Genomic DNA, 70526 nt, shown 5'->3' with positions numbered 1-70526 from the left:
TGTTGGGGCTTCCCATACTTCAAGTTCAGTGGGGTTCTAATCATCTTATGTTTCTATTGCCTTGAGTTTCCAATAGTTCCTTCTTTAAATATTCCTGTTGTTATCCTTCCTTCTTTCGTGGCTTCTGAGTTGTCTCCACAGGCGAGTTGAAATAAACAGTAATGTGCTTCTGTGTGAAATTTGTATGACTCTCCTTTTTTTTTTTTTGCAGCTGGTAAGTCTGTGGTTTGCAGAATGTCCTCACACGCTGGTGTTTATGCTGAATCAGTCCCAAAGTCCTCTGTTGGCAGACGCCATCTTCACTCAGTTCCGATGAAATAAAATCTGGGCGTTTGCTCGTTAATTTTCTCAGACAGGTTGCATCAAACATCAGTCTTTCTAGGGGAGATTTGCCAAATCGGACTTGAAGTACAGATATAATAACAAATTAAGAGATCACCTCCCCCAAGACTATCCACCTCTGCAACTTGTTCTTCCCATAATGTACTGGGTTAGCCCTTGCTTTGACCAAGCATCATCTAACCTCTCCACAAACAAATCAGAATGAAAGCACATTCATTGGCCAACTTCAGTGTGTGAAGGAAACAGGACGAGTGCTCAATAAATAGGTCATCTGGAAATATCCCCAGGCTAGGGAGGCTAGACTTCCTAGAGCATGTGGGGATGGACTTGTGTCAGGAAGGCACAAGGTAAATCAGACCAGTCCAGATGTTGCAGGGGAGGAAAGGAGGCAGGAGACTGAGAGGGCAGTGCTGCATTGCTAAGCTGCTTGTAGTTCTTTGGTTCTCCTCCAGCAAAGCAGATCATGAGCACTTCCTGGAACATGACAGCAAGAATGTCCTAATAGCACCAAAATCCCAGAGGTACCCAAAATATTCTGGAAGTAACCTGCTCCCACTGAGAATACTTCAAAGCAAACAGAGCTGGGCTCCTCGTAGGGCTGGCTGCTTTGGATGCTGAGCTGTAATGGCAGGTACTGAGCATTTCAGTTAAAACGCACATCTGTTTGTGGTCTGCTGTGCATTCCCCGAAGGCTCACAGGCCAGTTAGAGAATGGCTTGCTAACGTACTGAATGCAAATTGCAGCCACAGAGGAGGACAAAATGAGCAGCGGTCAGAAGCAGAGCGGAGAGCGGTGGAAGATGAAACAGGATCATTTGCTAAGAGTCCAAGAGTGTTTCCAGACCATTCCTTTTTTGAGTGGGTCCACATACTGGCAAAGACAGGGGTGGAATCTACACACATATAAAAACCGTTCTCAAAATGCTCTTTTTAAAAAAGCATTTTTAAAAATACATTGAATTTTCCATAAGCCATTTATTGTCACATTGTATATTGCACTTAAAACACCCTTAAAACGGTTTATTTGCAGCTATATAGCCAAGTCCAGGGTGCACAATTCAAGCTGATTTGGCACTCTTGCACAACAAATCCATTTCTGTCCCAAAGTTGGGCTGTTTGAGGAAAGTGATGGGGGAGCATACTGGATCGTGTGGGATAACTCTTGCTTGATAAAACATCGTATAACCTTCCTAAAAAGAAATCAGAAAACATCTTCAACCAACAGGTAATATGGAAGCGACCCAATTGAAATTGAGTCCCGGTAACATCATAGACTTCTTCTCTTCCTCCTTAATTTCCAGAATCCAAAAGTGTAGTCCATACTTGCTGGTCCTGCAATTTGTATAAAGGATAAATCTAAAATTATTTGCCTTTTAAAGGAGGGGGTGTTTATTCTGTAAAATAAATAAGGTGTCGCACCTTGATTTCAGGTGGGCCCTGTGCAAAAGGAGGCAACGCTCCTTCATATTTAACAGGAGGAGAAGCTGCAGGTGTGGCATAAAATCCTCTCTTCTACACAAATAATATGGGTGCACCCTATTTGCAGAGGAACCTACCAGGGAGCGTAGATATAAACAAAACGTTATAATGCTTGAGGCTTTTTAGCATAGGAAAACAGGTGAGTAAGGTAGCTGTGGAGCAGCATGACTGACAGTTATAAAATTACGGATGGCGTAGATGAGAAAGCAAAAAAAGAGAAATGTTTTTCTCCCTCACTTATATTGCTGGAACCCTGGAATCATTCTGAGAAGGAGGCACACACACGTGATTCATTGGCCTCAGAAGTCGGTATAAGGCACAGAGCTAAGGATCAGTTGTGGATGATCAAATTGTGGCTAAGGAGACAGCTACGCAGCCTGAGTCAAAAATTGGCACATCCCCCTCTTCAGCAGGAGACAAGCCTTCTGTATCTCTTAGAGATATATTCTAGCTCAGTAAGTGTAGCTTGTGGCAATATCCTAGACTTGCAGATGTGCAAAACACTGTACAGTGGTACCTCGGGTTAGAGACGCTTCAGGTCACAAACGCTTCAGGTTACAGACTCCACTAACCCAGAAATAGTACCTCAGGTTAAGAACTTTGCTTCAGGATGAGAACAGAAATAGCGCCGCCACGGCGTGGCGACAGTGGGAGGCCCATTAGCTAAAGTGGTACCTCAGGTTAAGAACAGTTTTAGGTTAAGAACGGACCTCCAGAACGAATTAAGTTCTTAACCTGAGGTACCACTGTACCTGTTAATATTCCCATTTGTATACACCCATTAAGGACTGGCGGGGGGTGGCAGATATGATCATCCTTATATTGTTGGACTACAACTCCCGTCAGTCCTGAGCGTTGGCCATGTGGCTGATGGAAGTATAGACTCCAACAGCAATCTGCCCTACCTGAAAGGTATAGAAGCCCTGTCTTCTCAATGCGGGAAGCAACACCTAGAGAAATATATTGGGATACTTTCCTCTTTGCACTGTGAAAACAAATGCCCCCGCTTAATAAATCCATCATGATGGGTTTGGGCCTGTCTTTTTCCTGGCTCCTTCATTCTCCATCCTTTGCTCTGCACATATTTGCTAAGTCCTTTGTTGCGATGGAAAGTATTGTCCCTAGCGGATCTGGCTGTACTCAGTTATTGCCTGATTAAAGATTAATTTGGGGATTATCGTTCATTTCCCTAGCTCAGAGGCAGCCAAATGACAGCTACACCTGCAATTTGTTTGTGGACTTGTCTTCTTATGGCCAACTGTTAATGGATGGAGCCTTGCCTGAGCTGCCCCTCCCCAGCCACAAATGTATGCTCATTGCATGGAAAGTTGAAGCCTGCTCTTGCACCTGCTCCCCAACTCAAAAGAGCTGGGAATAAATGCAAAAAAACTTTTTTTTCAAATCCCCCTGTCACCAGCTCCATAAGAAGAGGAAATTTTCTCTGTGACTCATGGTTTCAGTTCCTTGGGGAAACAAAAGAAAGACGGTTTCCCATTTTTTTAAAAAAAGAAAAGTATTGCTCCAGTATTTTACTTTATTGTAGGTTCTTTCTCTAGCTCTTGCCATTTTTTCTGTTTGTTCTGGATGTGTGTTTTGATGACCTGTGTGTGTTTCAGGATAGAGAGGCACAACCAATAGGAGGAGCAGGAAAGTGCACTTTGTAATTTTTAGATTAAATCAATAAGAGGCAGGCCGCGTGGGCTCTTCTTTAGAAGGCAGAACCATGAAGGCCAGAGGTGGGTGACCTGGATCAGAGGAAGGCGCTCCTGTGCCTTTTAACAGGTTTGCAGAAGAGGAAAATTTGGTATATGCAGCGTGTTCTGGCGGAGGAAGAGAAGCTGCCTCTTCAGAAATTCTCCCTTTAGCACAACTGTGAAGGGCACAAGAACCATGGCATCTTCTGCAGGGCACCCACAGGGGCGCTGACTCTTGGGCTTCAGTGCCTGAGGCAGCTGCCTCAGCCTGCCTCATATTCAGGCCGGCCCTGACCACTGCCACTTACAGTAGGCCAGTGGTTCTCAAAGGGTGTGGCAGGAGAGGATGGCAAGTGTGGCAAGAAGATTCAAGGACAATCAAAGAAACATTTAAATATCTCAGTATAGTATAGTATAGTATAGTATAGTATAGTATAGTATAGTATAGTATTTACAGTGGTAACTTGGGTTAAGTACTTAATTCGTTCCAGAGGTCCGTTCTTAACCTGAAACTGTTCTTAACCTGAAGCACCACTTTAGCTAATGGGGCCTCCTGCTGCCGCCGCATCACCGGAGCACGATTTCTGTTCTCATCCTGAAGAGACGTTCTTAACCTGAGGTACTATTTCTGGGTTAGCGGAGTCTGTAACCTGAAGCGTATGTAACCTGAAGCGTATGTAACCCGAGGTACCACTGTACTGCCTCCTTGGCTCCATAAACTAATTTTCAGAATAGCAGTTCGCACAATGCACTGAGGAAGGTAACAACACAGTGAAATTCAAAATAGTAACAATTAACTGCACATTTATTCAAAATCGAATTAAAACTATTACATTTAATTAATTCAGCCAAGCTGATGAATTTGATTTGGTGATACCAGCTTTACAAAGTCTGATAGTCATTTACACCTTCAGCGCCTCTCTGCTGCCCCCTTGCCTGTTAGCGCCCACTTAGGGGACCGCCACTTATCTAGCTAGTTCAGCTTTGTTCTGCTCCCCGGGGTTTTAGTCTTTCCCAGCCTAACCTGGCAATGTCCTGGATTGAACCTGGGACCTTTTGCATGCAAACATGTGCTCTGCCCATAATACAGTCAGCCCTTCCCTTCCGTAATAATTTGTTTCCGTAGTAATGGGATGCTCCTGTTGTGCAGATGAGAGGAAAGTTGCCCGTGCCAAAATTCCCTCACCAACTCTTTGGAAGGGCTTTGCCCTCCTGCACAGGTTGTCACCATAATGGAACATCAAATTCTTCCATGGTATTACAGAGGTTGTGGGTTTGCAATCTTCTGAAGCAAGGAACACGGTCCCTGGTTTAGCCATGTCCATGAGCTAAGAACTGCAAAGCACCTGCAAAGACCTTATGCACTTACTAAGATATCACAATGTTTAGCTCTTCACAACTCCTTTAGGGTCAAGCTTTGCCGCTATTTTCTGGCAGGGACCTCATGTTCCCCATCCACACTGCCACTGCATGCTAAATTTCTCTGTTTTTCTGCTGGCGAAAGCACAGTGATTGCTGCAAGTGATTTTTTTTATGGTAAGTGATTCTCCCCTTCTCCAGAAACATTGCAAAGAAGCCTAAATCATAGTACTGGGGGCAAAAATCCACAATATCAATTCCCCACCTCCCCCCAAAAAACCCCCTCGTTTTGCTAGTGTGGTTTGGGGAAACAGGTCCCTTTCAGGCATTCTGTTGCTTTCCACCACCACCAAGTTCCTGACCCAACATCTGAAAGTCTTAACACCCAGACCAGGCCTCTGCTATTCCCTCTCCCCATTAGTGTCTAGGCACTTGGAGTGGAAATGTGCTGGGTTTCGAAACTGCGGCAGAAACGACATTCATAAACTTTTTCTAATGGGCTGTAAATTCTAATGACCTGTAATCTAAATGCAACCCTGGCTCTGGACACGGATGATGAACTCCACGAGGAACCCTGAAGCTTAGCAATGCATGACAGGCTTTCCTTGCCATGCTTCCTGTCTCATTTGGGTTCAGATAAATTCCAGTGATTTTTAATTTCTCTTTCCTCCCCGGCTGCAACACAGAGACATACACCCACCCACTTCTGACCCTCCCACTATTGGTGTGATGGGTGTGTGGGTGAGTGTGGTTTTGATTTGGTGTTCTCAACGCATCACATCACCTTAACAGCTTTTTGCAGTCGCCGGCACCAAGACACCAAAAGGCCCCTGCCATACGGCTCCACAATCTGCTCCTTGAGCCTCGTTTTTTCACACCAAGCTGTGAGAAGCAGGAATCAAAAGCAAGAGGCTCGAATATTTCCTCCCCTAGGGAGCCCATTTCACATGGATTCCTCTCCTGAGCAACTGCAGCAGAAAGAACACCTGTATAAAGGACAGGCAGGAGGGGGAGTGTTATAGGGTGCCCGTTCAGGTAGGGGAGCCCCTCCCTAGCGAGGAGGAAATGCATGACTAAAAGGGTGGGGGGGCAAAGGAAGACACAGAAGTCCAGAAAATTGTTGTTGTTTAGTCGTGTCCGACTCTTCTTGACCCCATGGACCAGCGCACGCCAGGCACTTCTGTCTTCCACTGCCTCCCACAGTTTGGTCAGACTCATGTTTGTAGCTTCGAGGATGCTGTCCAACCATCTTGTCCTCTGCTGTCCCCTTCTCCTTGTGCCAGAAAATAGGCAGGTGCTAATTTGTACATATAGATGAAAATTTAGGAATAGTTACAGGCAACCCTCAGTTGGGGGTTGTATTCCAGGTCATTGTGTACAGCAGTGGAGAGTACATAAGCACATAAATGGCTCAGGACTGCGATACCTCAAGACTGCCTCTTCCCATATGAACCTACCTGGACCCTGAGATCATCTTCTGAGGCCCTCCTTCATGTGCCTCCTCCTCGAGAGGTTCAGCGGGTGCCAACATGAGAACAGGGCCTTCTTTGCAGTGGCTCCCCATCTGTGGAATGCTGTCCCCAGGGAAGTTTGCCTGGCGCCTTTTTAACCAGGCCTTTGGTTGACCTGATGGACATCCTATGCCCTTTTAGAATGTGGCTCTTTTGGGGAGGGGTGTTATTGAGTTATTGTTCTTATTTTGATTTTATATGTTGTGATCTTTTCTGTGAAGCGCCCTGAGACCTCCAGGTATAGGGTGGTATATAAATTCAATAAATAATAATAATGAAGAAGAAGAAGAAGAAGAAGAAGAAGAAGAAGAAGAAGAAGAAGAAGAAGCCCCATTATGCCCTGTTAAACCCCAATTTTGCCCCCTTTTCTGGCCACTTCTGGAATGTACTGCATGCAATGTACACATGCATGGCCGTGCACATATTGAATGCAAGTAAATTGGTCATTGCTGTACTAGATGTGAAATAGAGAACAAATATTATCTTACTGTCTGTCTGTCTGCTCAACCCTTTGTACAGGAGTGACATCATGTTGATGGGCAAAGACCCCTCCTCTTCTTTCTGGGTCTTTATCTTTCTGCTGGACTTGGACCCGACAACCCTCCAAATAGAAACCTGCCTGCCCTTTTCAACAGTCTCCAGTTCAAGTGGGTTTAAACAACCTTCAGCAAGGTCATAAACTTAAGACGTCCAAGCCTACTTAACTGTTTGGCTTCTATTTTGTTTGGCTGTCAATCTTAATTCTTATATGAGTTCGCCCTTTCCGTTAAACAAGATACTACAAGCAGAAGGGAAAGCTTAAATAGATGCATTTCAAGGGGGCTTAAAACATCTGGAAGGCACCACACTGGTCCAAGTCTTGTTTGAATATAAAGGACTCTAAGAAAGGAGAGCAGCAGGGGCCTTGAAGTTGCCCATCAACAGTTGACCCCTGGCAGCAGAGTGAGCAAGGCAGCCAGGTCACCTGCTCAGCCCATGGCGAGATGCATTGCGTTTCTATTTAAATTATAGACGTTCTTTCTCAAGTTGCATCTAGACGTGCATATAATCAGCACGCAGTGGCGTAGCGTGGGTTGTCAGCACCCGGGGCAAGGCAAGTAATTTGTGCCCCCTAACCCGTGGATTTGCGCCCCCTAACCCGTGGATTTGCGCCCCCTAACCCTAACTCCCAGATGTTGAGCCTGGTGCGGCCGGGCCCCCCTGCACCCCCCACGCTACGCTACTGTCAGCACGCACCAATTTTGTGCAAAATGTTGCCCTTTTTCTTGGTGATGCCTAAGTGGTCACCCTGCTTGTGTGCATGGCTATTTAAAAACTACATTACCATGTGCTGCAGGAAACATTTGTGCAATGCTGGCATGTAGCCTCTCTTGTTCGTTGCCTGCAAGTGGGGTGCAATTGCCTGGAGAGAAAAACATAAGCTAGACCTGCTTTTGAATGGGCCTTTGAATCCCATGGCTGAATTAAGCGCGGGGGGGGGGGGGGACGTCGGAAAGACCCTAATAGAGAAGAGTGCACCTTTTGGTGCCTGTTTTACTTGTAACTCTGAAAGCCGGAGAGCTCGTTTGCAATGTCCTGCTGGGCTCAGAAATGAAGGCTTGGGGCATATTAGGAGGTATCTAGTGGGGAGCTGGGGAAGAAGCACACAAGCCCCCTATCAGCATTAACCAGCTAAAAAGAATGTCAACAGAGAACTGAGAAGCCTCGTTGCCCCAAGGTTCACAACCTTCAAAAATCGCAACCCCCTGTGGCCTTCCTGGAGGGAGGGGGAGGGGGGCTTCTGGTACCTGGAGTTAAGTTGATTGAATCCCAGCTTTATTAGCACTGAAGGTATAATCTTTTGCAGATGATCTTGCAAGGGGGTCGCCAAATGGCTCCCTCCTGTTCATCACAGGTCCTTCTCTCCCCCCCCCCAGCTGCTCCTGCTGTGGTCCAGCCCATTCCATCGCAGTGGCCCCAAGCCCCCACAGATCCAAATTACCTGCGGAAAACACAAAGCTACTCTAAGGACCAACTTTACAGTGTGTTGAGATTTCCTGACATTATTTTTTAGAAAGAGCAAACAAAGGAAAAGGGGAAAGAAGCAGCATCTATTTCTCCTCCTTTTCACGCATGACCCTCTCTCTCTGCCTTAGTCATCAAATCGGTTTTACAAGCTCTGTTTGGGAAGACGGACAGCCATATTGCATCAGTTGCTTATGAAAGAATATTCGCCAACTCAGTGACAGCCAACTGAGAAGTGTTGTAGCCTTAGAGAGTTTTGTCAACAAGAGGACAAGGCCACTCCACACATTGCTTTTTTCTTTTTTCTTTTTAAGGTGCACCCCTCAGTGTTTCCAGTGTATGCCTAGAAAAATGTCAAGTGGACTAGATAACCCTCGTGGTCCCATCCAAGTCTGTGATTCTTACCATTCCTCATAAGGCTTGGTTTCCAGAACCTTGATCATCTTGGTCACCCTCCTATGCACACATTCCAGCTTGTCAATATCCTTCCTAAATTATATCGCCCAGAACCAGACACAGTATTCCAGCTTTTTTTGCTGCTGCATCCCACTGTCGACTCATGTTAAGCTTGTGGTCCACTAAGACCCCTGTTTCCTTTTCACATGTACTACTGGCAAGCCAGGTGTCCCCCATCTTATATTTGTGCAGCTGGTTATTCCTGCCTAAGTATAGAAGTTTACAACCCAGATCTCCAATCTTTTATCTGGAGTCCCAATTCTGACTTCTGGGGCATTAGCTACCTCTCCCAGTTTGGTGCCCTCTGCAAATTTGATAAGCTTCCCCCCAGTTCCTTCATTTATAAAGATGTTGCCCAGGACAGAACCCTACGGCACCCTAGTATTGTTTCCTCTGACTGGCAGCATCTCTTAGGGTCTCAGGCAGAGGCGTTTCCTGATACCTGCTATCTAATCAACCATCAAAGTCTGAACTTTAAGAAGGCACAGGAACACAGCAAGTTGCCTCATACAAGGTCAGACCCTTCCTCCATCTTGCTCAGTACTGTCTACACTGACTGGCAGCAGCTACACTGACAGAGGTCTCTTCCAGACCTACCTGGAGATGCCAGGAATTGAACCTGTGTCCTCTGGCATGCAAGGAATATGCTTTACCTCTGTGCCACAGACCTTTCAAAACCAGGTGCTTTGCTTCTGACTTCTAGTCCCGCCTAAGAACCAGGAAAGTACTTTAGCTGTGTCCAAAAACTGGACATTTTGGGGTGACTGTATGTCCTACTTTACCGAAGACAACCTTCTGTTTTATGAGTTGCCAGGTCCAATTCGGTTTCAGGATGGCAAACGGGGTTGGACTAGATGACCCTCAGGTCCCTTCCAGTTCTACGGTTCTTTGAAACCCTAAAGAATGAGAGTGGCAGGGGCTTTGAAGTTGCCCATCAAGAGTTAGATAGCAGAATGAGCAAGCATTTCTCTTAAAATGATATTAATTCTTTCTAATTTGCCTGTGCTGGTTTGTAGGCTTATAAATGAGCATATGCAGACTGTTGTTCTCTTTGGGAGGAAATGCTGCATAAGTGACTGTCCTAATGGCCCATTGGGTTTCTTCTTCTCCTTTGAACAGCAGACTTCAAGGCATCTCACAAGCTGTCCTTGAAAGTCCTCTCGCTTTCAGATCAATTTCTCACATGTTAAGGGAAAGGGAGAAGTGCAGTTTGAGAAAGACATGCCCCCGGCTGCACTGCTGTGGGCTCCAGGTCTGATTTAATATAGAATCATAGAATCTTAAAGATGGAAGGGACTCAATGCAGGAGTCTCAGCTAAAGGTGGCCGCCCAACCTCTGCTTAACAACCTCCAAGGAAGGAGAGTCCACCACCTCTCGTGGAAGTCTGCTCCACTGCCGAACAGCTCTTACTGTCAGAATGTTTTTCTGAATGCTTGCTCAGAATCTCCTCTCTTGCAACTTGAAGCCATGGGTTCGAGTCCTAACCCTCCAGAGCAGGAGATAACAAGTAAGGCAGAATAGACTGGTACTATTACTTTCCTTGATCTGAACACTATACGTTTGCTGATGCATTCACCCTTTTTTTCTCAAAACCAAATTTTTTTACAAAATCCATATTCATTTTCTAACATAAGCCTATTACACAGATTACCTAAATTAAAATATATCTAATTGCTCTAGGCTTCCCTTTGCTATATGTAAATACAGTGCAATTAACAAATTATATTATAAATGATATTATAGGTTCCCATATACCCCCCCATGGGTGATCTCAATATTTTACTTCTTCCATCTTGTTGTATTGTTATAATTTAATAATTATTCAACTGATTCTATTTTTATTTTCTTGCTTACCCCTGCACGTTTTACACATTCTCTATTAATATTTCAATTCCGGAACCATATTTTTTTGGTGCTGCATCACACTGTGGATTCATGTCAAGCTTGTGGTCCACCAAGACCCCTGTTTCCTTTTTGTCTTCCAACCCATTTCTTATCAGTGAAAAATTTCACTGTGGTGTGAGCATACTGCGAAGTGAGGGTGCTCCTCAAGTTGGTGGTCTATCCTCTGCGGGGGGCTGTACCACGCACTGCAGCTGAGTCGTGTTGCCACCATGGCCTACCTGAATGTTCCAATCATAGCTGTCAATCTTTCCCTTTTTTAAAGGGAAATTCCCTTATTCCAAATAGGATTCCTCACAAGAAAAGGGAAAAGTTGACAGCTATGGACACGGGTGGCACTGTGGGTTAAACCACAGAGCCTAGGACTTGCTGATCAGAAGGTCGGCGGTTTGAATCCCTGCAACGGGGTGAGCTCCCTTTGCTCAGTCCCTGCTCCTGCCAACCTAGCAGTTCAAAAGCACGTCAAAGTGCAAGTAGATAAATAGGTACTGCTTCGGCGGGAAAGAAAACGGCGTTTCCGTGCGCTGCTCTGGTTCGCCAGAAGTGGCTTAGTCATGCTGGCCACATGACCCGGAAGCTGTACACCGGCTCCCTTGGCCATTAAAGTGAGATGAGCACCGCAACCCCAGAGTCGGTCACGACTGGACCTAATGGTCAGGGGTCCCTTTATGGTTCCAATATCCCCCCTGAATGCGAGGAAGAATTCTGGGTGCTTAAAGAATGCAAACTCTGTTACTCCTCTGAAGCACCCACAGCTTCACCTCTCACACTTGCCCCCCCCCCAATCTTTCCCACTCCAACCTTCCTACAAGCAAAATATGTGTTTCTCTCTTTGTTTTTGTTTCTCTCTGGAGGATAGTTATGATTTTTTGGAAACCTGGAAGGAAGATGTTTACCTCCCAGCAGTCAGTCTTGGTTTCTGCTCCACCTCATCAAGCAGGGGGAATAGACTGTGCAAATACCATCAGCGAAGGCTCAGATTCTTACAGATCTGGAGTTTCCTTTCAGTTCCAGGAGCTGGTTTTATAAAACAGGAAGTTATGCGGTCCTAAAAGGGAAGAGAAATGCTGCTCAGCAAATCTCTAATTAAACTCATTCGCAGGGAAAAAACAGCAAGCTTTCCTCTCTCGTTATTTCTTTTATTCCTGAGCACAACAAGAAGGGTTTTTTCTCACCCTCAAGAACAAAAAAATCCCCACCTTATTCTAATATACAAAGAAGAAGAAGAAAAGAAACCTTTTGCTAATTATTCTGTTTTTTCAGAACTATGGATTTCCAAACGTATGTCCTATTATCATAGGAGCATAAAATGCTGTGTTATGGCAAGCCAGATTGCTTGTCTATCTAACTTGAGATCTGATGATGGCCATATTCACACCATGCATTTAAAGCACTATGAAACCACACTATAAATACTCATGGCTTCTCCCTGGAGAATCCTGGGAGCTGTAGTTTGTTATGGGTGCTGGGAGTTGTTAGGAGGCTTCTGTTCCCTTCGCAGAGCTACAGTTCCCAAAGTTCCCTGTGAAGAGTGATTGATTGTTTAAACCACTCTGAAAACTGTATATCTGTGTGGGGAATATTGTCCTGGTGAATATTGTCACCGAAATGTGACTGCCAGCATTCATTGGTGTATGTCCCCAAAACAGATAACATATCCATCTTAAAATTTTGTTATATTGTGCTTATTCAACCTGGGATGTGTCAAGCATAAAAACTGAACATCTTGGGAAGTAATAGGACCACTCTATTCTGCTTTGGTCAGACCACACCTGGAATACTGTGTCCAGTTCTGGCCATCACAATTTGCGAAGGATATTGACAAGCTGGAATATGTGCAAAGGAAGGTGGCCAAGATAATCAAGGGTCTGGAAACCAAGCCTTATGAGGAACAGTTGAGGGAATTGAGTATGTTTAACCTGGAAAGAGGAGACTGAAAGGAGATATCATAGAATCATAGAATCATAGAGTTGGAAGAGACCACAAGGGCCATCGAGTCCAACCCCCTGCCAAGCAGAAAACACCATCAGAGCACTCCTGACATATGGTTGTCAAGCCTCTGCTTAAAGACCTCCAAAGTAGGAGACTCCACCACACTCCTTGGCAGCAAATTCCACTGTCGAACAGCTCTTACTGTCAGGAAGTTCTTCCTAATGTTTAGGTGGAATCTTCTTTCTTGTAGTTTGGATCCATTGCTCCGTGTCCGCTTCTCTGGAGCAGCAGAAAACAACCTTTCTCCCTCCTCTATGTGACATCCTTTTATATATTTGAACATGGCTATCATATCACCCCTTAACCTCCTTTTCTCCAGGCTAAACATGCCCAGCTCCCTTAGCCGTTCCTCATAAGGCATCGTTTCCAGGCCTTTGATCATTTTGGTTGCCCTCCTCTGGACACGTTCCAGTTTGTCAGTGTCCTTCTTGAACTGTGGTGCCCAGAACTGGACACAGTACTCCAGGTGAGGTCTGACCAGAGCAGAATACAGTGGCACTATTACTTCCCTTGATCTAGATGCTATACTCCTATTGATGCAGCCCAGAATTGCATTGGCTTTTTTAGCTGCCGCGTCACACTGTTGGCTCATGTCAAGTTTGTGGTCAACCAAGACTCCTAGATCCTTTTCACATGTACTGCTCTCAAGCCAGGTGTCACCCATCTTGTATTTGTGCCTCTCATTTTTTGGTTGCCCTCCTCTGGACACGTTCCAGTTTGTCAGTGTCCTTCTTGAATTGTGGTGCCCAGAACTGGACACAGTACTCCAGGTGTGGTCTGGATATGGTAGCTATCTTCAAATATCTTAAGGGTTGACAAATGGATGGAGCAGCAAACCTGTTTTCTCCTGCTCTGGAGGGTAGGACTCAAACCAATGGATTCAAATTACAGGAAAGGAGATTCTGACTAAACATCAGGAAGAACTTTCTGATGCTAAGAGCTGTTTGACAGTGGAACAGTCTCCCTCGGGAGCTGGTGGACTCTCCTCCCTTGGAGGTTTGTAAGCAAAGGTTGGATGGTCATCTTTAGCTGAGACTCCTGCATCTCAGGGGGTTGGACTAGATGACCTTGAGGATCCCTTCCCACTCCACAGTTCTTTAATTTGATGATTTGATGACACCCTATATCTGTGCAGGACCCTCCCCAGACCACACCCCTCACTGGCCCAATTTGAAACCCAATTGCTTATGGCTGGCTGGAATCTGATAGTGCCTCTTGCTTGTTTGGAGCAAGAATAGAGAGGAGCACAAGAGTGTTTGCAGGACCCAGCACACTGTGCAAAGGAAAACATTTGCATTCAGTGCCCTGCCCACCCTTGGCATGTGGCTCCAGGAAGGTTGCCCAGAAGCAAAAGTGGCCCTCAGACTGGGAAAGCTTCAGTAGATGTTTCCATCTGCAACTAATCCATTTCATAAACCTTTTCTTCACTTTCGCATACATTGCTTGGCCAGTTCCAATTTCTGTACAGCTTCACGTTTTTAAATATTTAAGGAAGTTCTAGAAAATATTCTTATTAATTGTTGTTGTTGTTATGATGGTGATGAATTGTGGCTCAACAACATCTGGAGGACCATAGATTCTCTGTCCCCGACTTGTGACATTCTGAGTAGTAGTAGTAGCTTGATGTAATGGCGCTGTCTCTGAACATGCCGGCTGCATTAAACTGTCATATTCATCATTTGTGCTTGACAGTTTAATGTAACCTGCATGTTCAGAGACAGTACCTGGTGCTGGGAGCAAGCGGCAGCGGGTGGCTAACACACCAACACATCCTGCTTAAATTCTTCCTGCAGGGATTTGGTTGGCTACCATTGGTCAAGCTGGTTGGGCCTGATCCAGCAACTGAAACTCCCATTGATCTATGCGCATTTTGCGACAGGGGATTTCATTAGTGCCAGCAGTTTCTGTGCTGTGGGCGCAGTACTGCACCTAATATTTCAGATTAAAACTGCAGAGTGGAAGGAAAGGAGGACCTTTTTCTGCCTCCCCACTTCCAGCTACTCTGAAGACTGAAGAAGAGACCCTCTTAAGAATATTCAGTGGGAGGGCAAGGGAAGGACTAGACCATGTGAAAAAATGGACCTAATATTTTAGCTGCAGTTCATTCATTTTCAGCTTTGTATTCTTGTTATAAAAAAGTGCACCTAGGCATTCCGTTGTTGCACCCAAAACCTAGGTTTAAGGTGCCATTTAGCTCCTAGCTTTCCTATCTCAGTTTCTAACACTGGACTGATGGAATGGGATGAAGCCCATCAACACCTAGATGGACACAGCATTCCCATCTCTGCCCTCAGTGCCATGGCTCTGAGAGACCAGCTGCCTTTCCTATCATCCTTTAGCTTCCTCCATACAAAACATCCTCCTCAATCAGCATATTAGCACCAGAGCTTTGTGGGCTGGGATGGAAGAGCAATGGGTACAGCAGGGACATCTCAGACCAATATTGTTTCCTGCTTGGCAGGGGGTTGGACTCGATGGCCCTTGTGGTCTCTTCCAACTCTATGATTCTATGATTGTGCCTTGAATTGTGTGGCCAGTTCAGTCTGTGCTGGACTTGCTCTGCTATGGAAACTCTTTGAGGAGAAGTCTATCAACAGCTATAAGTCACAAGAGTCAAAAATAGAACATCTGCCTTTAATAACTAGGGTGCAGAAATTGTGGCTCTCCTGATGTTATGAGACAACAACTCCCATCATCCTTGACCATTGGCCCAGCCAAGGGGCTGATGGGAACTGGAATCAGACAACATCTGGAGGACCACAGGTTCTTCATCCCAGCTTTAGAGACAGTGCATCTCTTTTGATTGCCAGATGGTGTAGACCATGCATGTTCAACCGGTCAATCGCGATCTACCGGTCGATTGCTGGCTGTCCCTGGTCGATCCTTGTCTAAAAAAGCTCAGCAACTCTGATCAATCCAATGGGTAGATCACTGCCAGGTTATTTATAGTGGGAGTTGATCTTGGAAGTTGGACACCCCTGGTGTAGACAAACAGGGCATGTATTTCTCCATCATTGCTTCGCTTGCAGGCTTCCCAGGGAAAGACTATGGTGGAAAGACTATGCTGGACAAGACGGACCTTGGGAATGATCCAGCCAAGCAGAGCTTCTTTTTCTAAGTCAGTGGGCAAGTGGCCAGTGGAAGTCCAGCTCACTGCATTAAATTACAAGGCTCCGCAGAGGTGTGTTTTGAGTAGCTGCTCCGCAATTACAGGGGCCCTCATGGAAGTTCACCAAAGTAACTCCAGGATGCAATCCAAGTTATGTATTTTTTTTCCCAACTGAGCTGGCGTTTGATGAAGTGGCTAAGCAATCCTCAAAAGTACTAATTTCATTTTTTTTCTTCTTGCAGGGAGGGACACCCAGCCAAAAATTAACACTTCCTTTTACTGCACTAAGCAGAAGTGATGCTGGTGTAACTCAGAATGCTTATGGGGCCTGCTTGCTATAAAAATTGAGGCCTGACGCTCCAGAAAGCTTCTGCTCTGGAGGGCAGGACACAAACCAATGGATCCAAGCTTCAGGCCTCAAGTGTTATGGTTAAGATTCATGCATTGCAGGGGGTTGGACTAGATCACCCTCAGGGATCCCTTCCAACTCAACAATTCTATGTCAAGAGTTGTTAGCAAGCAACACACCTGCATACTTCCAAAAGAATCCTTCCCACTAGCGCAATTCCAAGATGCATAAATTTCACCAGGATATCATGGAAATCCTTCCACTTGTGAAACCTGCTAAAAGCTGTGAATTATTTTCCAAGGGAAATGGCAGAGGTCCCATTGTCAGAGTGTCTAGACAAAGCACTAATATCTGGCAAAAAACGCTCATCGGGGAAAGGGATTGCATAATGCAAGTTATAGGAGGGAAAAAATATAAGACATGGCAGCTTTTGTCTTCAGCCCAGGGGCAAGCTGGCTCCAAAAGGAAAAAAGCAAGGTAGCAAGGCTAAATCCTTGATTGGGTGACCTTGGGCCATTCAGTGTTTTTCAGCTTCACCTACCCCTCAGGGTTGTTATGAGGGAAAAATGGAGAGAGGATAACTTTGTACAGCACCTTACACTCTTTGAAAGAAAGGTGGGATACAATTGCTACAATCAATAAAGGGCAGGGGTATCGATATCTTTGGAAGAAGACCCTATGGCTATGACTTCATATAGGGAAGGCAAGGTCACCCACTGTCTGCCCTCCCTATGTTTCAGTGAAGAGGTGTTTCATAAGATGGACATTTAACCAAAGACCGGAAATTGTCACTTTCCTGAGCGGAACATGCAATGCCAGCTTTGATGGCTCTTGTCTATTCAAATGTTAGCTTACATCAGTGCAATAGCTCAAAATGACTATCAAGGAACAGTGCACAGTGGGTAGGCTTTCCTGAATACGTTGTTTACTAATGTGGCGCTCAATATATTTGGCACGTTTTCTTCCAGCCTTACTGAAATGAATAAGAAACGCATAGGAGTTTTTTCATTCATTACTTCCTAGCTGTGGATTTTTCACCCTGTTTTTATAACAGAACAAGTTAGCAGAGACTTGGGTTAGTCAAGACTAACTTGTAGGGATGTAATCACAGCTAACTTCTGCAGCGTTAAAGCATGCGATTTTACACTGGAATACAAGTCCCCAGAAAGCAGAGTAATAGCACAAGACCAGATTATAAATTAACCATTTTATTGAATATCAATAAATTGTATATAATTATATATAAAAAAGTTTTGAATCAGTATAAAATCGTGGCACAAAAATATATAAATACCAGTGTACCTTTGAAATGTAAACATACCCTTTTCTCTTTTTTTTCTTCCTGTTGTTTATGATGTGGAAACAATGTACAAAAGAAAGATGCATTCAGGAGGCACCTGTCAATAACCATAAATAGTTCTTTTGGCACACACCTGTCAATGGGCAGCCTCTCTACACAGGCTGCTATTGTATCGCCTGACAAGTGCCTGCTATTAGTCACAGTTCTTTTGAAAAGCAGTTGTTAAAAGAAGTCATATTAACAGGTGCTTGAGTGCATAGCTGCTCTGTAAACAGGAGTCTTGTTTGAAATGGCTACCCAGTGCCTTCTATAGACATTGTTAATCTTTGAGGCATTGCAAATTATCATTGTGCTGGTGGTGGAAGCAGCTGCCTCGGAGCTAATGCAATACTGTATTACTGCATAGTTACACCTTCTTGGGAGGGTGTGTTGGGGGGGGTATATACAACGCTTAGAGCAAAAGAGAATTGAGTGGGGGTTGTTGGGAACACTTTGCTTTTGTCCTCCTTGAGGGGCATATCAATTCAGGGTCAACAGTTAACAGCAGATTATTTTTTCTTCCCCCAACACCCCCAGAAATAATAAAAAAAAATACTGTGGTCCTTCAGGCCAGCTAGGTGTAAGGCTCAATACTGGGAGATGCTGAACACTTTCTGAACAGTCCTTACACTAATAAAACATCAGAATGCTTGTTGCTTTTGCAAACCAGCCTCACTCTGCTTAACCAAGAAGCATTCTGCCATGGCCAGGGAGTGCGGAACCAGACTTTTAAAACCAAAGGGAGAGGGAGAAGTATTCTGAATGTCACTGCGAGGCCTGAAGCAGGTAGAAGACAAGTTTTGCCCTGGCAGCTGAACTCAAATGGGAGAAACTATATTCCTAGAGGCGCTAGTTACAATATATGCAATTGGCATGGAGGAGAGTCTGTAGCATTTTTCTGCTTCTTCTTTTCCTAAGATGCAAGAGGGAAGATCTCTCAGCGCGCCCCAGTGCAGCCCGTTTCTTCATGCTTGTGGAGAAGTGACATTCTGGAGAAAGTCCGGGAGCAGGTTTTGCACTGGTACTTCTTGACATCCGAGTGAGTCTGCAGGTGGGCGCGGAGGTTGGAGCGGTCAGCAAAGGCCCTGTTGCAGTGTGTGCAGGAAAACGGTTTCTCACCTATGGAGACAAAAGTAGAAGGGAACCCGTTAAACCCGAAGTTCCAAGACTGGCCCATGCATCTGCAAGTTTAATGGTTTGAAGAAACAGGTAACAAGAAGCCAAGCTAATGTATATTTAAATGAGGTACCCAGGATCAAACAGGTAAGAAATAGTCAACCCATTTGTAAGCAGGTTGAAGCAGAGGGAAATTAGTTCCTACCAATTCCGGTGGAATTTATTTCCATTTAAATGGCTTAAGGATCAGGTGTTAGGAGGAGAGCATCATTGGAAGCTAAGCACTTCTCAGCTCCTGACTTCAAGGGGACAAATGCTTCTCTCTCTCCCATCGGCTAGATTTTGACCATGGATGGGACTTCAGTTTCAGTAAATTTACAAATTGATCCAGGAAGTAAGCTCTATAAACCATAGCAAGACTTAACTTTTGAGTAAACATGCAGAGCAGTGGGCATTTGCGCCAACAGGTAAGTCATTCAGAAGTCTCGTTTGACAGAATAAAAAATAATAATTCTGCATCGTGCAACATGCAAATTATCTCATCTGTTGGCTCACTGTGAGCTGTGCAAAACGCAAAGCACTAATTGCATCAGTCTGGCCGCCCTGGAAGCTTCACAGATCCAAGTATAGCTATATCCTTCCCAGAGCGGCTTCCCTGCTCTCCACTCCTTCCTTCCCTCCACCCCCCCCCCCCAGGCCCTGCACCATCCGCTTCAAACTCTTCCATGCTGAAAAGACTAAACAGGATGAATTCCTGTCAGAGAAGTTCTTTTGGAACTAACAAACAGGCGTGCTCAATTTGGAAAAAAGCACAATTAAGTCTTTCTGGCTTCCTTCAGGCAACATCTTTAGAAACCTCTAAGAGGGTGTGAAATCAGCACCAAGTAACAATTAAACTATCCGGGCAACAGGCACAAAGGCCGGCTTGGAGGGAGATGCATTGTGAATGTGATACTCCTTGGATTAAAAGCTAAAAGCGCTTCCACAGCCTGGCAGCTGTGGAGTCTGGTGTTCAGCCTGGGGCGATACAGTAACAGGTGCACCAGGGGGGAAAGCAGCATGGCTACATTAAAAGCACCTGCCTGGGCTGACAGGTCACCTCTCTCTTTCCCTCTCCCCCCTCCTTTCCAAGGTACTTCCCTCCTCCTCCTCCAGCAGTTACCCATTAGTGGAACAATGCAAATCAACAAGGCCTGGAATGATGCATCCCAACAGCAGCTTTTGTGCAGGGAAGCAAGCTTATGTCTCCTTGAAGGGGAGGATTTGTGTGCCAGAGGGAAGCCCTTTGGGATGAGAGCTGTGTTCAAATGAAGCAATTAAAAGCACTATTCTCCCCTCCACAAGCCCCCCCTGAGCAACACCTCGCTCATCCTTGGAATACAGGGAGCTAGAGAGAAGGTGGGGGTAAGGAAGGAAATGCCTCCTGCTTAAACCCCCAAGGAGAGCACTTCATTAGAGCCCATCCCCAGCCTCTGTGTTGACATTACACATGCCTGCAGCGTTGGACTGCGAGGCTCTCTGGTGCAAAGCCCTTTCCAGTCAGAGTGCCCCTTTGTGCAAGAGTGACTCAAGGACAGTTCACATGACTGAGCAGCCTGCTGAGCCGACAGGGTGGGTGTGCATGCCAAGTTTGCGGGCACAGTAACGTGATACGGATCACTTCCTCCCCGCCACGGGCCCAGAGCACAGTGCACACTGCACTGTGCCAGGATGAGCCACATGGAAAGAAAAGGAAAGGGAGGAGGGATTGGGGTACATGCTGGACTAATCAGATAATTGCTTCACTGTGTGGAGTTGGAATAAAAGCAACCAACAATCTCCTATGAACAGGAGCCCCCAATGTGCAAATCTGCTCTCGTGCATTGTTTGCAAATAGGGAACTGAATTTGGGAGGGATTGCAGGTGGATTTTGCTCAGAAATGTTGGTTAGCAAGTAATTTTTTTCAGAGAGAGAGAATCCCTTATCTCCTAGATAAACTGCATGCAGTGTTGACTTGAATCAGGTTGGAAGCAAGGGGGAGAGAAGGAGGGGGGCTGGGGTGAGAGAAGAGATAAGAGTGACCAGAAACAAACAGAAGAATGGCTTTACCGGTGTGCGTTCTGATGTGGCCCTGCAGGAGCCAAGGCCTGGAGAAGGCTTTGCCGCAAATTTTACACACGCAGGGCAGGGTATGGCTTCGGATGTGCATCTTGAGAGCTCCCAGGCTCACATACTCCTTCTCACAGTTTTTGCAGCTGAAAGATTTCCTGGCTTGGGAGTCGCAGTGCAATTGTCTGTGCTTGGAAAGGCCTGCAAAGGTGGAGTAGGACTTGTTGCATTGGCTGCAGTGGAATTTCTCCGCTTCGGTGGCAGAAGAAGCCGGGCTGGGCGGGTCAGAGGTTGTCTTGCCATCCTCCTCTTCGCTGGAGGTCAGGTCCAGAGGTTTGGAACCAGGGCTGGGTGGAGAAGTGGCACTTTTCTTGTACTCCGGCTCAGAGGTGAAGAAATTGGAGAGCAGCCCTGTGTCCCATACAAGTGGAGGGTAGTAGGAACCAGCACTCAGCAGATCAGGCTGGGGGATGACAGAGATGGGGTACTTCTCATAAAAACACGGGGAGACGATCACTGCAAAGAGATTTTTTAAAAAGCCAATGGTTATAAAGAGAGCATGCAGCACTGGAGACAAGTTAGGCAGGTGCTGGATCCTTCCTCACCCACAACATTCCCCACCCTCCTTGAATCAGAACTGTAGAGTTGGAAGGGACCCTGAGGATCGTCTACTAGTCCTGGGTCCCACACCGGGATCGAACCTGTAACCTTGCCGCTATGAGCACCACACTCTAGCCAACTGAGCTATTTGATGGCTTAGCTCTCCCAGCGCCACCTGTTTCCCAGTACTTGGAAAACAAAACCAACTTTCTTCAAGGTATAGGACAGCGCCACAACTAGGTTACTCACACAGCATGACTCAGAAGCAAGCCGTAAACTCAAGTAGCCTAGGGAGCACCAGCATCACTAAGTTTGCACCAGGGCTAGGGCAGCTGTGGCCTCCAGTGGTTGTTGAGACTCCCATCTCCCATCAACCCCAGCCACCATAACTTTATACTCAGGGGCGATGGGAGCTGTAGTCCAGCAAGTCCTCCCTCCCCGGTCTAGAACTTAACCGTGGAGGCTAAACAAGTCTCCACACCGTGTCCAACGGGACTGACTCTCAGCCAACTGCAGAAAGTTACCGCCAAACCTTGGAGACGTGAAAGAGCCGAAACACCAGTTAACATCTCCCTGCCATAGCAGCGGATTCAGCGCGGCGCCGCGGGCGCTCATCTGCCCCCAACAGATATACCGCTTAAGTTTTAGCGATCGACCCATCCATGCTTAACCCTGAAGCAACCGGGGAACCCACCGAGCGCTCGGATGACCCGAGGCTCACGCCCTCTCCGTGCGTCCACGTGCGCTCGCCCGCCCTGGGCGCACCAAATTGCGCCTGGCAGTCCCCCCCCCGTCCACCCCCCAAACTGGCTCAGCGCTCAGCGCCGCCATCTCTCCTCCTTCTGGTCCATCCCTTCCCCACCCGGTGCAGCGCGCCTACCAGTCTGGCTTTCCAGTTCGCTGTAATTGGGCTTCTTGCTGGCCGAGAAATGCTTCTTCACCAGGAAAGAGCGCGGCATCTTGCTGGGGAGTCTGGCGGCGCCGAGGCGGCTCCAATCCCAATCCAAGCACTGCGGAGGTCGGGAGTGGCGATGCCCTCGGTGCGTTTCTAAAGGAAGACTGCAAAAGAAACTAAACCTCGACGCGACCAGTCGGCGTGCTGCGAGCTAAGCGGCCAAAGCGCCAGCGCCACCGGCTAAATACGGGCTGGGCGGCAGGGGGCGAGGCGGATCCGCCCCCCGGTGTCACTTGGCAGCCAATGGGCAGAGGCAGGGAGGGGTCCGGAGGCTCGGCTTTTTCTAGCAGGTGCTCCCCGAGCGAAGCGCACTGGCTAGGATCGGGGTCCGTCGGAGCCGCGGGACGCTTGGGGCGGAGAGAAGCTGGCAAAAAGGGGCTGATCCAGCCAGGTTGTGGGTTTGGCTCATGAAAGCGAGGGAAGAAAAGAGACACCCGGGGAATTGTAGGGGTGACAAGATAGGCCGGTGTGGCGCAAGCTTTCATGGCCGTCGGGGTTGCTTTTGCGGGGGGGAGGAATAAACGCCACTGATTTCACTGAGACCTATAGTTAAGTAATAAGCGTGCCTGGTATTTGCAGCATTGGCTACACCCGTTTATTCCGAAGAACATCCAACCTAACAGCGCTTTCAGCCGGAGACCCACGGAACTTAAAGAGAACTTACTTCTGAGTAGGCGCGGTTCGGATGCAGCTGTTAGGGCGCTGCCTGTGCTAACCCTACCCAAGGGCTGTGCGTCAACAGTTTGCAGTTTTTCCTCCCTTGAGTAGTGTGTGATGGGGGCCGGGGGGTTGCTCAGAATATTCCGACAGTCTCTGGGGGTTGCAAGGAGCAAAGGGGTGGCGCCCCCGGAGAGAGGCGTGCAAGCTGCAACTGCCTTTCCCCCTTCGTCTAATCCAAACCAAGGGCAATGAGGGGAGATGTGAGAAACGCGCATCGTCCGCAGACTTGCTTGGCAACCATATTCACTGAGGGAGATCCGTCCGGGTGTGCGCGCGTAGATTCCCCTCCCCACCTTCCCAATAACCCCGTTTTTTCATCCAGCGCTGCCTGCTTCTGCCTATGGGCATCCGCGCCCGCTCCGCGCACTCCCTTGCAGTGATTTGGAGCCACGTGTTCCCGGCTTCCAGTTCCGGGCATGCCCGCACGCGTCTGCCGCTTGCCACCTGCCTTCCCCTTCGCTCCGTCCGCATTCCAAAGCCTGTGCAGAGAGGCTCTTGGCTGAGGTGGGCCTGGCTCCTTCGGCCTGTCCCCTCTTCCCCGGTCCAGAGCTTGCCTTTCCCTCCCCCCGACAACTCTCAAGAGCCGTGTAGCTGCGTGGGTAGATCAGGACAGCCCTTTAAGCCAAGACAGAGCAGGAGAGAAGCGGGTGGCAAAGAAAGTGCTGTTTCCTTTCCTAGCACCACGCCCGCCAAAATAACGCATCACTTTTTGCCCAGTACTGTATATAAAATATCTGCGCACAGCTTCACACAGTTCCCAGGAAGAACTTCTATACTGCCAGCTTCTGATCAAGACAAATAGTGAGGGTCTCGGTTTGGCTGGAACGTTTGACTTTGGACTTCACAGCCTCTGGTTATTTTAGGGTGGGATTCACATACGTACAGGCAGTGGCGTAGCGTGGGGGGTGCAGGGTGGGCCGGCCGCACCGGGCGCAACATCTGGGGGTTAGGGTTAGGGGGCGCAAATCCACGGGTTAGGGGGCGCAAATTACTTGCCTTGCCCCGGGTGCTGACAACCCACGCTACGCCACTGCGTACAGGCAAATTCAGGTTGTTCACCTAAAGTTTATTTAGTGCTTTTGCGCGACAAACAACCGGCCTCCCCCCCCCCCCCACGCCGTCAGGGCTCTTTGGTTGCTTCTAATCAACCTGCTTTCAGAGCATGCCCTCTGATTTGTTTGCACAAAGGGGCTCCAGAAAACCTGCTTATTGAGCAACTGTTCTGATTAGTTTTCAAGGAGGTTTCTTGAAGTTTGCTATTTGATGAGTTTCAATTCAGATTTATTTATTTTTTGCAGCGAGGTTAGATGATGTTACACCAATGCAAGTGCTAGTTCACACTTTCGAATGTACATTTTTATTACTTTGAAAAGGTTTGATATTTAGGGAGAAACAGCTTTGTTGCACAAGACCTCCCAATCAACTATAATTGTGCAACCTGAGCCAGCAAGTCAGTGTGATCAAATTCAGCTGAAAATGGTGACATCTTGGAAGTGCCCAAAGCTTGGGGGGGGGAGGTGTTATAGGACACCGGCTGACTTTTGAATACTCATTTTGATTTGTGTGCAGGGAGGTTACATTATAGTGCATTAATAAATTCCTAATCCACACTTCTGAGGGCATCTTAGCTCTGGAACCTGCAATTTGCCAGTGAAACTTCCCTGCAAAATAGCAATAGTCTGGTAGCACCTTCTATGATAAGGGAAGTGACAGGGAGATGCACAAAAGTTTTTGCCTGTTTGATACAGCAGCATGCAGCCTCCCTGCAAACAAATCAGGATAAATGCTCAATAAACGGACACCTGGGAACAACCTGTATTTACTATCAAAGGGGACTGTTCATTTATTGAAACAACTCAGCACTAACTGTAAAAGATGTGCCAATGACATTTATGAAGCAGGGAACTTTTGGTTGCTTTCTGTAGTTCTTCCTCATTCTACTAGGACACCAGTGCCCTCTCCAGGAATCGCAGGAAATGCATCCTTTCATCAAAGCCCAAGTAAATGGTCACATCGACACTATGCATTTACTGTACTATGATAACACTTTAACAGCCATGGCTCCCCCCTTCAAAGAATCCTGGGAACTGCTGTGTGCTAAGGGTGCTGAGAGTTGTTAGGAGAGCCTTGGTGCCCTCACACAGCTACAATGCTTAGAGTGGTTTAACAGTGAATCCCTCTTCCCAGGAAACCCTCTTCTCTGAACTGCCCACTGACTGCAGAGGAAGCTGCAAGTTGGTTGCAACATCACAATTCATGCCTTTGAGAGTTCGGGTAACTTGTCCAGACAATGCATTCTCAGTGGCACCCAACCCCCCTGCATAGCATTTTTATGTTTTCAATGGAATGAAAAAGATGGTTCAGTTATTTGAGAAATAGACTTGTCTTGGAGCTTGAAAAGTATACAGTTAGTAATTTCAGTGAGTCTGCTCTTTGTATGAGTTTGTGGTGACCCTTTGTGGTTTAAGCAAGGCATGGGCCTATTAAAATGCTTCTATTGCAGGAGCTAACATAGGTTTCACTAGCTTGGTTTAGAAAGCAGTTAGCGTAAACAAAACAAAACAAAACCTCTAATGCATTTTTCTAGCAGACAAGTTCTGAGAGCTTTATCAAAACCCAGTTACACTTCTATATCCCATCTAGAAAAAGTTCCTCTGAATCATTCAAGAGACGCAAAATGTAGGTCAGCCAACCACTTATTTCTGAGTTACAGTGGTACCTCGGGTTACATATGCTTCAGGTTACATACGCTTCAGGTTACAGACTCCGCTTACCCAGAAATAGTGCTTCAGGTTAAGAACTTTGCTTCAGGATGAGAACAGAAATCGTGCTACGGTGGCAGCGGGAGGCCCCATTAGCTAAAGTGGTGCTTCAGGTTAAGAACAGTTTCAGGTTAAGAACGGACCTCCGGAACAAATTAAGTATTTAACCTGAGGTACCACTGTAGTTAATAACTAATCAATTAAATACACCTGTATTATCAAGTGTTCTGTTCTGGGTACTATTTGCTGGGAACCACAGGTAAGGAGAGCCCTGTTGCACTTGAGTCCTGCTTGCAGTCTTCTGATTTATTTATTTCAGTTTATTAACTGCCCTTCACACGAAGGTCCCTGGGTGGGTTACAGCAACAAAAAACACAGTATTAAAAGCAGATTTAAGCAAATTCCAATCACAACTAGAGAGGGTCCTAAAATACAGACAGTATCTCAAGGGTCAAAAGCCAGGGTAAAGAGCTGGATCTTCTGTATACATTGAAAGAGCTGCAAGGAAAATGCCAACTGCATTTTGGTGGGGAGGGAATTCCACAACCTGGGGACTGCCACAGATAATGACTGGGTATCTCTCTCTCACTCACACACCTGAACCTCTGAAAGTAGTGGAACCAGCAAGAGGGGCCCCTTCTGTTGATCTTAACACCCAGTAAGTCCATATGAAAGGAGACTGTCTTTCCAATAGTTAGACCCCAAGTTGTTTAGGGCTTGAAACACCTTGAATTGGTCCTGAAAACCAACTGACAACCAGTGCAGCTGTTATAAAATGGATTATATCATATGCATTCTATGGGGAGCCCCAGCCAATAATCTGGCTGCCAAGTTCTGGACCAGTTGAAGTTTCTGAGTCATCTTCAAGAGCTCTCCCGTGTAGAGTGCATTGCAATAATCCAATTTGGAGTTGCCCATCCAGTCTAGCATTCAGTTCCAGCAACAGTGGCCGACCAGATGCCCTTGGGAAGCCTGCAAGTCAGACGTGGTTGCGACAGAATTCTGCCCACCTGCGATTCCCAGCAACTGGTATTCAGAGGCATGAGGGAGAACGTAGCCGTCCTGGCTAGTAGCCGCTGATAAGAGAGAATAAGGCAATGTCATTGGGATGGTAGCTTCTATTGTGCTAAAGTGTCCCAGAAATGAATACAATTAGCTGCAGTTAAAGGAGGTACACACTGGGCGGACAATGACAAGTGGTCGTAAAATGAGATAACTGTTGACTCAAAGGCTAAAGTTTGTTGGCTTGCTCTGAGCTGTTTAAACCTAAGTGCAGATATTTATAGGAGGGAGAGGGTGTTGGAGGCGGGCTCTAATTTAGCTTGGCAAGGAAGGTGTATACCCTTTTGATATATTGCTGTAACACCAAAGCTGGAGGCTAGTCCTTAAATGTGAATAAGACACACCGTGACATTCGATGGGTAAATTTAGCATTTGGGGATGCCTACAGGTGTGTGCATGTATATGTGGGACGTAATCTTGTGCAAGCAAGAAGCTCAGGTGACCTGCTCACCTTGATCAGGTGATTAAGGAAATTTTGGGTAGGGATGGAGATAACTTCATTGTAAAGAAACCTGTTTGGTGATGACGTTAGCCTCAGCAGAATCATGTGCCCTGAAGTGAATTGACCACCTGTAATCCAATCAACCTTGGACTAATCCCGGTAACAAAAAGAATGGGGAATAAAACTGTAGTCCACTTGTGCTAAGCTTGCACAACTGTGATCTCCTTGGAGGAAAAAGAAGATATAAGTTAGCAGGTGATCACTACATCACTAGACTTCCAGGGCCAAGTTAAGACATATCTGTTCTTTCAGGCCTTTGGTGATGTTTGATTAAATTGTCCAAAGTTCAGCCCTTTTTTCTGGGGGGCCACAGGGGTACACATACCCCTAAACATTTTGTGAATCTAAGTTTGGCCTCATTGAGGGGCAGTATTTCAATATGAGTAGGAAAATGAGAGTCCCCCTAAACATTTTTTAAGGAAAAAAAGCACTGCCAAAGTTGCTATGGATTTCCTTAATCATCATAATCATTAATTATAATGATTTGCTGTTTTATAATGACTGTAGTTGTTTTGCTGTAGGTTTTATAATTTTATTCAACATTTTATAAACTTATCTGGGACCATCAATGGATAAAGAGCAATTTTGCAGTTCAATAAACAAACAATCGGGCTCTCTCTTTGTTTCTAGGCATTATTTAAAGTGCTGTTCGGACCACCTTCTCCTATATGAGCCTGCCTGCATATTATAACTTGACACCATCCGCAGTGTCCTCCTGTCCGTATGCTTGGAAGAAATGATGGAGCTTTGGAGTCCCTCCACATGCAAGCTTTGCAACTCCTTAGGGAGGCTCCTTTCATTCTCCTCCTACTGGCCTTGCACTACAGCAGCAAGACAGAGGTAGCCAAGATGATGCTCTTCAGGTGTTGAACTATAACTCTTAGCATCTCTGACCATAGGCAATGTTTTGGGGGGGGGTTAAAGGAAGTTGGAGTTAGGAACACAGGAAGTTGCCTTATTCTGGATCAAATCATTGGTCCATTTAGCTCAATATTGTCTACACTAGCAACAGCTCTCCAGGGCTTCAGGCAGGTGTGTCTCTGGAGATGCCAGGGATCGAACTTTCTGCATGCAGAGCAGATGTTCTACAACATGGAGGGCACCATGTTGGCTTTCTCTGGCCCCTGGCTTCCAGAGCAGGAGTGGCTCTCCATATGTTGTTTGTCTCCCATTATTCCCCCTCCAGCATGGCCAGAGGTTAGGAGAGCCAGTGTGGTGTAGTAGTTAAGAGCGGTAGTCTCGTAATCTGGGGAACCGGGTTCGCGTCTACGCTCCTCCACATGCAGCTGCTGGGTGACCTTGGGCTAGTCACACTTCTTTGAAGTCTCTCAGTCCCACTCACCTCACAGAGTGTTTGTTGTGGGGGAGGAAGGGTAAGGAGAATGTTAGCCATTTTGAGACTCCTTCGGGTAGTGATAAAGCGGGATATCAAATCCAAACTCTTCTATTATGGGAGCTGGAGTCCAACAACATCTGGAAGGCTGCAAGTTTCTCCACCTCCATTTTAGAGGCCAGAATTTATTGCTGAGGCTTTCCACAACTGAAATGCAATTATTCTGCTCTGAAATGTTTTTATTATTGCTATGTTTAAGCTGGTTTTTTTAATAAAAAAAATGCTGGCTTCTTATTCTTTATGGTCTGTTGCTTTTTATGGTATTTTAGAGCGCCGCAACCCCAGAGTTGGGCACGACTGGACCTAATGGTCAGGGGCCCCTTTACCTTTTTACTACTTTTTCGTTAGCCATCTTGAACTATATCACAAACGTGGGATATAAGTGTTTTAAGTAAGAATAATGATAATCATAACAACACCAACATATGATAGTGCGTTGCTCCCAAAAGCTCGTGGAGTGTTGTTGCTGTTGTCGTTTAGTCATGTCTGACTCTTCGTGACCCCATGGACCAGAGCACGCCAGGCACCCCTGTCTTCCACTGCCTCCTGCAGTTTGGTCAAACTCATGTTGGTAGCTTCGAGAACACTGTCCAACCATCTCCTTCATGGATCACTGCCTTGCCATGGTGAAGGGGCTTGAATAACTCAGAGAAGCTATGAGCTATGACGTGCAGGGCCACCCAAGATGGACAGGTCATAGTGGAGAGTTTTGACTAAACGTGATCCAGCTGGAGCAGGAACCGGCAAGCCACTCCAGTATCCCTGCCAAGAAAACTCCATGGACAAAAACAACAGGAGTGTTGTAGCTTGCATCTTTTTTTGTCGTTCTAAGAATCATGGAATTGTAGAATTGGAAGGGACTACGAGGGTCACCTAGTCCGACCCTCTGCAATACAGGAATCTTTTGCCCAAAATGGGGCTCAAATCCATGACCCTGAGACTGAGTCTCATGCTCTACCAACTGATCTTTCCAAGGATGGCTGCTGTTCGCAAGATCAATATAACGTGTGCAAATTTACTGAAAATCTCAGTGCTATACTTTTACCATGAAAAAAAGCTCATCAACTCTTCAAGACTCTGCAGGAAACTGAGTGTGATCCAGATTTATTTACATGTGCCGTGCCTCCAAAGTTGCTTGGTTGCGCAAATGTTATGAACAGGAGTTACGACATCCCTGATATCCCCTCCACCCCTCAATGTTACAGCTCTGTTGTTAATTATACTTTGGGGCCGATTCAAATTTTACTGATGCCAGGAGATTTTTTTTTTTTTAATTACATTCACTGCAAAGGGCTCCCTCTGGGAACCCAATGAAATCAGTAGCAGGATTTGCAAAGGAGCTGCTGATGGGTGGCTGACAGGATTGGCAAGTGTAGGTCATGTGTGCTGGTCCAGAATGCCTTATTGGGCCTTGGAACAATAGGTTTTTGCTGGAGACAAGGGTTTAGGAAAGTGCCCATTGCTGTTACATGGAGTATGTGAAAAGTGTGACTTTCAGTTATTTGCTCTGACAATTCACAGCAAATTAAAACATATCAGGTGTCTCCTCCTTGGGCCACAACTGAACCATGTGCATTTAAAGTACTCTTGTAGCACTTTTTACAGTCATGGCTTCCCCTAGAGCAGGGGTCTGCAACCTTTAAGACAAAAAGAGCCACTTGGACCCGTTTCCGAAGGAAAAAAAAACTGGGAGCCGCAAAACTTGCCATTATAAAAATAACTTTTTTGTCACTTTTTTTAATTATTTCTTTGTTTGACCCCTCAGAATTACTCCTCCTCATAGAAATGAACGTTAAATTAGCAAGTTACCTTTTTTTTGTGTGTGTGTTCTTCACTCCCCTTCAAAACAGTGACCAGCGTACATGCCCCCTTTCAATGCAGTGACCAGCGTACATGGTGACCAGCGTACATGCCCCTTACAATGTAGCGGGCGGGCGGGAAGGTGACGTCGGGACGGTGCGTGACTAACGCACGCACAGCCCCCGTGCGACGTCACAGCCAGTACAGCACCCGCCACAGTGGGGAGTGTCGGGGCGCACAATGCGCTTCCTCCCCTCGCTAGTATCCGCCCCGGAGCCGCGGCAAAGGTGTAAAAGAGCCACATGCGGCTCCAGAGCCACGGGTTGCAGACCCCTGCCCTAGAGAATCCTGGGAACTGTAGTTTGTTTAGGGTGCTGAGAGCTACAATCAGCTACAATTCCCCAGCTATTAAACCATTCTGGGATTTTTAACTTTCTGAGGGGAATGGGGATCTCCTAACAATTCTCAGCACCCTTAACAAACTACATTTCCCAGAATTCCTTACGGGGGAAACTATGGGTCATTAAAGTGACACAATAGTGCTTTAAACATAGGGTGTGGCTGTGACCTCAAGTTGGACTTATTTATGAGTAGATGTGCATTGGAACATAATGTTTGAAAGCGGCTTGTAAGGTTAATTGTCAGTGCAATCCTATGCATGTCTACTCATGGGTAGCTGTGTTAATCTTCTGCAACAAAATGGCAGCAAAGTAAATCCCATTGCCTTTGATGAGGCATATCTCTTAATAATTGCTGTATTCAATTTATTTTGATTCGGGAAAAATTCCCCAGAGTCAGAGGGTCCAAAGTCTCCCTATATGTAATATATATTAGCATCGTCTGTCTTCAGAGACAATGGAGGGGTGTGCCTTTGGGGGTGAAGTCAAACTGTTGGAAGGTTACAGTGCCTGTATAGTGCCCCTGGCCTTTTGACATCATCTCTGATCCAGACTCGCAATCTCAAATCCTCATTGATAGGTCATTGATTTAATCAGCGGTGAGATAATCCCACTTACTTTAACCCTTTAGAGATGGGCACCACCCACTTCTCAGGGGTGAACCTTGAAGTTCAGCAAGTTAAAAATAGGCTAAATCCAGGACCTGATTAGAGGTCATCCCTTCAGTGTTGGATTACTACCTGGGAGAACAGGTTCAAACACCTATTCAGCTTGGGTCAATCATTCCCAAAAATCATTTGGGTCAAAGGCCTGGAAACGATGCCTTATGAGGAACGGCTAAGGGAGCTGGGCATGTTTAGCCTGGAGAAGAGGAGGTTAAGGGGTGATATGATAGCCATGTTCAAATATATAAAAGGATGTCATATAGAGGAGGGAGAAAGGTTGTTTTCTGCTGCTCCAGAGAAGCGGACACAGAGCAATGGATCCAAACTACAAGAAAGAAGATTCCACCTAAACATTAGGAAGAACTTCCTGACAGTAAGAGCTGTTCAACAGTGGAATTTGCTGCCAAGGAGTGTGGTAGAGTCTCCTACTTTGGAGGTCTTTAAGCAGAGGCTTGACAACCATATGTCAGGAGTGCTCTGATGGTGTTTCCTGCTTGGCAGGGGGTTGGACTCGATGGCCCTTGTGGTCTCTTCCAACTCTATGATTCTATGATTCTATGATTCTATTCCCTCTTCATTTATTCTACCTGTGAAGTTAAAAGATGTGCACCATCTTGGCCTGCTTAAAGAGAAGGAAACACCAACATGTCATTAACAACACATTATTCCTTCTTCCAACATCCTTGTACGATACTCCTCAAGCCAACAGAGAGCAACCCAGCCATATGGGCATGGTATATATTACAAGTTATTATTTATTTGTTAGAAGAGGTTGAATACTGTCTCCGCTACCCTGGTAAAATATAGCTTTAAGAGAGGGGTGTGCAACCTTGAGTGCCACTTTCCCTCACAGACAATCTACCTGAGGTAAATGGGTCAAGTGATATATCTGTTACCTCTGTAAATGTAGGCCTCATTCCAGCCATACCATTTCTCCATCCTGTGTCAAAGTGAGGAAGAGACAGTAACACATTCCACTCAGCCAAGTGCAGGTGTGGACCTACCATGAAACTCTTGAAGCTTAAGATTCAGGGCCCCAGAAGCAACTTTAATCCACATTGCTTAAACCTTTTAGGCCTAGTAGACCCAATTTGAGTGGCACGACTCAAATTGATTAATTTTTTGTTGTATGTATTTCAACAATCCCAAAGTTTGAGAGCCGATTAGAACCAATGTTGTGAAGGTGTGGTGATCTGTCATGGAATGACCCTATCAAAGAACATAACAGTGGCTCCCCAGACCTTGTTGCTGGTTGTGAAGCAGCCCCCATGACAGCTGAAGCTTCAGAGCCCCCCAAATGTAGGTCTGCCATGGATAAATGCACTTGAGGAGAGTGTGGATCGAGGTTGCTAAGAGGTGTGGCCTGAGGAGCGACCCAAAACCAGAGAGAGGGTTCCTTATCTCTGCTTTAAAAGAGATGCTTCTATTGGGGTGTGTGGGGAGAAATGGATTGCTATTGCATTCATTTCACACTGGAGGGACTATAGGAATGACAGGTGGTTCTCTTGCAATTTATGGGACTATACAGGCTAGTCTTAGATTTCACATACACCCACCTTTGGGAAATCAATAGTTGAACTTCTCGCTTTGCTTCAGATGATGTCACAAGCATTGATGCCATAGTCTGATTCTCACTTGCTCAAGGCCTTCAAACAGGCCACCTGTTGAGGCTGAACGCTCAGCGGCAGATTTCCTGCATCAAGCTGGAGGTTGGATTAGACTAGATGGATGGTCTACAGGGGCCCCTCCACTCTCTGAGTCTATGATTCTGTCACTATTTCAAATACTTATTTGTTCACATCCAGCAGAGGAGAGTTGCTGGAGAAAATAGATTCACACCTGGGTGCAAATCCCCATTGCAAGCCCAACTGGTTCCCCATGAGGTGGCTGGATGCATCCTCTTTTATGAACAGCGGATACGCATTCTCACCTGCAGTTTTAAGTCTCTACTACAAGTGACTCAAGATGGAAGGTGTGATCTGCCAAACTCTGCCTCTGCTAGATTTCGGTTCACTCCCAAAGGACCTAATGCTGGATTTCTGCACAGAGATGTGTGGAGTACGTGCATTTGCTCACGTACATCCCTTGTTCTCTCTGTGTCTTCCATGCCTCCCTCACTGTGCATCCTCCCCACTGTCAGACCTTATAAGCTCCGTGGAGCAACGACCAGCAAGTGCTTGTTACAGAGCATCATGCGCATTGATGCCACTCTTATAATAACAACACAGCAATGACATTTGACGGGCTGTCCCCAATGCTTTCACAGAAGTATTAAATCTGTTAGTCTTTAAAGGGGTTCTCTTGGTCCTTCTGGCATACTGGGAATTGTGGCCTTTTCTGTGGCAGCCCCTAAAGTGTGGAACATTGAGATGCATCTGCCACCTTCATTGTGCAGCTTTCATCATATACTGAAAACACACCTCTTTCTCCTGGCTTTTGACATTTAACGTATTTTCTTTTGGGAGACCCACCTCTTTTGCTGAATTTGTATGTTGCAAAATTATAACTTTGATTTCTTTCTATAACTGTATTGTGGTAACCCACTGTGGAATTGTATACCTTCAGCATAGCAGGATATAAGAAATCCTAGGAATAAGTAAAACAAATAAGTTGCCACAATCCTCTTCTGATGTAGTTTTGCTGTTATGGACTGTTAGCATAGCTACTCCGCTGACAATTAATTTATCAGTTCCTTTTCTAGCAGTGAATTCAATGCTTGTCTACTCAGAACAGAACTTAGTCCCACTTGAGTTCGGTTGGACTTACTCCCAGGTAAGTGTGCATAGGTCCGCAGCCTCAATCCATAGCTTGCTGCTTTCACTGTAATTGCTTTTTGTATTAGCTTTCTCAGTTTGTTGGCTTTTGTATTTTTAAAAATAAAGGGGGGCAGCTATTGTTTTCTTAAAAAATAAATAAATCCCAGGAGTCCTTGATGCAATCTGAAAACTATTTTGCATCCAGCAGAGTCTAATCTAATTAAGTATGCACAACACCTCCTACACTCCATCTTAAGACTGTAACAAACTGCAGGCTTTGGGGCTTTTCCATCATGCACAGCTGTTCTCTCTCTGCCCCACAACCTTTTTCTTTTTAAAGGGTGGTTGTTTTGATTATTCATCCAGCATAAGGAAGAGTCCCAGAGTTCTCAAAAGCTTATCTGCTGCTCTGTAGCATTTTAGCTGGTCTTCCTAATAAGAATATCATTCTATGGCAGCTTTTTGAAAAGACCGATTATATTCAGAGGCTGCTGACAAATCTTCTTAAAAGGGGTGTGAGACAAGGAGACGGGAGTGCCTTTTCCTCCCCCTTTCCAGGAGCTGTTTTAGTCAAGTGAAGAGCAACAGAATTGTGACCCAGCCCAGTGCTGAGTGATTTGGGTTGCTATCACACTGCATTTCAGATAAAGGTGGCAGTTCACACCCTTTGGATAAAGCTATTGTCCCATCTGTCTCCAGACTCGACGGCAGCAGTGCCTGAGATCCCTTTAGCCCCCAAGCCACATGGAAATAGGGATGTTTGTTTAGGGAGAAGCATCAGATCCCTGGGAAATAAACATTATTATTTTTAATGGTTTTTAATTGGGGTTTTCCCAGGCGTAGAATCTCACCATCAGGACCATTTGGCTCTATTTACCAGCTCCAGAACCAGGTAGATCACTGCCTCTATTTTACACCTTTTTGGAAAACTGCATTCTGCTTGGACTTCTGTCTCAAGGAGTAGCGGGGTTGGTTGGTTGCAAAGTATACCAAATAGTTAAACACTTGGACCACACTAGGACCATGCTTTGAACTCCCAGAAAGGTGAGTTTCCAGTCTTTAATCCAAACTATTTCCCTTTCTCACAAAACAGCCTGCATATCCTCTTCCTTCCAGCTGTTGCCACTGTCAGTTAAAAACTGGGTTATATGCCAATGCTCCTCCAAAAAAACCCCCATTCCCCATACCTCTTCCAGGCCCTGATCATCTGTTGTGTCACCTTGAGAGTTTTACTGAAAGGTCAATAACGTGTTTTAACTTTGTGGTTGCATAAAGACACAGGCAAGTTTCAGAAGTGTGCGTCAGCTGCCTAGAAGCCAGAGGTCGTGAGGTGGGTGGCAAAAAACCCACATCTTTCACAGGGAGTTACCAATATCCGTTCCTGAGGATTATTTCCCATCATCACAACCCTGGGCTTTGAGGAAAAAGGGGTAAGGCAATTAAGGCTCCCACGTTTACACTCTTCTGTGGTTCTGCTTCCCAAATTACAGTTGTTTGCCTCTGCTGCAGATCTTGACAGCTCAGCGTGGCACCTGGTTGTGGGTGCTGAAATTCCTTTTGGTTCTGAGATGGCTGTTGGTTGTTTCTTACAGCAGGGGTGGTGAAAGGGAGAAAAGTCATCCCCTCCGACATCATTTGGGTCATGGATGGGGAACTTTGTCCCTCTAGATATTGTTGGACTCCGGTCTTTCATGGCAATGGGAGCTGTAGTGCAGCAACACCTGGAAGGCCACAGAGTCCCTATGTCAGGGGACCCTGACACAGAGGGCTGTTTTGCTGCAAAATCTAAATAACAGTCCACTCTCTTGCTATCAAGGGACGCGGGTGGTGCTGTGGGTTAAACCACAGAGCCTAGGGCTTGCCAATCAGAAGGTCAGCAGTTCGAATCCCCGCAACGGGGTGAGCTCCCGTTGCTCGGTCCCTGATCCTGCCAACCTAGCAGTTCGAAAGCACGTCAAAGTGCAAGTAGATAAATAGGTACCGCTCCAGCGGGAAGGTAAACAGCATTTCCGTGTGCTGCTCTGGTTCGCCAGAAACGGCTTAGTCATGGCGCCGCAACCCCAGAGTCGGCCACGACTGGACCTTTACCTTTTACTCTTGCTATTTGGTAACATAACCAACAGGGAGCGCTTTCCTGTACTTCTTCTCAGATTGTAGACCCTTGGGTAGCCAAAGCCATGAAAACAAATAGGAAGGTGGTAGCAGCAGGCAAACCCAAGGCTTGCAGAACTACATTTAAAAAAAAAAACCCTAGGGGGAACTCCCAGAAACAGCTCTATGAGGGCTGATCATGCTCAGTGGCCACAGAATGATGGCTATTGGAGGAGAAACAGAAAACTAGGGTGGAATGGGGAAAAGGTTTGGGGTGGCTGGAATCCTAAACAGGATCCCGCTGCAGCATTTTGTTGCAGGTTTCACTTGTGAAACAGCCAGAGCTGAGTAACAGGCAGCAGCCATCCAGTGGAGCTCAAGAGCCAAGCCAGACCCAGAAAAGACTAGTATTGCATACGTAAAGTCTCAGCCTGAACCAGAAACCATTATTACAGCTCTTCCTTAGTGTACCTGAAGGAGCGCCTCCCAGCCCCATCACTCATCCTGGACACTGAGTTCCTCCTCTGAGAGTCTTCTGCTGGTTCTCTCACTGTGAGAAGCAAAGTTACAGGGAACCAGTGCTTTTCGGTAGTGGCGCCCTCCCTGTGGAACACCCTTCCTTCAGATGTCAAGGAAATAAACAACTATCTGACTTTTGGAAGGCATCTGAAGGCAGCCTTGTTTAGGGAAGTTTTTTATGTTTGATGTTTTATCATGTTTTTACTATTCTGCTAGCAACAGCCCAGAGTGACTGGGGAAACCCAGCCAGATGGGTGGGGTATAAATAAAATTGTTGTTGTTGCTGCTGCTGCTGCTGCTGCAGTGAGACTACAGCAAGCCATGTGACTTGGAAAGCCTTTACCACTTAGGGAGGCACTCCAGTTTATAACCCTAGCACAGGCATGGGGACCTGTGGGACTTCATCCAGTTGTTGCAGAGCTACTGGTTACGCTGACTGGAGATTGTGCAATGTCTGGCAGCCACAGAGTCTCCATCTCTGCCCTAATGGCTCAACCCCATGTGGCAGCTGTGCAGAGCCAGGGGTCCACTTCTGTAGCCCCAACAGCTCCTGACAGCGAGAGAAGCTACTGTGCTCTAGGTAAGAGCCATGGATGAGAAATCTGCCTCCCCCTCTCCTGCCCTTGAGGACATCCAAAGTCTGCTGCTTCAGCTTGCCTTATGGAAAGCCATTGCCACTCATAAGACTATAATGCTTGGAGACTAGCTAACTTTATGCATTGTAATCTACAAGGAAATGATTCCTTCTGAGTACACTGGACTTTCCCCTTACTTGAGACAGTCCAAAGTAGTGGGAAATATTAATTGCATTTTCCACTTTTGGCTTCTGAATGGCTTCTGAATGGCAGGAGTTTAAGGGGCTACAAATCCAGGAGCAAAGCAAAAAGGAGACCAAGAACGGGCTATGCAAAGGCCATTGAAAATGCAGCCTTATTACAACACCAACTTGAGCAAATTTAACTCCAAAGTCAGTTCCAATGAGTTCAATGGGGTCTTCGTGCGTGCAACTACTTAGAATTCAAGCCTTAAGATTTCTGCATTCAGAAGGCTGGATTTGACATGAGACAAGCTGCCGTACACATAGTACATGCGTCAAGCAACTACTGTACTCAGCTGGTAGAAGAAATGCTCAAAGATAATAAAAATGCAGCAAATGCTTAATTTATGTTTTGCACACTTGTCTGTCCTGGCAACTTGAAAAGAGCTGCAAGACTGCTCTCTGCTGTCCAGATGCCAAATTCCTTGTAACAGAAATGAGAGACTTTGTAGGAGAGTAGCAGCAGCGCTAAACATAGGAAGAGGCTTAAGACACTGTAAAAAATCTTGTTTTATTGTGGCATAAGCTTTCATGGACTAGAACCCACTGGAACAGTGTGTGTGTTCTACTCAGCTGATATATACATGCACTGTTTAAAATCCTAAACAACTTCGTCCCCAAATATCTGAAGAAAATACCTCCTTCCCTACAGACACTCTCCAGTGCTAAAATCAGCAGAGGCCCTCTTAGTAATTTCAGCCCCCTTAGAGTATCAGGAGATGGGGTCCCAGGAGAGAACATTCTCTGTGACAGCTCCTAAATTGTGGAATTCACAGAGGTGAATCCAAGTTCATCATTTGAAGGCTTATGACATAAGCTGAAGGCACATCTCTTTACCATGCTCTTTAAGACACACCTATTATTCTGACTGTAAACTGTTTTAGCTGATTTTTAATTTTTTAGTGCTGTGCTTGAACCTTAAGTAAAGTTACGAAGTTCAGTAATATATGTGTTAACAGTGGGTCTAAAGTGCTACAAAATGTAGTTAGCACTAAGCCCAATCCCACATACCATCACACTAGATATGATTTGATTAAACCCTCAAGTGGGGGAGGAAACCTTGGTTCTGATCCAGTTCTATACAAATAAGAGTTATTGATAAATTCTAGTTTTGCAGTTCCATGCTGGTGTCTTTTTACAGCAGTGTTGTGGAAGAAATGAAATTGCTTTTTGTGTAGTCTCACTGATTCAGCCTACAGTCATGGGATAAAGAACATATACCCTCTTTGAATTTGGCTTTATTTGCGTTAACTAAATCATGACATGGTGCAATATGTCATGTGTTGTTGTTCGTCTGAGGTTGTATTTACCTAATTTTAAGACCTGCTAAGGAACAGATGATTGTTATTATCTCCGTGCGCTGCTCTGGTTCGCCAGAAGCGGCTTAGTCATGCTGGCCACATGACCCCGAAGCTGTTTGCGGACGAACGCCAGCTCCCTTGGCCAGTAAAGCAAGATGAGCGCCACAACCCCAGAGTAATCCGCAACTGGACTTTACGATCAGGGGTCCCTTTTTTAAAAAGTAAAACGACAGAATTCAAAGAGGGGGTACTTTCTTTCCCCCGATTGTACAGTCTATGTAGCTCAGAATTGTCTGCCCTGACTGGCAGAGGTTCTCCAGGGTTTTGAACTGGGCACTCTAGCAATCCTTCTTGGAGATGCCAGAGAAAGAACGTGGAACCTACCTACTGCATGCAAAGCAGATATTCTACCACTGAGATACCACCTTTCCAAATTGGGGACACTGCAAAACGCTCCAATACAGCCAGCTCCAATTGTGAACAGGATTGAAAACATAGTTAATAGAGAAATATGCAATTAAGCAGTACTTAACATGCATTATGACAACTCCAGATCCATTAATAGGTGGTTGACCTTAGCAGAAGGCTGGAAAGGTTTTTGTTTTGCCAAGCATTGGAAGAATTTGATTCAATGCTGGCCATTTATTCCATTGAGTTGTAGAATTTCACCATTGCTTAATGAGTGCATTTTATAACACTATTTTTGTTTGTTTCTTAGCAGTTTATAAATAACATTGACACCATTCTTACAAATGTTCAAAAATCCAACACGTACCAATACTGGGCTTATCAAATACCTGGGGGACAACCAATGAGCCGCAGAGATATACCAATCCAGCACATGTATTTACTCCCCAATGATAATATTGCTATCGCTCTGTATTCAGTGTAAAGGCCAAAGCATGAATCTAGCTATCTGCTCCTTTAAAGTGAGACCAAAGTGTATTTGAACATTGGGTTGTAATTACCAAGGCTTGGTTCAGAAATGACACCTCTTGCATAGCTGTGTGTGCAGGGAATAAAAGGAGACTAAATTGAATTTACAACCAAGATAGCCATTGTGCTCATTTATACCTGTAGATTCAATGTGGGATGGTTTCTATACCTCCATGAGGTGAGCTTGATTTTTATTTTTTTTTGTATACAGAGCAGTTGATCAGCTGTCACTTTCTATATTTGGTAGGGTCATTTAGATTAAATGAGCAAGGCAACGTTTTACACTTAGAATAGGGCTTTTGCCAACATGATCAGAAACCTACCAACATATGCAAATTAGGTCAGGATGAAAAGTATCTTCAAAAAAAGCACAGGTTAATGCAATTTCTGTACCCCATATGCATTTAATCCTTTCCCTTCATATCCTGAAACAGTACATGTCAGCATGCCCAAGTGTTGATAGATTTATTTTTGTCCACAGTATGAGTTGCACAAGCCTTCTCTCTCACTCCCCACAGCAGTGTGGAGGAGTTGCCAGGCTGAAGTTGGTTCAATAAAACTCTGTTCCAGAATAAAATTATGTTCTTGAGATTTTCACTCTGCAACAACGGAGGAAGCTGGTGAAAACCTAGAAGAGTAAGACTCAGCAGAGACTGAGCTTTGCTCATTACTGCTCTTCAAATGACAGCCATTGGAGCTCCCCATAGCAAGGGACAAAGTATTTCCATACATTAGTGTTTCTCCATTACATTTATTTACATTTTTTTTCATTTAAAAGCCAGAACAAGACAGATTTGACACTCTAAAATTTTTATTAAAATTACTAGAAGTGCACTTAGAATTACAAGAACAAAAAAGACTTGGTATGTTCATGGAGGATACCCAGGTTCCTATGAATTCCATAGGCGGATGGCAGAATGTTGTGACTGAATAGTGAAAGACAGTGGCCAAGATTCAAAGAGGCCCACACGCATGCAGAAGGCACTTCCGTGCATATATGGACAGCCAGTTCTCCCTTCTGGCTACAGCAGGCATGGGGAATGTTAGACTCCAGCTCCCATCAGCCTCAGCCAGCATGGCCAATTAGGAGAGATGATGGAAACTGCAGTGCAACTGAAGGGTCGCAGGTTCCCGATCCCTGTGCTATGGGCTTTCTATACCATACCGGACATTGTTTTGGTGGGTTTCCCAGACTTCACGTACTGCTTTGAAATGCAAAGACACACAAGAGGCTAAGGTGACATGAGTGAACTTCATGAGCCCCAGAACACCACACGCCCTCTTTGTATCTTGGCCAAACTCACACAAAAAAAATATAATTGATGGTTCAGTGCAAAACTCTTAATATGGAATCAAAATCCTAGCAACCAGGGGTTTCAAGATGGAATTTTAGCATAGGACTAAGCAGTCTCCACACAGAGCTCTTTCTAAAAAGTAGCATGGGCAGTTGGCAGTTAGACCACTTCAGCATAGGAACTAGTTTCACATGTACCGTGTCATTATTAGTCATTATTAGCTCAAAGCCACAGGTTCTAAGAATCTATCTTTCAGCAGGCTGTAAACATACTTCAGACTCCGATTTTATCACTGCATGCCTGTCAGGCTAAATTATGTGTGCGGATTTACATAAATCGCTATTAGCTCTGGCGCCATAACCTCACATTGGTTTCACTTATAATAATTAGTGCAAAAAGTTGTCATTAAACACAGAACAAATGATCTGATTGTATAACAGAAGTATAATCTAAGGCAGCCTTTCCCAGCCCTTGGGTCTCCGGATGTTATTGGACTACAGCTGGGGCTGATGGGAGTTACAGTCCAACACCACCTCCCAGGGACCCAAGGCTAGTGATGGCTGAACTATGGAATCTGGCCCAGTTCTCAAACTTGCTTCTGACAGTTAAATGCACTGTTATTTTTTGTACACAGAACATGACATCCGAATGTGCCACACAAGAGGATATTTACACATCTAGCAAAAGGAAAAGGTTATTCAGGACTAACATTTCAGACTTAACTACATGGCAGTACATTCAGAAGTGCTGATAACCTCTGGCAAATCACTTCACCGTAGCCCTATTCTCACTATATATTGACTAAATGTGATGGGGAAGTGGAATTACACCTGCAGGCCGCATCATATGATCTCTGGATATTCAGTAGAATAACTTCCTAATAGGGTTTCTGACCTGGCAGATAAAGCCTGCAGAGCTGTATACAGAGCCCTGTTCTCCTATCCCATTCAGCACAGGGCCACCAGGCCAGCAAACACCACCCAACTTGAAAATCACCTGTTTAGTTAGTGTGTAAACAGCAGGCAAGAATAGGGCTAGGGTTTTTGAGGTATCAAGAACCAATTTGAGAATCAGATCTTGTATACTATGTACTGAAATGTTTTTGAACCACAGCAGCCTAAGAATTCAAAATGTGGCTGCATGCTTACAATAGGTTAAGCACGTTAACACTGCCATGTCAGCATGGAAATTCGTGCACACCCCTTCATAGCATTTGTTTTGGATATAGAAGTGCAGTTTTACATAAAGGGCAGTATTTCCAACATATTACATCTAAGAAACCAGCTGCTAAAGTTCACCCCTCTTGTTCTCAAATTGTTCCGAACTCTAGGCGCAGAGGTAGAAATATACAAGTTTGAGTTTAAGAGGCAAGAAATAAAACATTGTGTTTGAATTCTTCTGTCTTCCCAAGTACCACACAAACACCATCATACTTCACATCTGAACTTTGCAAAGATGTCAAAAGATGGAGAAATAAAAAACAAATTAAAGAAACAACCAATTCCCTCTAAACTCACAGAAGCAGGTACTGTACAGTTGCTGAACGCACACAAGAGCATATTGTGAAGTGAGAGAATTACTCACAACTGGGACTTGTGCGGTTGAATGGCTGGCATCAACTTTTGTAAATGTGGATTTGGAATAAAATCCACCATTTCTCTACAAAATCAAGAAATGGAAGCCCATTTCTAACAGCTGAACCTAACAAACCAGGGCTTCTATATTATCTAGAAAACCTAGTTTTCCGATTCTTGACCAATGTATAGGAGAGCACAATAATATGAAGAGGATGCTCACAGGGTGAAATTATTGCCAAGTTCCTGGTGATGTATAGGCCTTAGAATTCAAAAGTGAAAGAAAAAGCAGAGAATAATATTTAAGATTAACTGGAAAGAAGAGAGATACCCTTGAGCAGGCAAACAGTAAAGGAGCAACCATTAGAAGAGGCCAAGTATGGAGACAGCAGGAACCAAAACTAAGAAAGGCTCTTCACTTTTAAGGACGCCAAAGAATCTTGAGGCAAATAGTGTCTGTGGTACATTTCCCCTAATGGAAGCCAAGTATTGAAGAGTTTTACTCCTTGCAATATTCACTGATCCCTCAAGGAACGTAACAGAACTTGGGCCACCGTGTCATCTTCATCAGCATTATAATCCTAAAAACAGGAGACAAGGGAGAATGCGTATGATTAAACAGATTTTGGTCTTGTACCAGAACTGTTAAAGCCAATTTCCTTCTTTCACTTCTCATTTCTCCCACTACAGGATGTTAAGTGGTATAGGCACAAATTTCCAAGGGGTGCGCCCAAGATTTCCCTGTATGCTCAGGGCCCAGTTGTGGCTTCGCTCACTTCTGTGTATGGGCTGATCTGTGAAGGGTCATCCCCCCTCCAAGGATGGCAACTGAATGAAACACTATTTCCTAGCTTTTTACATTAGAATAAGGCTGTCCAAAAAGACAAAGTTTAAAAGAAAAGACTAGCGTTTGGTAAATTCTGAAGAGGCTGTTTCCTAGTTACTACTTACCACAAAAGTATCATAAGAAAATTGGTGTCGTCGTTGAAGATGTTCCATGAAGTTAGCACTTCTGTAGTTTGGATCACCCCATGGCATTGATGCACAGATCGGGCAAACCTGGAAAAGTTTGCAGTTTATCCAACCCAAATTTCTTCCATTTCAAGTTTGGTGGGAGGTGCCCCGCCCCGCATCTGATCAGCATATATTCTAGATCCTGCCCACTATTTTCTTTGTCAAAGGCTTGTCCCAGGAAAACCCGTAGTAAGAAACCCAAAGAACAGAAGGGCAATTCTGTCCATACAAACTTATTAGTCACTGCCCCAAGCACAGCACTGTCTTGCTGCAAAGCCTAGGAATGGCTTTTCAAGAGGCATAAGGAAATGGTGTGGGAAGAGTGGGAGGGAAAGAAAGCCTTGTAGGGCAAACAGAATTCTGCTGGGGATTCTTTGGCCACAAGCCAAATATCTTGATGTTTCCTAGTGTAAACTTGGGTGGGGCAACTCCTACTAACTGCAACAATCTTAAGTATTCAAAAACACCACTACAAACACCCAGCCATGTTAGTAGTTGCTAAAATACAGCAATGGCAGGAAAAAAGTTTGTTAAGAAATTTTTAGCAAGTCATGCAGCACTGGGATACTAGCTATAATCAAAGTAACGCTATTTGTTCCTTCAAGGAAAAAAAGCTTCCTATTAAATGACCCATCAACCCACCCTGAACTACACTTTGAAAAGTAAAGCAATTACCACTCGTTTTGCATCCATGCTGTGATACTTTCGGCAGTGTTCTACCAGCCCTTCCTGGTCCAGATTTCTCTCATTGCAGTAAGGGCAGGGAAATGTGAACCTATTTGGAACACTCCTGTAGAAACAGAGGGTAAGGCCTTCACTTCTATGAAAAACTTCCAATTATGTAGAGCAGCTTAAAGTCATGTAGGAGAAGGCTCTTTGAGTAGCACAGCAGAATCATTCAACAAAGCAACTATGATAGGCAGTGCAAGCTATCTCTGAAGGGAAAAGCACACAAAATAGCTTATACAGTGGTGCCTCGCAAGACGAAATTAATTCGTTCCGCAAGTTTTTTCTTCTTGCGAGTTTTTCGTCTTGCGAAGCACGGTTTCCCATAGGAATGCATTGAAAATCAATGCGTTCCTATGGAGACCGCCTTCAGACCAGGTCCAGGGACAGTCTGTCCCCAGACCTCTTCTGAAGGCTGGCGGGGGGAGAAGGACTTTTCTCCCCACCGCCAGCCTTCAGAACAGCCTTCTGAAGGCTGGCGGTGGGAAGAAAAGCCCTTCTCCCGCCGCCAGCCTTCAGAAGAGTTCCCGGAGGGCTGCCTAGGCTGCGGATAGCAGCCTGCTGCCCGGTGCGAGGCAGACATCTGCAGCTTGGGGTGCCCTGCAGGACTTCCCCGCAGGGCTCTGCAAGCTGCGGATAGGGGTAGCAGGCTGCTATCCGCAAGCTGTGGATAGGGGCAGCAGGCTGCTATCTGCAGCTTGGAGAGCCCTGCGGGGAAGTCCTGCAGGGCTCCCCAAGCTGCGAATGTCTGCCCCACGCGAGGGGCGCTCTGCTTAAGAGCGTCCCTTGCGCGGGGCAGCATGCTGTTATCCGCAGCCTAGGCAGCCCTCTGCGCGCCTTCCCCTCTGTTCCCGGACCTGTCCTGAAGGCTTGCGGTGGGAGGAGGGCTTTCCTCCCCACCGCCAACATTCAGAATGCTGTTCTGAATGTTGGCGGTGGGGAGGAAAAACCCTCCTCCCACGCAAGTCCCGGGAACAGAGGCGAAGCGCTGCGCGCCTTCTCCTCTGTTCCCGGACCTCCCACCACAAGCCTTCAGGACAGGTCTGGGAACAGAGGAGAAGGTGCGCTGCACTTCCCCGCTGTCCCAGGAGATTTCCCTATAGGCTTTCGTCTTGCGAAGCAAGCCCATAGGGAAATTCGTCTTGCGAAGCCTCTAAAAATCGGAAAACCCTTTCGTCTTGCGGGTTTTTCGTTTAGCGAGGCATTCGTCTTGCGGGGTACCACTGTACTGTAATTAAGCCTCTAGTGCCCTCAATGTTTGAGGCTTTTAAAATATGGAAGAAAATATGAAAGAAAAACCCTTCCTTATTTGGCACAAAGCAGCAACACTTTTTATGCTGCAGATAACCTTTCAACATGTGGCTCCAAAGATGAACAGCAAACTAGATACAGAGGTACCTTGGTTTACAAACAGTCCTGTTTACGAATGATTCGGTTTACGAACTCCGCATAGCCAAAAGTAGTGTACTGGTTTGCAAACTATACCTTGGTCTAAGAACGGAATCTGAATGGTGGAAAGGCACCGGTGGCGGGAGGCCTCATTAAGGAAAGCACGCCTCGGTTTAAGAACGGACTTCTGGAATGGATTAAGTTCGTAAATCGAGGTACCACTGTTATAGGAAGTAGTTCTTGCCATCAACTACGCATACGTACATGTGAAAAATTGCTAGAGCTGCTTTGCATTAGCTAACAAACATTTGTCTGGACCTCAATTGAGACTGCAAGTGAGGTGCCATATACTTAGACCTCACCACAGATCATTTAATCAAATTCCAAATAAGGCTTCCTTCCTTGGGAAGCTCAGCTGACCTTTGTAGCCTTTGGGTGAATGGTTATGACATACTTATTTCATCAGACCTTTCAACTGTCCAGTGGACTCTCGCTCTTCCACTATGTAAATGTACCCTCCAAATAATTTAATCTCCTCACAGGGATACCATTTTAAACTAAGAACAACCTTCAGGAAGGGATCAGGTGGCAAAATTCAAGGGTCCCATTGCTTAAGTGCAGAAGATCTCCAAGGCCATTTGGTCAAGATACAGCAAACCTCAGTTTTTACACCTATCTTATATATGAGCCTCCATTACAAGTAAGCAAATCACAACAGTTGAGAGGTTACCTGGTATCCTGTGGTGGATCTTTTGTCACGGCTTTAACACCTTCCATTATATAATTCTGGTACTTCAAACAAGAAGCTGCATGATTACGCAGCTTTGAGAGGGACATCTGTACAGAATGAGAAAATAAAACATTTTCTTTAAAACAGTGTAGGTGTTTCAGATGTGACATAAAAGTATGTTCCAAGGACTGCACAAAAGGGTTGTTGTGACAGGCTCTGGGTCAAAAAACACAAGAGTTACACAAGGGACACATTGTACTAAGTTGATTTACCACTTTGCAGCAAGACTGCAGCACCTAGCCTATCCCTTACTGTTCTGTTAGCTGACACCTTGTTTATCCAGACACTGTTCTTATCTTTCATTCCCAGGAGATTAAACAGTCTACTGTTTCTCTTATGCCCCAAGTTAGTTAACTCTGTATAATACAATCAGCTAGAAAGAAATCAACTACTGTAGCTTGCTTTAAGAATTGCATTGTGACAAGGTCACATGAACAGCAGCAGGATATATGGATAGTATTAAAATTGTACTTGGGGACAACTTCTCTCCCCTTCAAAATTATAAAACAAACTCTGGTTTCAGAAAGCAGAGGTGGATGGAATTTAATATTTCCTATTGTGCTGTTACATTTCCCATATATAATGTTAGTCTCTAAACAAGTTTGTATCATCTGGACTTCTCCAGACACTGACAAAGTACAGTTGCCAACATTTACCAATAAAAGCTTTTCTTTCTATAGTCACATTGTTGTATATTTTATTTGTACTGAAAACACAAATTACAGGATTACTCTATGATTTCTATTTTATGAGTTCAGCTTGCTTGTCCAAACTACAATTGAACAAGAATTTTAATTTTGGTTTACCAGATCTAACATAGTCTATGATCTGACAATTTCTAGAATGGTAAGGAATTTTTAACAGTCTCAGCTGGCAAATAGATCAAGCTGAGCACATTTAATATATTATGTGTGTACATTTATAGATAAGAGGATGCTGATTTAAGCTCAGTACAGAATATGATACACGAGAGGCATTCAGTTTGAGACATGGAAAGTCAGATATTTTAAAAATAGAGGACTTCAGTTTTACTTTCAACTGCAAATGATATAGACAAAAACCATTCTTACAAAAGAGCAAAGTATTTTTAGGTACTTTTAGACACAACAGCTCTTCATTAATCCCCACCCCCTCACATTCTCATTGTACTTTGAAGACTGACAATATAAAGGAGCGCTCCACAACGTGGTGCCCTCCATATGTTTTGGGCAACAACATCCATCAACCTTGACCACTGGCCATGTTGCTTGGGTCTGATGGGAGCTGAAGTTGAAAACATCTGTAGGGCTTCGGGAAGACAGATATAAAATGCAATTCCATTCCTGACTCAATTTTGGCTCAAAACAGTCCCCAAACTATCAGACTTTATTCAAGATATCAGCCGTACATCCAAAATTCACTTTGTTAAGCCCCTTAAGGGGTTATGCAAACTTCACTACAAATCATAAACAACAAAGTGCATGGGGTCCATTGAAGCAATTATGGCATCAATTTCACAAAACAATTGTATGCTTTCATGAGAGCTACTTCTTATATTACAAAGAAATACTGAAAAGCTGCATGAGGGCTTGCCATGTATTCTCTTCACCACCTGCACTGTGATGTTGCCGTGCAGTCATGGGGTGGAATCCAAAGTAGTGCTAAGGCAATCATTCTGTTAGCACAAGGATTTACGTAAAGGAGCATTCTAGCCCCTCCCCCAAAACAAAGCTGCTCCAGGGGTTCCCCATACCCACTGGAGCAGATTTGGAGAGGGTACGGAATGGAATAAGGGGTAGTCCTGTTGTGCAAGTGGAAATCCCTGCACTGACAGGACATGTTAGTAAAATATGTCCCATGATCCCCTCCTGTGACAAGATCTGAACATGCTGGATTGCTTCCACTACTGACAGATCTCATTGCAGGAAACTGAAAGACCCATTTCCCACGCTCTAGTCGAGGCAAGGAAAAAAGTAAAAAACCACATGTTACCTTGGCCAGTTCTTTGAAAGACCTGAATAGCCTCTTCCCCACCACCATGAAATTCAGCAGGGCTTACCAGAATTTTCTTTTACACAAATCTGACAGTTATCAAGTGAGAAATCTAATGTGAAAATTTGCTTTTATCTAGATTCATGTTATATATAGGTAAACACAGGCCAGCTTTTCCTACTTTTTTATTGCAGCCATTGCAAGTAGTCTCTGTCATTTCAATTTGCTTTTCCAAGTCGAAAGCTCTGCTGCCGTGAGACAGGGTACTGCGACAAACTCCACAAACTGGCTTTTTTGGCTTAAGACACTCCTGAATGCATGGTGTGCAAAAGCTAATATGAAAAAAAGACAATATATTAACATTTGCATTGTACACAATCAGTCAATGTGCCAATGCACCCCTTTCTTACAACACCAAAAGAAATCACAAGCAGCACAGGACCTAGAAACCTATTAATATATTACAATGTAATCTTTAAAAGGCAACCTACACTCAACTATTTCTATAACTTACCTTAAAGGTACCTAGTTAACCGGTTAACAGCTTCTTGTTCCTTTTAATAATGTCTCTTCTTGTTCAAAATTGACTACATAAGGAGCATAAAACCTGCTCCTCAAAGACCTTGCAAAACCAACATTAATGATAGCGGCATGAATCACAGTTGACGTCTACTTTTGATAACATGCAAGATGAAGTCACAAAAGTATACCAGTGGTGAATAGTTAGCCACACCTTATATAAAAAGTGAATATTACTGCTATAAGCTTCACTAAGCAGCAGTGTTAGCAATAGTAATCATATTCTTAGGTGCTGTATACATAGCATGCTATATACATAGCATCAAATTAGGGCAAAATAAAAAACACACATAAAAGTAGTCAGGGACTATGGATTGCACCTGTCGCAACCATTCACACTTCCAGTAAGAACAGGCAGGATAATTGCTCAACAGGTGCAGTTTTGATTTCCTTCATTTATTTCTTTAGAACTGACCAAGGAAGAACAGATATAATGCGTGCTACTACTGCAGGATGACAATATTTGTTTCATGTATACAGGGCTACCCAACAAGAGCATTTCTGCAACAGAGTCTAAGCGTTATGGCTTCTGTGCTACACAGAAATGCATTTATGTGACCAATGAAGTTCACACAACACCAGTAAGTTAACAGCAATATGTACCTGTTAATAGATGGCAAAAGGTAACACTGCTGGGAGCATGTGGGCATTTTCAGGGCTGGAAAAATTATATATGGTCTCTGAAAAAGCTCTCTGAAAGTTTTAAATGCTAGCACCCCTATTTTCTTAAGGCATGCTTAAGGTCGACCAATTTCTCATGCTGGTTCCTAAAAACCTCAGAAAGGCTACAATTTTTTCCTTCACTTATAATTAAGTACCTGTTCTTTCACTTATAATTAATTACCTGTCACTTATAATTGCCACTTAGTTCTTTTGTTTCCACCATTTCAACCCTGTGCTCTACCCAGAAACGAACAATTTTTAACCTATTTCGAGGTGCGCTTGGCACTGCCCTTAGGTGCGGGATTGGTGAAAGGAAGGGCGAGCCGCTCGTGCAGCAGCAGGAGGAGGAGGAGCAAAAGCGAAACAGAAAGTGTAAACACTGCAAAGAACCCATGGAACCGAAAGCTAACTCTGGAAAGAACCTACACGCCCTATTCATTTGCAAGCATCTCCGCTCAGCTGCAAAAGCGGCAGGCCGGCGGAGACCCGACCGCTTCCCAACACGTTAACTCGGGAGCTGTTATGAACGGCCAAAAGGGGAAACTCGGGTTTAAACACCATTCCCCCCCCAAAAAAATAACCCCCACCGCATTGGCGACTTAAACCCGTCCTTCGCCGCAGCCCAGAGCTTTGGTAAGACAACGGAAGGCTGCGCAGCTGGAGGAGGGAAGAGGCGAACGAAGCTGCCGCGGCGGCGGCCTCCTCCTGGCTGTGCTCCTGGCGAGAAAAAAGCGGCCCGTCCAGTTCTAACCGGCCTCCGCCCAAGAGCGCCCCCCACCAGCCCTTCGTTGCCATGGTTACCTCACCCACCCCTGCGGCCTCCTATCTCCGCTCCGGCCCCCGCGGCCTGTTCCGCACTCACACATGGCCGCAGGGCGCCCTCACGGGGCTCTCGAACACCTCCAGGCACACCGGGCAGGTGAAGCGGGACAGCGGGTCCAGCCGCTCAGCGGCGGCCGTTGCCCCCTCCGCGTACCGGGAGCTCGCCTCAGCCAGCGCCATCTTCCCCCACAGGCCACTTCCGAGAGCCTCTGCCGGCAGCGCGGCAACAGCGACGCTTTAGCCAACAAGCCGGGAGCGGGGGGGAGGGAGGAGGAGGCGGCGACGGCGGCCTAAAAGGGCCAGTGCCGCCCAGGCCACGCCCACCGGGTCCGGGTTCGAATGCGCCTGCGCGGCCGCGGCGGCGACTTTCGTTTCGTCACAGGAGGCGCGGCTTCCCTTACAAGGTTGGGAATCTAGAATCATAGAATCATAGAATCATAGAGTTGGAATAGACCACAAGGGCCATCGAGTCCAACCCCCTGCCAAGCAGGAAACACCATCAGAGCACTCCTGACATATGGTTGTCAAGCCTCTGCTTAAAGACCTCCAAAGTAGGAGACTCCACCACACTCCTTGGCAGCAAATTCCACTGTCGAACAGCTCTTACTGTCAGGAAGTTCTTCCTAATGTTTAGGTGGAATCTTCTTTCTTGTAGTTTGGATCCATTGCTCCGTGTCCGCTTCTCCGGAGCAGCAGAAAACAACCTTTCTCCCTCCTCTATGTGACATCCTTTTATATATTTGAACATGGCTATCATATCACCCCTTAACCTCCTTTTCTCCAGGCTAAACATGCCCAGCTCCCTTAGCCGTTCCTCATAAGGCATCGTTTCCAGGCCTTTGACCATTTTGGTTGCCCTCCTCTGGACACGTTCCAGTTTGTCAGTGTCCTTCTTGAACTGTGGTGCCCAGAACTGGACACAGTACTCCAGGTGAGGTCTGACCAGAGCAGAATACAGTGGCACTATTACTTCCCTTGATCTAGATGCTATACTCCTATTGATGCAGCCCAGAATTGCATTGGCTTTTTTAGCTGCCGCGTCACACTGTTGGCTCATGTCAAGTTTGTGGTCAACCAAGACTCCTAGATCCTTTTCACATGTACTGCTCTCAAGCCAGGTGTCACCCATCTTGTATTTGTGCCTCTCATTTTTTTTGCCCAAGTGCAATACTTTACATTTCTCCCTGTTAAAATTCATCTTGTTTATTTTTGCCCAGTTCTCTAATCTGTCAAGGTCGTTTTGAAGTGTGATCCTGTCCTCTGGGGTGTTAGCCACCCCTCCCAGTTTGGTGTCATCTGCAAATTTGATCAGGATGCCCTTGAGTCCATCATCCAAGTCGTTGATAAAGATGTTGAATAAGACCGGGCCCAAGACAGAACCCTGTGGCACCCCACTAGTCACTCTTCTCCAGGATGAAGAGGAACCATTGATGAGCACCCTTTGGGTTCGGTCAGTCAGCCAGTTACAAATCCACTGAGTGGTAGCATAGTCAAGACCGCATTTTACCAGCTTCTTTACAAGAATATCATGGGGCACCTTGTCAAATGCCTTGCTGAAATCAAGGTAGGCTACATCCACTGCGTTCCCTTCATCTACCAGGCTTGTAATTCTGTCAAAAAACGAGATCAGGTTAGTCTGACATGACTTATTTTTCAGAAATCCATGCTGACTATTGGTGATCACAGCATTCCTTTCTAGGTGCTCACAGACTGTTTGCTTAATGATCTGCTCCAGAATCTTCCCTGCTATTGATGTCAGACTGACTGGGCGGTAATTATTTGGGTCCTCTCTTTTCCCCTTTTTGAAGATAGGGACAACATTTGCCCTCCTCCAGTCTGCCGGGACTTCGCCTGTTCTCCAGGAATTCTCAAAGATGACTGCCAGTGGTTCTGAGATCACATCTGCCAGTTCTTTTAATACTCTTGGATGCAGTTCATCTGGCCCTGGAGACTTGAATACATCTAAACTAGCCAAATATTCTTGTACTATCTCCTTAGTTATTCTGGGCTGTGTTTCCTTTGCTGAATCATTTGCTCCAAATTCTTCAGGTCGGGCATTGTTTTCTTTATCGGAGAAGACTGAGGCAAAGAAGGCATTGAGTAGTTCAGCCCTTTCTGTGTCCCCTGTTTGCATTTCACCATCTTCTCCTCTGAGTGACCCCATTGTTTCTTTGTTCTTCCTTTTGCTACGAACATACCCATAAAAGCCTTTTTTGTTGCTTTTAACCTCTCTAGCAAGCCTGAGTTCATTCTGTGCTTTAGCTTTTCTGACTTTGTGTCTACACGTGCTGGCTATTTGTTTGAATTCCTCTTTGGTGGTTTCCCCCCTTTTCCATTTTTTGTACACATCCTTTTTTAATTTTAATTCAGTTAAAAGTTCTTTAGATAGCCACCCTGGCTTCTTTAGGCACCTTCCATGTTTCCGTCTCATTGGTATTGCCTGATGTTGTGCTTTTAGTATCTCCCTCTTAACAAACTCCCAGCCATCATGAACTCCCTTTCCTTTTAGTATTGTTGTCCATGGGATCTCACCCAGCACTTCTCTAAGTTTTATGAAGTCGGCTTTCTTAAAGTCAAGAAATTGAGTCCTAGTATGCTTGGCTGCTCCTTTCCGCTGTATAGTAAACTTCAGAAGAGCATGATCACTCGCGCCTAATGATCCTTCCACTTCTACCCCACTAACCAGGTCATCAACATTGGTTAGGACCAGATCTAAAATGGCTGTTCCTCTTGTTGCTTCTCCCACTTTCTGGACAATGAAGTTGTCTGCAAGGCCAGTGAGGAATCTGTTTGACCTTATGCTCTTGGCTGAGTTTGACGTCCAACAAATATCCGGGTAATTGAAGTCCCCCATTACTACTATCTCCCTTCCTTTTGCATGCTTGGCCATCTGTTCCAGGAAGGCATCATCTATGTCCTCCGTTTGGCTTGGGGATCTATAGTAAACTCCCACAATGAGGTCTCTGTTATTCTTCTCTCCCTTAATTTTGACCCAAATGCTCTCACTTTGGCTTTGAGGATCTAAATCTTGGATCTCTTCACAGGTATACACATCCCTGACATATAACGCCACTCCTCCTCCTTTCTTGTCTGGTCTGTTTCTCTGAAATAGATTGTATCCCCCCATTATTACATTCCAATCATGGGACTTATCCCACCAGGTTTCAGTGATGCCTATTATGTCATATTTAGTTTGCTGTACCAAGAGCTCAAGCTCATCTTGTTTATTTCCCATGCTTTGCGCATTAGTGTACAGACATTGAAGTCCATTAATCATTCCCCCGTGTCTCTTATTTAAGGATTTTTTCCTCCCACCACTAAATCAAGCGCAATGCTGTACTGTACTTGGGAGGGTTTGGTTACTGGGTGGCAGAGACAGACCACAAAGTGCGCAAGGTGACTTTTGCATGCAGGAAAATAAAATAAATGAAGACACAAATTTGCGTTATTGTTGCACATTTATTTATTTGTGCCCCACCTCTTTCCCCTGACAGGGACTCGAGGCGACTTGCATTTTACAACAAGGAACAGCTAAAAATATAGGAAAATGCAATCGCTAAAAAAACTCCCTAGTTTATAGGCACAGGTGCAAATATAAAGGTAGATGCTATAATTTAAATAGAAGCAGTTTGCATCTCTCAAGCAGGGGTAGCTCTGCTGACTTGAGCCTATGTAGATTAAAAATGGACATGTACCAAAGGTGAGATAGCCGATAGTAAAAGACTCAGAGGTTACCCAAAGCTCTGATGTCAGAATATTTGCAAACACAAGGCAAACATTTCTCAGTGGATGGAAGGCTCTGGCAAACAATAGGAACATCTGGTCATTTTGCAGAGATGCCATGCACAACTTTTACGGAAATCGCTCCTACAACTCCAGAATGAGCATGAGTATAAGAAGCTAAACATCAGCCATGATCTCTCCCCTTGTAGTTTACAGATGTGACAACCGCAGCATGTCTTTCCCATTCGGGAATGACCTCTTCAGTTGCAAGAGGAAGTGTACTGTATTCGGACAAGAACTTGTCCAAAGACACAGTGCAACTACCTTGTCTTATGAGCACTGGCAGCTGCCTTGTAAGTTATGCACTAAGGCAACCAAATAACTTCACAGGCATCTCAAAGGAGCAACATGTTGGGCAAGAATGGGGGCAAGTTTACTGCATTCCAATGGTAAGATTGGAAGCTTTTATAAAAATAATTCCATCCCAGTTCATCATAGTCAAGAATTACACAGATGGGTTTTTCCCCCTCAGGGATGCAGTGATGGAGAAAGCCTTATCTGTTGATTTTCTGCAGCCCTGTCCATTTAAAGAACCTTTGTACATAAAAGGGTAGTGATGCTATCCATTGGATATCATCCATCAAACCTGACCTAAAGGCCTAGCAACTGTTAGGCATTGCACCAGATATTTAAACTTCCAAGCTACTAAAATTGTAATCTCGGCTTCTCTGGTGATACCACAAATAAATCTCCATCACATTCTGAGGAGTGGAAGCAAAACAGGCAAATATTTTACACTAGAATATAATTACTCTAATAAAGAAGCAATATCCATGCATATAAAAGTTTTCACAGAATAAAGATATTAGTTTGAGTTCCTTACTTGAAGCTTTATAAATTTATATATTGTAACATCACACATTATGTAATTGTGTAGCTGTTGACTGAGGAATTATTACTATTACAATTAAGATTATGGAATGCAGTGATATAATATCAGAAATGTACCCAAACCATCATGTGGGGAACCACTTAAACTAAAATGTATTAAATGGAAGTTAATTGGCCTTTTGATAATTGTATATTTGGGACTGAACTGTTATTGTTATAATTTGGCTATTAGTGGGGGTTTATTGGAAAACTAATTTTAAAAAATACATTTATTTACTCTAATAAAAGGGACGCGGGTGGCGCTGTGGGCTAAAGCCTCAGCGCCTAGGGCTTGCTGATCGAAAGGTCGGCGGTTCGAATCCCCGCGGCGGGGTGCGCTCCCGCTGCTCGGTCCCAGCGCCTGCCAACCTAGCAGTTCGAAAGCACCCCCGGGGGCAAGTAGATAAATAGGTACCGCTTACCAGCGGGAAGGTAAACGGCGTTCCGTGTGCGGCTCTGGCTCGCCAGAGCAGCGTTGTCACGCTGGCCACGTGACCCGGAAGTGTCTCCGGACAGCGCTGGCCCCCGGCCAATAAATGTGAGATGGGCGCACAAACCCCAGAGTCTGTCAAGACTGGCCCGTTCGGGCAGGGGTACCTTTACCTTTACCTTTACTCTAATAAAAGGGTTCCCCTTTAGCTAGAACCCAGCCATACGATGTACTTGGCATAAGAGTCAATCCTCACTTGCTTGGGATTAGCAATTTAGGAACAAATGGGCTGTTACTATTAAGATTTTTGTGGTCAACTTGCTCTGCTTTACAAGGTCCTTGTGTGACCAGCAGCAACTTTAAAATTGTGCAATAACACTGTATGCCTGGGGACACATTTTTCACTGGACTAGAATTTTTCATACATTGGTGACATACAGGAGATTGGTAGCAAAGACAGACGCTGAGAGCTTGGAGTGGGAGGTGGAATTAATCACCATGCAATATGGGGGATTTTCTTTTTCCTTCAGTAATTGTGGATATTTGTCACTGTTGGCAGCAGGTCACCTTCTGATGATTTATGCTTTGATTCCATACGTTGCTGCTTGAGGTGTGAGGGAAGGAACACAAGACAGCCGCGTATCAGTTCATATATGAACAGAAGCTATGCGTAGGCTGTTCTGTGTTGCAGAGGCTAAGGGGAATAAATGCATCAAGGCTATTGAAGACAGCTTTCCTATAAGGAGCATGGGGAAGAAGTTCCAAAACACCACTGAAATAAGATATGGTAGGTGTGGGAGAACTTCAAAATGGGGTGTATAATTTCATTATCGTGATTATAATTTAGGACCAAACTGCTTAACATCATTCAAATAGGAGGATGATAAAAGGAGGGACTGCAAAAGGAGGAATCTGTGCTTGCTTCTAGACTGTCACTATTTTCAGGTGAGATTCAAGCACAGGGGTCAGCAACCTTTTTTCAGCCGTGGGCTGGTCCACCGTCCCTCAGACCATGTGGTGGGCCAGACTATTTTTTTTTGGGGGGGGGGGATGAACGAATTCCTATGCCCTACAAATAACCCAGAGATGCATTTTAAATAAAAGCACACATTCTACTCATGTAAAAACACCAGGCAGGCCCCACAAATAACCCAGAGATGCATTTTAAATAAAAAGACACATTCTACTCATGTAAAAGCACGCTGATTCCCAGACAGTCTGTGGGCCAGATTTAGAAAGTGATTGGGCAGCATCCGACCCATGGACCTTAGGTTGCCTGTTCAAGCACATACTAACATTGTATGCAGCACAATTAATTAATTTGGTTCTCTTGAGCAACAAACCTGCTTCTCCAGCAGAGAGGATCTTTTGGTGAAAAGGAAAGTGATGGGGGAATGGAAGGTGTGGGGTAGCACTTGCTTTGACATAATGAGAATTTATTTGCAGGGAGGTTAGATGGCATTAAGTGGCCAGTGTTGTGTAAATCTGCCTGCAACTGTGTCAGGAGAGATGCTCAAAAACAGAAAGCGCTCTGGGTGTGCAAGGCATCTCCATGTACGGTGTGTGCAGAGACACCCCCCCCCCAGGGTTGCAGGTAGCGCTGTGGTCTAAACCACTGAGCCTCTTGGGCTTGCCAATTGTAAGGTTGGCAGTTCGAATCCGTGCAACAGGGTGAGCGCCCGTTGCTGTGTCCCAGGTCCTGCCAACCTAAGAGTTTGAAAGCATACCAGCACGAGTAGTGGGAAGGTAAACAGTGTTTCCGTGCACTCTGGACGCATTCCAGCTTTGCAAAAACTCTTGGTGTGCAAAGCAAGGCCAATGAAGGGCAAAGCCTGGAGAGTGTTTACAGAGGCATGGAAGGTAGCATTCAATCCCCAGACCTGAGATCCTCCACCGCTGAACGAGAGAACAGGTTGGAAAATATATGATTATGCTGGCACCGTAGATGTGAAACACTAGTTTCTGCTCTGGAAGGCAGATCTTTACATTTAAAATCTTTGAAAACAGCATTAGGTAGAAGAAAAATAGAGGAGTGGTAGGCTTGCCAAAGTAGGAAGTGGTTTTTTTTTTGGGGGGGGGGTGGTGTTTGAACACAATGTAACTCTGGAGCCAAATGTTTCTTCTGATGTGCCAAGCGACATCTCTTAACTAGCTGAATTAGAAAATGGAAAGGCGTGGATTGCATGCTGGTGACAGAAGGCTTCTGTTCTTTTCATAGAACTGCGCTCACACAGCACTTAGTATGTTAACTGCACAGGCTGACAAGGGGAAAAGATTTACCCAGAGTTTCATTTCCCCAAAGAAATAAATGCATCCTAATCCTATCTATTAGGGAGCCAAAAGTAAAACATGGTTCATGTAGCGGAATGTATGCACTGATGTGGGCTTTAAATCTATCTTCAGGCAACACATGAAGGGAGGTTTGCTCAGCCTGACTGTTGAAGCAGGCACTTATTACAGCATTTGTTTAAAATCTTCTTTTTCCCTCAAGGGAAATGTTTAAAAACAGAGAAAGCTGCTAGAAAGTAAGTAATCATACAGCCAGCAGGTAGGATAGAGTGGGTTTGCTGACATTAGCTTCAGGGCTGGAGGATGTGAGCACATTTTACTTATTATGTTATTGGTCATGTATGGTTTGGAGGCTTTTTGTACAGAAGAAAAAATTAATGAATGCTGTTTTCTTCTTCATTGAAGTCCAAAGCTACTGAGAAAAAAAATACTGATCGTTTTAAGAATAGGGCTATTCATCTCTGTCTTCTTTGAATACAAGATGTTGGGTGGAATTAAAAATGAATGACATAGCTGAATTTCATTGATGTGATTGAGTTTTAATTATCGTGAAACAAATGTATCCTACTAGTTCCCTGGAGTGGACAGATGGCTCTGAGCCACTACAAATTAACTGCAATGAACTGGTGGTGAAACTTCCAGATTCTGAACTGAATTTTTTTTGCTGGAATTCTTCTCTGGATTAACACACCCTGCCTCATACTACCCCATCCATATTCTACTAAAATGTCTGGCCTTTGATTTCTGAAAGCCAGCAGATTCAAGGAGGGATTGAATCAAATGGATTGAAAATGACATCACCCACACATGACAGAGGTAGGAGATACAAAAAACTTTTGCAATTGTACAAATAACTTTTGGGGGGAGGGGGAAGGAGCCCTCCATTTCCCCCAAGAGAAACCCAAGAATTACCGAACATATTGTGGTACTGCATTAGATGAGTGTGTAGGGAGGGGGCTGTGTATGTAAGAAGGGAATGGGGTGCCCTAGCTGCCTACCCTACTGCAGGCTGCAACAATTTGTTACAGGTCCTACTGCCTAGCAGAAATCCATTTAAGTTATTTTGCTCATAAGTGCATTGATGCAATGAAAATAGCTGTTGGGCTTTGGAGGGTATCCCGCGTCTTTACATGGTTTATGACGTCACACACGTGCAGGGAACGTCAATCTCCCGCTGATCCCGACGTTTCCATCGACTTAAGAAAAGCCCTTCTCTCCCCTCCCCACCTTCCTTATCTTTGCAGCTGCCAGAATCACCACCTGACGGACGTGTTCTCGGAGTAAGAAACGGGCAAGAGCGAAAGGCGGAGCGAGGAAGGTGAGTAAGTACCATGCTGCTACTAATGAGGGTTTAAATATTTATTATTTAAATAAAAAATAAAAAGCTAGAGACACAGAATTCGACGCATGCGCCCGGCGCATAGATACTAGAAAAAACGTTAGAGCAACTCATAGATTGGGGAAGAAAGATCCCATAAGAGCCTAACGCCTCCAACCCCGCTGTGGAAGCTAGAATTAGAAATAAACGAAGGAATCGGTATGTTTTTGCATGGCTGCGATTAGGTGGCGGGCATAGTTGGCTTCCCGCCTCCAAACAAAAGGAAAAAGGGAAAAACAGAAGACTATGCTCATTTCAAACTTAGGTTGCAACTTACTTTCTTTTTTAAAATGTGATTTCTGCCCAATTTGTGGCTCTCCCCTGAGGCATTCCGTGTACAGCATGTTAACGCTGAGGGTAGTTTGGATCCTCAGCCTCCCTTTATACACGCACGCAAAAGCACAGCCCACTTTATCACTTATTTACTTCACTTCTTGATCGTTAAACCCCCCCCAACCAAAAAATCCTCAAAGCGGGAGACGAAAAGATTTTAAAAAAACCTAGAATCGAGGAGAAAACTCCGCAACCCTCACTTCGCAAACATAACAAAGAACTAAAACGGATTAAAATTACCTCCGCTTCCTAAGCGCTTTTTAAACCAAATAACGCTTTTAAACGGAGCGCCGCGGAAGGCGCCGCCCTCCGCGTCGTTCTCAAGTGGCAGGGAGTTCCGCAGCGCCCCAAATGGCCCGAGTTTTCTCAAATGCTCCGCCGCAGCCCAAGCCACTTTTGCGGTATTATTGGGGGTGGTGGGGAGAGAAAAAGAACGCGGGGCAGATTTTTTTTATTTCTTTTAAGGCCCATGCGGACCGTCCGGGGGGCGAGTGTGAGGGACGCACACACAGAGAGAGCGAGAGGAGACAGGAGTCGCGCTCACTTCCGGTTTCCGGTTGGGAGGCGGGGCAAGGAAGAGAGAGAGTGACAGGATGTTGCGCGTCCGGGTCACGAGCGACTTCCTGGCTGGCGAAAGTGGCGGCGGCGGTTGCAGGTCTGTGGTCCAGCACCGCCGGGTTCTCGCGCTGCGCCTCGCGAGATTTCGAAGGGAGGGCAGAAGAGTCGGTGGGTACCGCTTCGCGACAGCGGGCGGCGGGGGGGGGGTTGGGGGCCGAAGGGGGACTGGCAAGCCTCTTGGGGAGAGGGAGGGGGGCCCTCAGGCGACCCCCGGCTGTGGGGGCGAAGGGGAAGGCGGCGGGGGGTGAGGGGGGGTTGTCTTCCTACTTAGTCCGTACTCCTCCCCCCTCGGGCGGGTTCTCTTCCCGGGGTCCCCGGGTCCCTTCTCGTTCTTGGCGAAGGGAGCCTGTGAGGATTTCCGAGGTCTTCGTTCGTTCGCCGTCCCTTCTCTCCCTCACACACACACCCGCCCAGTTGAGGAAGGAGCTAGGGGCAGATGGTCACCCCCTGCAGTTGCATTTTTTACGCTGGCCTTCCTCCTAGGTTTAAGGACCTAGGTTTAAGGATGTGTGTGTGTGTGTGTGTGTGTGTGTATATATATATAGGTTTAAGGGTGTGTGTGTGTGTGTGTGTGTGTGTATATACACACACACACAGAGAGAGAGAGAGAGAGAGAGAGAGAGAGAGACACACACACAAATATATATGTATGTATATACACACGCACAAAACCAGCCACCCCCCTCTCTATATAATGGGGGTAGAGGCTGGTTTTGTTCGTTTAAATCTACCCCTCCCCCTCCCCGTGTACAAGCCACACAAAGCGAGCCTCTGTTCTGAGTGCTGTTTTTGGCCTTGCACCTTGGAAGCAGCTTAGGCTCGGGCTGATGGAGAAATGTGGCCGAAAAGTAAGGAGCATGCTGGTGCTTTCTTTCTGGGATTGCATTCCATGCCTATCTCTTACCACGGGTCAGGTTGTGCAAGGGACCAGAGGCTTATTTGTAGCTGGGGCACACATCCATTGTAAGGACTGTGACCTTTGCAGGGCTGTTTTGGTTTTTTACCACCCCCTGGGGATGGGGACCTTTCCTCAGGAGTGAGGATCACCTTGCAGTTCTTTTCAAAATAGCTTGAAGGTGTTGATTGTTCACTTCATTGTTAGGCACTGACTTTCTGCTGGAAGAAGTAAGTAATACGCAGGGGCACAGGTCTTGTGATGTGAAAAATTTCCAAAGATTATTCTCTTGGTGTTTTTCAATTCCTCCTCCTTTGTCTTTTTTATATTATTTGGGACAGTTTTCTGTTGCGGGACATCCATATATATGGATATATATATTCAGCTCATGGTCCACAATCTGAATGAAGACTTAATTTAGAAAAGGGTGTACAATAATCTTAGAAAGTGAGGGGCTCAAAACTATACAGTGGTACCTCTGGTTAAGAACTTAATTCGTTCCGGAGGTCCGTTCTTAACCTGAAACTGTTCTTAACCTGAGGTACCACTTTAGCCCAAGGGGCCTCCCGCTGCCACTGCGCCGCCACCACACGATTTCTGTTCTCATCCTGAAGCAATGTTCTTAACCCAAGGTACTATTTCTGGGTTAGCAGAGTCTGTAACCTGAAGTGTCTGTAACCCGAGGTACCACTGTACTAATATTGTGGGAATTTCCAAGGCTTTCCACCTGTACAGATTCTGCATGCTTAAGTGTTTGCCAAAGGAGTCAGAAGCTAACGCCCTGTTTATAGTGTTCTGCATTGTAGTAGTCTATCGTGATAAGAAGAGATAAGCCTGAGACTGGAGAAAACGCAGGTGCCTGGCTCAGTAAGAATGGCTTCTGGCAGCTGAAAACTTGGAAGTTTGTCTGGTGTGATGTTGGGCTAAATTCTGGGATCTGTAAATACGTTTTCAAAAATCTGTCTTGTCTGTAAGCTTCCAGAAATAAAACATTTAATACCCATTTAACTTTACACAGTGAATAGGCCTCCTGCAAACTGTCTTTAGTTTAGTCTCTGCAGAGTCAGGGCTCTGGCATTTACATCTGAAGGTGCTAGTAAGCTACTTTGCAGGAACTGAACATATACAGATGGTAAGTCATAATTAGGATGGAAAAGAGATGCAAATACTATACATTTTTCCAAAAGAATGTAGTTGATTCCAACACCTCTTAGTCTAGTGTTGCAGGCTGCAACACTACCTAGAAAACGTCTAAGTGAACTCAGTGTGATTTTTTCTATAGAGGAGTGTGCCTCATATTACAGGGTAAAGCTCCTTCAGAACCATTGGTAGACAAAGCTGAACGATTTGGCATTTGATCAGGCACTATGTGGAACTGCTTTTTCTTATGAGCAATAATGTTAATTTCCCCATATGATTGGTTTCGAAGTTGTGGATGATTTCACATAAGCAGGAAAATTGTTGTAGGAGTTGACTGTTCAAATTACACAGGCCTTCATTTTATTAGCCATTAAAGAAAAATGCCTAGTGTAGTATTCGGCTTATCGCATGTAGAGGGCTGAGTTGCATCCTTTTTCATCATTTATTACTTGGGTGATGAATTTGAATAGCAGAGTGTCACATTGCAGTAAGATTACATCAAGTTCTCTATCTAAAGGGACCTACAAAACAAAACTTTCTCTAGGCTTTATAGAATTGACTTACTTGTCAGTTCTGATCCCTAACCCAATGAAACACCATTAACTCTTGGTTGCTAAAAACCTGGCAAGATAAAATTCCTCCCAAATGTTCAAAGAGTTTTACATATACCACACCAGTAATCCTTATAACAACCATTTAAGGTAAGTGGGGGTTTCCCCAATGTTGCACATCTAGCAATGAGACCAAGCATGAGTTTCTTGCCTAAGGCCACCTAAGTAAGTTCATAGTAGAAGGCACAATTTTAACTGGAGGCTTTCTGATTCACAGTTCTGTCACTAGGCCAGTATGCTACTGTAGCAGTCATTGTTGGTTTTGTTTTGGACCCCCTTTTTTCTTTTCTTTAATCCTTCCCTCCTCCTGGTTTCTTTTTATTTCTTTGTATAAATTCCTTGTGAGACACTTGCCTCATAGTTTCCCAAGGCTTATTAATTCACAACTACAAAAAAGATGTTGGGAAAGGTCCAGAAACTGGCAACCAAAATTATTAAAGGGATGAAGCCGCTCCCCTATGACGAAAGTTTGCAGCATTTGGGACTTGTTAGTTCTTGGAAAATACAAGTGACGTAATAGAGACGTTAATACTAATTATGCATGGTGTGGAGAAAGTGGAAGTTTCTCTGTCTCATAACATGAGAATTTGTGAACATCTCAGGAAACTAAACATTGGAAGATTCAGGAAAGGTAAAAGGATACTTCTTCACACAGTGCATAGTTGAACTGAAATTCACTCGCTTCCAGGGGAGGCAGTGGTGGCTGTGAACTTGGATGGCTTTAAAAGAGGGTTAGATAAGATTGTGGAGGGTAAGGCTATCGGTGGCTGATAGCCATGATGGCTATGCTCTGCTGCCACAGTGAGAGGCAGCATGTCTCTTAACACCAGCTTTGGGAATTGAAGATGGACAGAGCGCTGTTGCACTCACATCTTTATAAGCTTCCCACAGGCGTCTGGTTGGCCACTGTGATAACAGAATGCTAGAGTACATTGCCCTTGATTCAGCAGGCTCTTACAATAGTAAAGTAGGGTGAGAGATGACAGATTTTAGTAGTAATGGTAAGTTATTTGTGTCTTCTTTTCTTTCAGAAGACTCTCCAGCACTATCTTACGTTGCCGCCGTCTCCCCAGCCTGCCTCACTGTAGCCATGAAAGAGATGAGGTAGCCGCCCTTGAGCGTGCTAGAATCTAACTTCAGATGGATGCAAAATATAAAGACGATGTATTTAGGAAGTATGTACAGTTTCATGAATCCAAATTGAATACCTCTGACAAGAAGCAGCACTCTGTTAGTGATGAGTGTCTACAAGTGACAGCTTCAACCCTACTCTGTTTTCCCAAGATTGATCCCTTCTACAGATTCCGGCTGATAAAATTTTATGAGATAGTTGAAAATTCACTTAGGTCCTTGAAATCTTCAAGTTTGCGTTCACTCCAAAATGCATTTGGCGTTCTGGAATCAGTTGGAGTTAATCTTTTTCTTTACCCTTGGAAGAAGGAATTCAAAAATATAAAGGTAAGAGTGTGCAAATATGTCTTTTGTAATCTAAATATTTGTGCTTTCAACTCTTAAAAGGGCGTCTGTTCTATCTGTAAGGTGGTGTGTAGCACTCAAATTTATTCCAAAGATTACAAAATAAATGCAAGGTGAAAGTCTGGTTGCTTTTATAAATGCCTGTTGGGCAGTTGTGCCCAGACCTCATGTCCTTTTTTCAGACCAGTTAATCTTTATTGTAATTTAGGATGCAAAGTAGATTTTCACCTGAAATCACGATTCAGGAAAGCTTACTCAGTGAGCTTCAGTTGGGTTGGAATTTGGCTTTAAGTTTAGTTACTATAACCCTGATTTCTGCATTCAGCCTTGCCAATTCTTAAACTCGAGTTCAGCGAATATTTTCATTGCATTTTATTTTAGAATCACCTCATTATTCTAAATGAATAACTTCAGTACATTCCTCAGTGTACATTTCTCACCCACTTCCCTAGTGCTCTCCATACTGTGGCCTGTAAGGAAAAAAATGAAAAGTTCAGTCATGAAATGTAAAGTTAGAAAGAATAAATAATGAGAGTTTGGTATTGGTCTCTTTTTACTTTCATGGAAGATGGGAGAACTATTGACTTTAAGAATACCTTTGGGTCACAGTTTCACCCTCAGCCTGGTTTAATCTTTACTGTAGCATCATACTTAACTGTAGAAGCTGAATCAGTGAGCAGCTGGTATGGTAAAATTATCTGGTGAATGTATTGCCACGGGGTGGTATTCATCTATTGTGTCCTGTCAACACAAGGATTTCTGCTTGCCCAACAGAATGTTCCCTGCCTGCTCCAAATCTTCTATGGAGGATTGTGAATCCCTAGAACATATTTAGGGGATACACTGAAGGAGGAAAGACCTGTTGCACAAGCAGGAATCCGTATGCTGACAGTACCCCAATGTAGCTGTGCTTTGGATGCAACCAATTGAAATTAATTTGCCTTAGTGTGCTCAAGTGGATTGTGCATAGAATTATTCTGAATTGTAGCACCAAACCCTGTTTTTTGAAAGTGTATGACCCCCGCATGTGGTTATAACCAGTCCTTTTTTCCCTAAAAAATGTTTAGGGGTACTCTCATTTTGACTCAAGAAAATCACCATTTTATCGTTCAAATTGGGGAAAATAAGTACAGTAAATGGACAGAAGTACAAAGGTTTACAATATGTTTAGGGGTATGCATCCGTCTGTGTCCCCCCCCCCCAGAAAAAAAGCACTGGTTATAACATATCTACACTATTTCAGAATTACATCTGAGCACTTGGTTGAATACTATGTTTACCATTCCCCCCCCCCCTCTTTCCCATCTTCAGACTTACACAGGACCTTTTGTTTATTATGTGAAGTCTACAATACCAGATGAGGATATAAGACAGATACTTAACTCTATGGGATACATCCAAGAACTTGGAACTATGTATAAACTCAAAGACATGGTTGATACCCTCCAGGTAAAGATGGTATCATTTGAACTTTTCTTGGCCAAATTAGAGTGTGAACAATTGATTGAAATTCATTTGCAAGTGAAAGATAAAGGTTACACAGAACTTGATATTGTAAATGAAAGAAAGAATAGCAGTGATGTCCGAGGCTGCTCAGATGCCTTGAAGCGTCGTGCAGAATGCAAAGAAAATCTAAACACTTCCATGTCACGAATGGTCCTTCAGAAATCTGCAAGTGAGAGAGGCTGTAAAGATTACTTCAAACCCAAAGTTAGCAAAGCTTCTAAATCAGTGGATGCCTATGATAGTTACTTGGAAAATAAGAAGCCACCTTTGATGACATCCTTGAGTCTCAGAAAAGAACCCATTTTGGTTGATACTGAAGATGACATTAAAGATGAAATAATTCGTCCTTCGCCATCCCTCCTTGCCATGTCAAGTTCTCCGCATGGATGTTCCGATGAATATTTGCCAGTTTCATCCCATACCAATGGCATATTAAGAACGGGTATTCCATACAGTACTTACTATTCCCCTCAAGATGATTTAGATTTATATACTGACTCTGATTCTAGAAGTATGTTCAAGAGACAAGAACCCACTAAACATGATGTATGGCTGCTAAAGAACGATGCCAACCCGACTTACCATAAACGTACACATCTAGCCAAAGATACCACTTCCCTTAAGTGCCAAAACTGTGGATTATCTTGCGGCACCTCCATTTGCCAAAAGTGCGACAACTTGCTCATCTGCAGGCAGGAATATCCACCAATGAAGCAGAGCAGCTATTCACTCAAAACTCTTGCAAGTGAAGGCATATCTTCTGGGTCGGTGATAAGGGAGAAGCCTCAGTACATGTTGCAGACTCAAGACCGAGTGTCTCAGTACAGTTCAAAATCGAAGCCTTCAGGCTCTTCACGCTGTGGATTTTGCAACAGACCAGGAGCTACAAACACATGCACTTTTTGTTCAAAAGTTTCCTGCGATTCTTGCCTCACAGCTTACTATTATGATCCCTGCTGTCGAAAAAGTGAGCTTCATAGGTTCTTGCCAAACAATCAGTTAAACTATAAATCAAACCAGCTACCACACATGGTTTATAGATAGACCTTTATTTTTATCTTTTGTTTTTTGGAAATCCTGTAATTTGGGACAAAAGGGCTAAAAACACAAAACATTCTGATGTTGCTAGAAGTATCCTACTGACCCTCTTAGGAGAAATAAAAAAGTAGACATGCCCTAACATTGGACATATACATCTTAACATAGTGCCAGTCTTCAATGATGTGACTTTACAAATGTTGTCTATTCAATAATTGACACTGCTGCTACTGTTTTAGGTGTCTCTTAGCTGCTTTTCTGTTCTAGATGGGAGAGAGGAGCAATTTTTTCCTTTTTTTTTTAGAAGCAGGCAGGCATTGCAATTCATTTTTTTCTAAAGACATCACATGTCTGTGCTTTGTGGCTGTCACACTGCCTCATCCACATAACACAGCACCAGAGTAGTAACTAGAAAGATGACCAAGAAACTAAGAACAGCATTTTCAGTGAATTGTGAAATTGTCTGTTTTGGTAACTTGCGCGGAATATTCCTTTGTGTTTGCCAAAAAAGTGATTTTTTTATTTAAAAAAAGGAAAATTAATAGCATTACTTAAGCTCCAAAAGGCAAAATCACCATGGCATCTATTCTTTGTGTCTCTTCTACTTTTCCTTCACCATCTCAAGCATATAAAATCAAATTCTAAACTGAATATTTGCTTTATTTTTCGGTGTTGCCAATACACCTTGTGTGTGTGGTTGTTTTTTTAACTGTTCTAGTATTAAGAAGTGAATCAGTATGTGTTACGTTACGCCTGGAGTGTTCCCAATGAATTATGATCAGATTCACCTTCTGTTTGCACATGTATCAAATCCAGTTCTTTCTACTGTAAATAGGTGATTTGGAAGCAGATTATTTTTTAATAAATATATTCAGTATGTTGTGGTTTTTTTAATATATATATATAAGGTCCTGTAAATGAAGTCTCTGGGTTATTTTTTCAGGTAACATTATTTTTTCCTTGTACTGTATTTCACCTACAGCTTATTACAGCTGTTGTGGTAGACAGGTGTCCCTCAAATCTATTAGTCTCTTTGCTTCTTTCACCTGGTTTGAAATTCTGCCTCTTGAGCTTTGTCAGAGAGAGGTGGGCAAGTCACTTGGCTCCAACCATTTCATGCAGAAGTAAAGCTTTTCCCCTTGTAATGATATTTAGCCACAACAAGGGTGTAGAAGATTCGGCTATGCATACATGCTTTCTCCCATCCATGCTCACGGGAGTGTGTTTGCATAAAGTACACAGCCACATCACACTAGAAATAATGATGGTTAAAATAACAGGGATTGCACCATTCCCGGCCAAGTGAAATTTCTTAAGCCACAAAGGATATCAAACACTCCTTTTTTAATAATTCACCCTTTATGTTTAATTGCTATGCCATTGCATTGAGTTTTGAACTTTGTGGCAGATTACATTTTACCTTAAAGCTGTTAATTTTTAAGAGCGTGGTTGTTGATTCTAAGACTTGCAGTCCTTTCACCCTTTCTGTAACAGAAGCTTACATGAATAGCCAGTGTATGGCGAGGGTGGGGGTGGCAGAAACATAAAGGGATTAAACACTTTGTAGATTTGGTGAAATTCTTTGTTGTGACTGAGCATCAAATACACTGTCTCACATGATCTTTCTGGGATGTTGCCAACAGCAAAGCGTTACCAAGAAAAGAATACATGGTTGAGAAAAGTAGAAATGAGATTATAGTGATGGCATACTACTGCATTCAGCATTTTATTTTCTTCGCAGGCATTAGCTTGCTGACTGGGAAGGTCCGTGTAAAATCATTGCTTAAGTGAACGATGAAGGTTTTCATAATCTTAGATTGATTTTTTTTTTAGAAGCATATATTCATATACCTGTAGATAAAATGTGTATATAATGCCAAATTTAAAATAATTTTACTCTTTCTAAAGTATCAGCCTGTAGAGTTCATTTTGATGTGTTCCGTTTCTGCTCAGCCTCTTCCAAGTACCATGCCTGTCTTTACTTGGCTGCTATACTGTACAGCTTCTAGTTCCTCTCTTGTTCAGGTTCCATACTGCTACTCACATGACACTAAATGAACAAAAACTGTGATGCCACGTAATTTATACAGTGAACCTAGCAGGGACTAATTATATTGCTTTAAAAAGAAAAAAAAACAGTCCTGTGTACATATTTGTCATGGAATACCTGTGGTATTTAACAGTGTTAAATTGCAAGTGATACCATGCAAACTATACTTTTATGTGTATCTTACTGTATGAGGTTGCTGTGATTGAGACAGTAAAATATATGTTAATTTAAAATGCAGCTGCTTGGCATCTGATTTGTTAAACATCTGAATTTCTGTGTTATGATCTGTAAAGAAGCACATTGCTCTCCTAAAAGCTTGATTTGGGGGGAGTGGGGATTTAAACATTGAGCTCATTTTTGTGGAGGGATTGTAGCACATAATGGCCAACCGCTTCACAATCCAGGTTATGCTTGCCCTCACCGCATTCTGAGGTTGTGTCATTAATCCTATTTTCAGCTAAAGCGGGAAGATTTTTGATGCCCCTCCCTACCTCCCAGCAAAGCCAGCCCCATGGTATTTGAACTTAGACAGGAGAGGGGATACTCCTAATAAGCACTGGCAATGGAAATGGGGCTTTCTTCCCCCTCCTCCCCATGTGTCCCCTGGAACGGGTTTGGGTTGGGGAAGTCAAGAGAACACCCAGAACATGCTGTGGGAGAAGAGGGGGTATTGTTCCATTGGGCAAGCTGCAATGCTTGCACAGATGGGATGTGCAATGTTTAATCCCACATCAGATATTTTTGCCCTTCAGTTCCCATCCTCTCTGAAAATAGATCATGGTGGCTGAGGTTGATGGGAGTTGGAGTCTTAACGGCATTTGGAAGGCCACGGCTCCCCACTCTTCTGTTAAAGCTTACATTTGCAGCAATATGAGCTGGAAACCTAGAAAGGGTGAACGTTTGAGCATATGGAGTTCTGTGGTGAATAGCAAAGGGTTTTATTTTCTCTATGACACTTGTCAGGAGCTGGAGTCAAACATAATAGATCAGCAATAAAAAACACAGTGTCAGTGAAGTTAACTCTTTCTTTAAAGAAGCCAAAAGAGGTCTTGGGCCAATGAGGCAGTCCCCACCACTCCCCAAGGCTCGTCTTCTCCAGGGTCTTTCCCAAGCAGTTGAAGACTCTGTCCATGCACAACCAGTATCTGCTCTGCCCTTTTCATTTCTCTGTGTGTTCTAGGAGACCAATGGGGAGGGGAGCTAGTCTCAGCTGGAAGGGGAGACTCCCTGGCTTCTTTAGCTGCCTACCTCATTGTTGCCTCTTGGT

General features: G+C 44.7%; 3 protein-coding genes and 1 long non-coding RNA gene across 12 annotated transcripts; 2 read left to right on the top strand and 2 right to left on the bottom strand.

The window, feature by feature from the left end:
* Positions 1-17390: 17390 nt before the first annotated feature.
* SNAI1 (snail family transcriptional repressor 1) lies at positions 17391-22466 on the bottom strand. The gene is made up of 3 exons (XM_082227203.1): positions 22223-22466; positions 20743-21258; positions 17391-18656 (listed from the first exon to the last, which is right to left on the bottom strand). Exons 1-3 carry the CDS (start codon positions 22299-22301, stop codon positions 18475-18477), a joined length of 777 nt encoding a protein of 258 aa, XP_082083329.1. The 5' UTR covers positions 22302-22466; the 3' UTR covers positions 17391-18474.
* An 11861-nt stretch (positions 22467-34327) lies between these two features.
* Positions 34328-37880, top strand: LOC309534633. Its single transcript, XR_014220817.1, has 4 exons — positions 34328-34371; positions 35193-35247; positions 35631-35785; positions 37814-37880. It is a non-coding gene; the product is annotated as an uncharacterized lncRNA (long non-coding RNA).
* Positions 37881-40812: 2932 nt separating this feature from the next.
* Positions 40813-51133, bottom strand: RNF114 (ring finger protein 114). Of its 5 annotated transcripts, none has more exons than XM_082226519.1 (6): positions 50997-51133; positions 48960-49110; positions 46748-46854; positions 44578-44692; positions 43840-43947; positions 40813-43469 (listed from the first exon to the last, which is right to left on the bottom strand). In XM_082226519.1, exons 1-6 carry the CDS (start codon positions 51020-51022, stop codon positions 43404-43406), a joined length of 573 nt encoding a protein of 190 aa, XP_082082645.1. In that variant the 5' UTR covers positions 51023-51133; the 3' UTR covers positions 40813-43403. The 5 variants fall into 5 exon arrangements, with proteins under 5 accessions (XP_082082645.1, XP_082082642.1, XP_082082644.1 ...); XM_082226516.1 differs by having other exon boundaries at positions 50883-51132; XM_082226518.1 differs by lacking the exon at positions 50997-51133 and adding an exon at positions 50831-50949.
* Positions 51134-59433: 8300 nt separating this feature from the next.
* SPATA2 (spermatogenesis associated 2) lies at positions 59434-69492 on the top strand. Of its 5 annotated transcripts, none has more exons than XM_082228452.1 (4): positions 59434-59532; positions 60391-60580; positions 64224-64647; positions 65977-69492. In XM_082228452.1, exons 3-4 carry the CDS (start codon positions 64330-64332, stop codon positions 67213-67215), a joined length of 1557 nt encoding a protein of 518 aa, XP_082084578.1. In that variant the 5' UTR covers positions 59434-59532; positions 60391-60580; positions 64224-64329; the 3' UTR covers positions 67216-69492. The 5 variants fall into 5 exon arrangements, with proteins under 5 accessions (XP_082084578.1, XP_082084577.1, XP_082084580.1 ...); XM_082228451.1 differs by having other exon boundaries at positions 64221-64647; XM_082228454.1 differs by lacking the exon at positions 60391-60580 and having other exon boundaries at positions 59458-59532; positions 64221-64647.
* The last annotated feature ends 1034 nt before the right edge of the window (positions 69493-70526 follow it).

Source organism: Podarcis vaucheri (genome assembly GCF_965113315.1).
Source record: "Podarcis vaucheri genome assembly, chromosome: 6".
In the NCBI taxonomy this organism is placed as follows: Eukaryota; Metazoa; Chordata; class Lepidosauria; order Squamata; family Lacertidae; genus Podarcis; species Podarcis vaucheri.
Note: the sequence above shows the minus strand (reverse complement) of the source record. Positions and strands in the feature narration are given on the sequence as shown.

Bases quoted from the DNA above. Each gene is read 5' to 3' on its own strand.
- SPATA2 (XM_082228452.1), top strand. From the start codon at position 64,330: ATGGATGCAAAATATAAAGACGATGTATTTAGGAAGTATGTACAGTTT. The intron at 64,648-65,976 runs GTAAGAGTGTGC...TCCCATCTTCAG, and splicing joins AGGAATTCAAAAATATAAAG to ACTTACACAGGACCTTTTGT.
- RNF114 (XM_082226516.1), bottom strand. From the start codon at position 51,022: ATGGCGCTGGCTGAGGCGAGCTCCCGGTACGCGGAGGGGGCAACGGCC. The intron at 49,111-50,882 runs GTGAGTGCGGAA...TTTTCATATTAG, and splicing joins AGGGCGCCCTGCGGCCATGT to CTTTTGCACACCATGCATTC. The intron at 44,693-46,747 runs GTAACCTCTCAA...CTGTTTCTACAG, and splicing joins GATCCACCACAGGATACCAG to GAGTGTTCCAAATAGGTTCA.
- SNAI1 (XM_082227203.1), bottom strand. From the start codon at position 22,301: ATGCCGCGCTCTTTCCTGGTGAAGAAGCATTTCTCGGCCAGCAAGAAG. The intron at 21,259-22,222 runs GTAGGCGCGCTG...ATCTCTTTGCAG, and splicing joins CGAACTGGAAAGCCAGACTG to TGATCGTCTCCCCGTGTTTT. The intron at 18,657-20,742 runs GTAAAGCCATTC...TTGTCTCCATAG, and splicing joins CCACATCAGAACGCACACCG to GTGAGAAACCGTTTTCCTGC.